This window comes from Vanessa cardui, chromosome 9 (genome assembly GCF_905220365.1).
Source record: "Vanessa cardui chromosome 9, ilVanCard2.1, whole genome shotgun sequence".
Classification (NCBI taxonomy): domain Eukaryota; kingdom Metazoa; phylum Arthropoda; class Insecta; order Lepidoptera; family Nymphalidae; genus Vanessa; species Vanessa cardui.
Genome location: NC_061131.1, coordinates 7543149 through 7615237, shown reverse-complemented (window position 1 = coordinate 7615237; position 72089 = coordinate 7543149). Strand labels below are relative to the sequence as shown.

At 30.8% G+C, this 72089-nt stretch overlaps 1 protein-coding gene across 1 annotated transcript; it reads left to right on the top strand.

The window, feature by feature from the left end:
• Nucleotides 1–35420: 35420 nt before the first annotated feature.
• Nucleotides 35421–47053, top strand: LOC124532479 (ras-related and estrogen-regulated growth inhibitor-like protein). The gene is made up of 6 exons (XM_047107385.1): nt 35421–35676; nt 44373–44429; nt 45015–45091; nt 45190–45371; nt 46514–46700; nt 46980–47053. Exons 1-6 carry the CDS (start codon nt 35613–35615, stop codon nt 47046–47048), a joined length of 636 nt encoding a protein of 211 aa, XP_046963341.1. The 5' UTR covers nt 35421–35612; the 3' UTR covers nt 47049–47053.
• Nucleotides 47054–72089: the final 25036 nt, after the last annotated feature.

Sequence of the window (72089 nt, the reverse complement as noted above, 5' to 3'; positions counted from 1 at the left end):
ATTTCAAACACTAATTCCCGTAGACAGGTGTCATATTACATGTACACATGATATCAATATTGCATAAGTGGTGCAGTAACTAACACAGTAATGTTCTTACGCTCCAATTAAATTACAAGGACCGGTTTATTCGGACACATATTATATTGAATATATTGTACCTATAGGGTTGTCGCACCGTCAGACTTACGTCTAGGATTAAGATAATATTAATCTAAAGATTGAGTTAAACTTTATATCATGTATGTTTAACTTTCGATTAACTGTAATTGTTTCATCGGGTGTAAATTAAATGAGTTGTTCTCGCTTACATGTTGGTGTTATAAGAATGTTTTTTGACAAATTAAAACACAGCGACCATAATATGATGAAGATAATCAATTGAATAGTACATGTAAATAGTGTTATTAAATGTTTAGGTATTTTTAATAGAATGTTGACAGCCCTGTGATGAACCAATCGCGTTCACCTGTCAGCACCTCGTATAGATAGCGTAGCCTTTGTTGGCACGTATCGAGTTTAGTATACTTGTGATATAATAAATGTTTTTTTTTTGTATCGTGTTATTGTGCGAAATACTTTCTTTGAATCTATCCTATTATAATCTGTATTAAAACATTTTTAGATTATATTGCAAATACAATCATTTCATAAGTTTTGATTATTAGTATTAAGTATTTTTCTTGTCTATAATTTTTATGACACGACAGAGTATTTAATTGTATGTCTGTACCTTAATAGGAAAGAACAGTTTATTCTATTTTTATATAAATTCATTTTACGAGTAAATAATAAATTATTTCTGCAAATATTATGAGAATGAGATATGTTTTATAAAGGTAAGATATACATAAGTCTAGATCAGGTAATTCAACTAGTTTTAACTAATTTATATGAATAAATATCTTTACCGAGCCGAGATGGCCCAGTGGTTAGAACTCGTGCATCTTAACCGATGATTTCGGGTTCAAACCTAGGCAAGCACCACTATATATAAGTGCTTAATTTGTGTTTATAATTCATCTCGTGCTCGGCGGTGAAGGAAAACATCGTGAGGAAACCTGCATGTGTCTAGTTTCATTGAAATTGTGACACATGTGCATTCCACCAACCCGCATTGGACCAGCGTGGTGGAATATGTTCTAAGCCCTCTCCTTAATGAGAGAGGAGGCCATTAGCCCAGAAGTGGGAAATTTACAGGCTGTTACTTTTTTTTTTACTTACATATCTTTATAAGTACAGAGTACAAAATAGTTACGGATTTATATTAAGTATTATTTGAATGCTTAAAAGATATTATGTTTTTAATATGTTTTACTATCCCACAAACCCACCCGATATTTCGTAAGACATTAATAAGATTCGATTAGAATTAAAATGTTGCTCAATTTAATATCAACTTATAGATAGGTGTTATTCGAATTTATTTTATGCTAATTTTTTGAGTATCGAACATTATCTCAATTAGAAATGTTAAAAACGAATACAAAACCACGACCTTTCAAAGTAGGTACAGTACACTATTGTATATTTATATTAAGGTCTGAATAGCCGTTATACACGCTATGTACATTCTATTCCCGGACAAAAAGTGTCCGTTAAGTATGTGCTGTACAAGGGAAAAAGTTTCCTATTAGCTTTCACCTAGTCGAGTTTAAAAAAAAAATAAAGCGGGGAATTTGTTCGATACGACGCTTCTACGGATTTAATTATTATCAGTCTCTATATAATACTTTTCTTAAAATTATGTCATTGAAAAATCTTTTATCAAAAATCTTAAATTTGATTTACCTTTTTATTAGAAACTTAAAGGAATTATTGTTACAAATATGTACTTTTTAAGTGATATATCCGCAGTAGCTGTCAATTTGTTCTTTATTCTACAAGGAAATCCGCATATCGCTGAAAACATCTAAATTATATACAGGAGACTTTTAACAAAGCTTATTTATATTAATTTATTCCAGTATACAAGTACTTTTGTGGTTTGTCATTATTTACTTGATATTAAACAAATTCACTTTATACTCTCAGACATCACATTTCCGAATGTGAGTGTAATTTAATTATAAATACCATCTTTTAATTATGATTACTAATTCGCGTATTAATAAATATATTATAAGAAATAATAAAATTAAATACATAAATACCATCGTATATTTTATTTCGGTAACCTTAAAAGTGTAGACAAAGTTCAAGAGAGTACCTATTCATTTACGTAACGTACTCTGTTCTTGTGCCCACGGCATTTACAAGTCTTCTTGTTCGAATTTGTTTCGAAACAATACTAATTAAGAAACATTTTATAAAACATTTTGTTTGTGAACTTCTTGCTATATTTATCCATAATAAGCCTAAAGTGGAAAAACATTGCTGAGACAAAGTCTTTGTGGTAAAGAGAGCTCTTTTTATGTTTAGACTTTAATCCAGCATGCTGTTAACATATGTCATTGCAAAAATTAAGCACGAAAAATATAAAATAAAAACTTAACAGGTGAGTCCAGGGAAACCAATCAAACTTCATCTTAAACTCAGCTCTTCTGATGTAGTCCTTCTAGTTGGTTTGGGCCATAATAGTTATCGAGACATTCTATGCACAGAATACATTAAAATGCTCAATTATAAGTGCAAAATCAAGTATATTTAATCCTTCATTCTCATATTCATATAATCAGAGACGAGCGTATAGAGTGCAGGCGTATTGCCAACCGCTTTAATTGATTTTCGATGCATAAGACTGAACTCTGCCAATTTTGAAATTCCAGGTGTTATTAACATTGCGAATTTCTAGAAAGATAAGCCAAATATGTTTGTGAGCCCAACAAAGGTTTATAGTATGATTTTACATATTATAAATATGTAATTAACAGTATTAAGTATGTTTAACTTTCTATGTGTTCAAATTATGTATAGACTTGCTGTGCCCGCGCAATTTAACAAAAGAAATGATTATTATATCCTTTCCTTATTATATCAGTTATCGGGGAATGAAATTCCCGTCAAAATCGGTCCAGCCGTTCCAGAGATTAGCTGGAGCGAAGAGACCGACAAATAAAAATGGTAAAAAATGTTATTTTGGTACATAAGCATTGAGTAAAAAAGGGCTCTTTTAATATTACAAGATAATGTAGGGCATAAACATTTGTAGGAAATGTTACTCTTTTATATTGTACATTTCAAAATGGAATATCTTTTCCAGATCTATAAGGTAATGAAAGAAATACGGAATGATTCACTCCAGAGACACAACTTTACTAAATTGGACATGAACAGGTTAAGAAAAATGGTCAGACTTGTAGAAAAGAGGGATTGCTTGACCAAAAAGGGAGCAGTCACAATTGGGGTTACGTGTGTGGAGGTATAAATGCGATTTGTTCTTACGGCTTTAGTTTGTCGACGTGAAACATGCGAAGGATTTTTTTTAACTAGCAACACTTTGTACGAATATGGACTTTAACTTTTTAAAATTATTTCTGAGGGTCTTGTTGTAAATCGAGTCTGATTTTCGAATATTAAAATTTTAACGAATCTTAGCGATTTGATATCTTAATTTATAAGAGAACGACTCAATGTTTTTGCGACAGATCTAGGTATGTTGTGAAGTCGCCCTAGCTAAGTTATCATATTTAAGTACATTATTTGTGAATGGATTTAAATATGAAAACATTTTATCTTTTATTTTCGTCTGAATATATTTTTCAATTAAAAAAAACTCTTTAAGTTACTAGCTTTAAACGAAGTCATTGTTTAAAGCTAGTAATAATGACGTGAATAGTGTGCCTAAATTATTTTTCGTAATTTCATTCCACCATCGTCTAATGGTTAGGTAACATTGAGCTGCGTTCAAAATTTCTTCAAAGTAGCATCAATAGTTACCAAGTAACGTCTTGTGATTATCTTCTTCTATATACCTATTTGTTTGTAATATAAAAATAACCGCTTCTTACTTAATACATATGTATGTATACACGTTAAATATCAAAGTAACATTTTTTACTACTTTTGACTATCTGCATGTCTGTCTGTTTGTGATCACTAATATCTAGAACGGCTGGTCTGATTTTGACGAGACTTTCACTGGCCTATGAAATAAGGGAAACGTTTTTGTTAAATTCAAACGTACACGAAATCGCGACATCTAGTCTTTAAAATATAGACAGCTAAACTATACAATCACGACATTCATTTACGAATATACCTAAGACCATTCATAATAACTGTATTAAAAGTATCCACGTTTCTTCAGTCATAGCATTCATCCAAATAAATGACATACAGAAAATTAGTTTAGGTACTGTATATGAATATACCATGTATATTCATATACATATGAAATATTCCTACAAACATTAAATAATCTTTTTGATATAATAAACGCATATATGTCGCACATTATGATCGTGATTAGTTTAGAATGAAAATAAGCCCTATTTATAAGTTATATAACGGGTGCGACATTAAACGGCTTATTAAAGTACTAAAATTGTTAAATTTATAATAATACTATATCATTATTATTCCTTTACTTAGTTTTAAACTCTAACGTAAAAATCAAAGTTCTAATTTATAAGTGAAGTTTATACAGTCGGTGCGAATCTGCGTAACAGTGTTGCAAGAAAATATCATAAATAAAGCTTGCAGTTTACACTTTGCATAAAACGAACGTTTATTTACATTATTTATATAAATAAATTACGCAATAATTATCTCTATTGTGCGAATGTTACCTGGTTTCACTATTTGTGATACACAAGCCAATGGAAGTTATATTATTATCCTTAGCTTTTTCCGGACCGTCGACGCTGATTATATTGAATTGGACTAAAAATACCACAGAACGTAATTATGTAACTGCATTCGAAGAATTTCATAATATACTACATCGTTTTTATATGTATATCAGGGATAATTTATATTTCAACTTTTTAATTGAATAAATTTCAGTGAAATTTTATAATGATCATAAAGTAATACAAAAAGCCTTGTTATCGGCTGATTTTGTGATATTTTGACATGTTTTACCACTTACGGCGGGTTTTAAACTAAATTAGGTGTTCACAGAGCTTCCATATATGCAGCTCGTAGAATGCTTGCCGTATTTTATGGTTGTATGCCATGAACTCGGCGGGAGTCACTAACCCCAATTATGTCACTTCTTAACTAACAAAAAACGAAACTGTATTTAAAATTTTAACTAAGCGTCAGATTATTTAAATAATTGTTTATAGTGCTCATGATTATGCTTTTACTGATAATAATTAAATATATCTCGAAGTTATATCTTAATAATACGATACTGAAAACCGGCTCTTTATATAATTCGACTTTTAAGAGTATATGACCTTTTACTTGGTTGAAACTATAAATTAAACGCGAGTTTTAACTTACTCTTACCTTTAATCGATACGATTCCCTAAAAATAACATTATTTTTCTTCATAATTTTGTTAAATTTATAATACATTTATACTAATTTACACGTCATAATCGCAATGATACAATACAATAAGATTACACGGTTATTTTTTACTTGGCTTAAAATACATGTATCTTATACATATATTGTAACAACACAATATTATATAAACTATAAAAAAAAACATGGAGTTAGTATAAGTTGATTTTTGGGCAGAATATATTTAAATTTAATTGCATTTGATTGACATAGGTAATACTGAAATAAAATTGTTGCTGCCTTAGTAAAATTTATATCCCGAACCGAAAATAATATTACAATTAATAAATACTATAAAATGACGTTTCTAAAGCGCTTTTATGGGTCTATTGAATAATAATATATTTGTTATGAATGAATAATATTTTTGGTCATAGGCTTATTTGACGTAAGGAAGAGAGACATAAAAAATGGATTTCCTTTCCTTTCAGATTTTTCAAGAGCCGCAGTTGAGCAGGAATATCTTCGAAAATACCAACACGTTGCACCTACGATGGAGAAAATAATAGACCGATAATTTCATAAATTGAATTTTCTTAAAATAGCCTCGCTATTTCTGTCAATAAGCCGCATTATAAAGAAAGCATCAACTTATAAAGGTATAGTGGAGTCATGCGGTCAAAACAACAATTTTGCTGTCCACCGCATTAAATTTATCGTGTCTCGAATCATCTCAGGGGCGTGTATTTTACAATCCAGTCTATTTTATATTCGCCTTGTAGTTCTAACTTAATGTTGTGAAAATTATGTTATCAGTTTTATGTTTAAACATGCTAGTGTGAGGATTAGATTTAATATTACTGCTGGATAAAACATTGACACTTAGTGAAGCGGTAAGGTGAATCAGGTGATTGTAAAATGTGTTTGTGGCTTATTATCTATTTCTAATAAAGTACTAATATTAATTATATTTTTCGTGCTTGAATTTATTGTCTTTTTAATCAAGCCTTTTTAGGCACAATCTAGATTAGCTACGGCTATTGTGAATTTTGATAGTTCATTGCTTTGCGATAATTTTTATCGAGTGATCTCAATAAAAATACAACCATATAAAAATAGTAACAGTAAAATCTTACAGATTTATTTCATGTTAGTGAAGGTCGTTTAAAAAATATACCAAATGAGGGTGGAAAGCAAAACGGTCAAAGTTTTTTCCTCTAAGCGGCGATGTCTAACGTAAACGACGCTATTAAAATCAAATTTGAATATGTTTCTACTAATTTATGGCCTCATTTGTCCAGTGGCTAAATATAAGGTTGTATGTAGATGCCGAGGTCCCTGGTTGAAACGCAAGGTCAGGCTGATAAAAGTACGCGTAATTAACGGAAAATTATCAGAAGTATTCTGGAGTCTGGAAGTTGGAAGTGTGAACAATCTCATGTTTCTCCAAACCGTTGTGTCTGCATGACATGTCATGAATTATTTGTGAGGTCAATGAAGCCGTGTCAAATTTGTCGAAATTTGGTTAGGAGGACATCATCATAAAGGGTTTTACTCATAATAAAATAAAATTATCACTAGTTTGGAAGGTAGACCAGTAAGAAGCTCAGTAAATATGACTTTATACCTATTCAAGAACAACGATTTAAATTAAAAAATTAAAATTTTAAATTTAAAAAAGAAAATCATCAAATTATAAATTAAGAAATAAATATGAGACAAGATTACATACATTACTCTGATCCCAATGTAAGTAATTAAAGCACTTGTCGTATGGAAAATCAGAAGTATCGAAGGTACCATATAACTAGAACATTAACTTATTTTTGTTTCTCAAGACGCAGTCAAAATACACATGCCACACCCTTAACCTAATCCTTTCTAATGCTAGGTCAGGCTCGTAGCAAGTTGCCTTCATCACCTATATGGCTAATAGGGGCATGAATATAGACCAATAATTTTATTTGTAAGCGTATCCCATACACGCGATGTTGATTTTTAATATCACGTTCAACAAATAACGGTTTTATAAACAACTGAATACATGCAATTTGGTATAATAATATCACAAATTTCGCGCCTTTTATCTCAACTGTATGTTATTAAGGTAACGGTCTATAATTTCAACAAATATACCTTTCAACTTTTGTAAAATCGTGTTTCAAAAAAGGTTTTGTATTATTTTTCTTAAGGAATGCTTTAAAAAGTAAGGCATTATTTTATACATCATTCAAAAATAAATAAAGAGTCAAAAGTACTTTTCACTTAAACGTTAAACAGCACTTGTAATAATTATACCCTCGATTTTTATCACGTTATATAATCATTTGTACTGTTGCTAGATCGTGTATTTACAAATTTAAATTAAAAGACCACAAAAGGAATCTTGACGTCTGTTGGGAGAGAAAATTACTTGTTGCCAAGAGCCTGTCAGACAATTGAAGGGTTTCAGACAAAAGAAGTTCCGTTTGCAGTAATTTACTTTAAATGATTTCATTCAATTCATACTAAAAGTGCTTTAAACGTGTATTATTAAATGTAATGACTATTTTTTGAATGTGTGTTATTTGCGATCCTGACTACATATTTTACACAACTTTTTTCTCGGTAGCTGAATTATAAAAACTGGTTCAGATGTAACTGTAAAAATATACTTTACATTGAAATGTTACGTATATTATTTTATTATATTTGATATATCTTCTGCATTTCTGTCAGCAATTGATTTGAAGATTTGCACAGGAAAGTTTTTCTTTATTCTGAGATGACATTCAACAATATGACGTTAACAATATTTGTCAGAAACAATTGTCTTTATTGTGTCCATATTATACCGTCTTCTTTGAATATTACTAACTAAGCTTTCTTTTCACGCCTGACCGTTTGTTCGCCTGTTTCTTTTAAGTTACACGCATTTGAAACAGTTTTATCATCATTCATACATTTTTCTAATCTGCTCATTATGAAATAAATAACATTATTATGTATTTTTTATACTTAATAAAATTTTAAGTTGACATATAATACAAATAAATAACATGTTAAATTAGTAACGAATACTATCATTTAAAATTTTAAACTTCATAATTTTGGCTATAATGTTGTTTTAATATATCGTAAATATAATATTTGTTTTCAACTGATTATTTAAACATAACATGAATAATAATGAGTGCAATATTTCTAGCGATTTCTTAGATCATCTCCCACTAAACTATAGACAAATAAAATACGAGATACTTATCAATAGCAATTAATTAAGACGATAACATCCAATCACCTCTTAACAGTTTTTTTCTTAGAAAAAGTAAGCAACGTGTCATTTAGATTATTTTATTGCAAACTTTCCTCTCTTCATATTTTATTAGTCTATAAACTTTGCGTTTATTACATTCGTTAAACATATTGTTATTATACGGATCATTATTTCTCAAACTATAATAAAGTACAAAGGATTTATACATACGTATACGTAAACAAAGGGAGAAATTGTAATGTTGTTATTTATAACCCATTAAAAGACATTGCATATCATTAAACAATAATGCGTATACCTCAAAGTTATGGTTAACTTGTCGAATAGTTAATGTCTATGATTTTCAGCCGGTCCTGTGCAATAATAAACGAGAGCCTACAGTTTAATGTTGATTCTACTTGCTAGAATAAATAAAGTCCACGTTGTAACATTATAATGATGTTCGCTGGAAATTATTGTCTATTCATACTTTTAAGAGCAAATCGTACGTGTTTATTATAAATAATACATATTATGTCGTTCCTGATCGTTATTTAAATTTGTTGTAATAGCGGCGAACCGTTATTATGGGTTTCGTGAGTATGACGGGCTGCGCACGAGTTTGATAAACAGTAGCGGGAGGATGTAGAGCAGAGACCGCAACAGAAATGGAATATCATATGTCATGTAATAAGTATCATAAATAATGTACATGAATACATGTCTTAATAAATTATGACATGAGTGAACTTTGATTTTTAATTATAAATTATGTACCCGTAAGCCGCTTTTACATTTTTAATTTCATTTTATTTAATTTTCTCTTGGAAAGTATTTCGATGTTGTAAGTATAATTATTATTTTAAGTATACGGGGCATAAAAAATACTAGCAATACAAAAAATATATTATGATATAATAAACAAGCATTTTCCTTCCGTATATATAATTTTGGATACTAAGGATGGGTTCCCCTGATGATTTCAATTAACGAACGAAGGCATGTATTATAATTTTTCTGCTCAAAATGAAAGCGTACAGTAAACCCAGATGCACAATTTACAGTCGAATTTAAAGTTTGGCCACATAACAAGGAAATATCTTTAAAGTTTGGATTTGTTTTGCATTTGTGTATTGATTTGATTTTTACTTTACATTTAAAATTAGCCCTAAATCCAATTACAATATTTTTATAAAATATTTTTGTTTATTTACTGAATACTCTTACTTTCTATATCATTTATAACATTTAGCTTACCGCTTTTTTTTTTTTGAAAAAGAAAGGTTTTATTCAAGGATTTGATGTCATTTTTGAAACTTGCTTCTTTGGTTATGTACGTAAAATGCCATAATCGCGATGTAGTAGAGATGGCCCAGCGGGGGACTCTGGCCGAATAATGGAAAACACAGACTATTTCAAAGGCTTTTCGTGTAAAAAGATTTATTAAAATAGCCTACATGTTTTTGAAAATCTCACTTGGATGGCAGAGGCGTTATTTTATTGTTATGATTTGAATATTTGCAAAAATAATGTATAAAAAAGGAATAATAATATTTATCTTCATTTTGTGTTTATATTCTAGAATGTACAACGATTAATTATAATTTTACAAATATTTCTTATTCGCTATGTCCATGCATTTTAAGTCTGTTATATCTGAAAAATATTCAATTAAATTACATGCTATAGTTTGACTGAATACTTTTTATGCAGGCCATTTTGATCTATGTTTGTTAAATTTACAATGTATTCATATTATGACAAAACTAATTAAAAAATAAATAGTAGAAACCGAAAGCGAAAAATATAAAACAACATAGAAGACTACATTATAGCGACCCAGTAACCTCTACACATACTCGAAATTTGATATTAATGGCCGTCTGTAAGATCCATATCAGATAAGTTTATGGCGAAAGTTCTGCGAATACTATGTGCTCTTAAATTGATCATGTCTTCAGAGACGAAATCGAATCAATGCATGCGCGTGAGTCAATATATTGTTATATTAGTCCACACAAATTCCATTTAAAAATAAATATATAAATAAAATATTACATAGGTTTGTTTATAGTGTTATTCTAATATTATCATATTTTAGTTATATTTAATGTAGTCTTAATAAATGTGTTGGAGGTATTACAGCATGCAGTAGTAGTTTGTCCATGTGCACTATTTATGCTTTTGCTCTTAGTGTTCCACTAATCAGTATTCCGAGACGAGAGAGATACGGAAATTTTCTGGGAAGTTGTTGACAAAAAAACAATATTTTTTATTGAACCCGGATTCGCACTCAATATCTCGTGATACGTTGTCGTAATAGTAATCAGGCCAATAAATAATTTGCATCCCATAATATAAGTTACGATAAAATTTTAAATTTGAGCAGAGATGGCCCAGTGGTTAGAACGCTTGCATCTTAACCGATGATTGCGGGTTCAAACCCAGGCAAGCATCGCTGATTCATGTGCTTAATTTGTCTTTATAATTCATCTCGTACTCGGCGGTGAAGGAAAACATCATGAGGAAACCTGCATGTGACAAATTTCATAGAAATTCTGCCACATGTGTATTCCACCAACCCGCATTGGAACAGCGTGGTGGAATATGTTCCAAACCTTCTCCTCAAAGGGAGAGGAGGCCTTTAGCCCAGCAGTGGGAATTTACAGGCTGTTGTTGTTATAAGCAATGTTTCGTCTAAGAAGTTTTTTCTTGTTGTTGCAATTTCGTTTTGAATTAACTTGTAATAATTCTGTGACCCAGTTAGACAAAAATTTGGCCGATTAACAAAAATGTGATCGAGCGATGCACTTCAATCTACTTGTGTATTATCAAAATGTAACATCTGTATTGGTAATGTAGCTGTTCAAATTGACCTTGTTCTAGGATAAATAATGAGCGTTGAATGTAATCTGTCTCTGGCGAGTGCTTGTTAAGACCCAGTGACGTTTCTTGCAACACGATCTTCTGGCACAGGTTGGACTGGTTGAACTCGAAATTAGCCACGAAAAGACTTTAGAGGCTACATATATAGAAATTTATAACACACATATCTATAATTCTATACTAATCATGCCAAAGTAACCTTGTTTACCTGTCTGACTGTTGCGCATTTCTTGGAATTTGTTATGAAGCGAGCTCAAACTCAAAGAAAGGACATAGGCTTTATATTTTTATACGTACTACTTGAGGTACAATCCCTAAAACTAGTGTCGTCTGTGTGTAGTAAATTATATTATGAAGAGAAACAACTATTACTTCACGCCCTGATGTTGTACGAATTAATAATCATATAAAGTTATTACTTATCAACAAAATTGATGTTTCCAAATATATTTTCTTAGCAGTTACGTTATAAAAACAACCTTTGTTTCAAATTACAGCTTTAAAGACTTAGTAGATACTCTTATTACTTTTACCTTAACGTTGATGATATAGGACAAACATTATTATATTATATAACTAGCGACTCGACCCGGCTTCGCACGGGTGCAATGCCGATACTAAATATATTACAGAATTTTTACAGCTTTTTTGTCATTAGACGACGCAAACCGCTATGTCCATGCATTTTAAGTCTGTAATATCTTCAAAAATATTCATTTAAATCACATGCTGTAGTTTAAGTGAATATTTGTTATGCGGGCCATTTTGATCTGTGTATATTAAGTTCACAATGTATTGAAGGTTTGATTGGATAAGGAATTATACAGTATTCTTTACAATCGCTTCGAGAATAAGACAGTATTTCTCTTGAAAAGTATAAGGGTAAAAAGTATTTGTTGTAGGTTATCACTGTAGACATATTACATCGCGGACTTTTTGAAGGCCTTTCAAAGGTATACAATACTGGCAATGGCAAAAAATATGTTTATTTACGACATTACTTTTAAACCTCTAAAATTATCAGTGTCTTTCTACTATATTATGCATGTGTTATACATATAAACCTTCCTCTTGAATAAATCTATCTACTGAAAAACACCGCATCAAAATCCGTTGTGTAATTTTTAAGATGTAACCATACACAGGGCAGCAAGCGGTAAGCGACTTTGTTATAACTACTATGTAATAAAGAGTACTTCAAGAGCTTTTAATACGTTGAATATTTCTTAGTGGTCTACAATTACAAGATTTTTTTTTCTTAACATACACATACATCGATTTATCGTACCTATTTACGATTTGAATGACACAAACAAGCGGGTTAGTTGTGTTAGTGGAACACACTTGTTATAATTCGTTAGAAGTCATGGGTTAAAATTAGTGTTCACTGTTAAACCTTTGACCGGCACGCATAATATATCGATTTTGTGTGATTATTGTAGGTGATTTTAGACATATTGTTATGTTTGAGACGGTGTATTTTTCGAATTGAAAATTGTATTTAAATTTTTAAAACAAATTACTGTCGGTTTCTGATAGATTTACATTGTGATAGTGATTAATTACCACCAAGTAGCCCATTTGACAGTATGTACTTTTGTATTTTTTAAGTAAAAACATATTAAGCCTCATTCATATTATATTAATTGTGTATTCATTGAAACTGAGGAATTTTTGTTTTGTCCTTTCATTCGTGTAATAAATGTCCGGACTTAATTAAGACATTTGTGAGAACAATCGTGGTAAACGCCTGTATAAATTGCAAGCGTCAGGTAAAATACATAAATATATGTCATTTCCAAATTCGGTGCAATGTATAAAATACATGAAATTATGATGTAAACCCAGACGCCGGTGATGTCACCGCCTGCGCCGAGTAAATCACTTACGTTTGCTACTTAATGGTAACTGTTTAAACGGCCGGAATGTATGATTGCATGTTTTAATAAGGTTAATCAAAAAGAAACAAATTGCCTTCAACTTTAACGGTGTCATTTAGATTTTTAAGGATCGTTATATAGCGTATTCGCGGATGATAAAAGTATTGTTTAGTTTGTATTTTTTAATGTCAAAGTCGGCTCATTTTCTAGTAAATAATTGATGTCTGGTTGGGTTTAAGTGTATAACCCCACCTGGATAATTATGGCCTTATCTGAAATTCTATCGCCAAATAGAAATGCTTAGTTTTATTTTTGTTCTTATTTCTGGTATAGTAAGTCAGTGTAACTTACTTACAGCCGCAATGTTGATGGGCGACGGTGATCACTTACTTATAATGGTTATGTACACATATATTTATACTCAATTGCTTCTATTTATTGTATACTCGTCTTCTACTTTTACTAAGTATATGTACATAGTTTAGATCTTCCGACATAAAATACCTATGTAACACTCTAGTCTGTGAACTATCATTAAACAAAGTAAATGGTTTAGAGATATTCAAATCATGAACCAGCAAACATCGCATAGTAATATTAAATAGGAATTTCACAGAATTCGAAAGAGTTTTTTTAGTTTTGACTGTCCTTAAAACTAAAATATGTCTTGTTAAGGGATGAGTAACTAATTCCAATACATAACAATATATCTCCATAATTATTTATAAAACAGAAAAAATCAAATTCCAAGCAATGTCGCAAGATCAATGACTTAAGTTTGCCTTACATTTTGCATCGGTTATCTTTGTTCTTGTTTCCGTATTTGGTAGAGATGTACGAATATTTCATAAAACATTTTCCTAGAGCTCTTGATATTCGCGTAGATCCGATTGCATAAGTCGGATGCGTCTGTATCTAACCCCATCTCTGTTATACAAGAATAAAGTTGCTATTTTTAATTAACCTCTCAACCCTGAGTTATAACGTCGGCCGACGTTCGACTTGAGATCTGACTTATTAGATTATCTGTATCTGTGGTTTCATCTCGGTGAGCTCGGTACTACGCCCGCTTACTTATGATTCGCAATATTTTATACTAAGACCAAGGAATGTTCCAGGAATGTCATTTACATAAATATGTTGAAACGCAACCTTACAGTTATATAATGTAATTTATGTTTAATTGCATATTTTGTTTTTATTTTTAAAATTGCTTCCTGACTATTTCGTTGGAATGAAATAGACAAATCTTTCTTTTAAATATCGTTTTGGTTCGTATCTTTGTCATTTCCAATACATTATTTATTCATTGGTTGTGTACATTACATAAGTGGTTCGGCTCCAGCATGCATCCGATTATCTACCCTAGATATGTGTGTAGGTAAATATTTGTCTGATACTATTGATTGTACTTCTTTGGTATGACCTGCATTTTTATGGCACACTTTGCTTTAAATCAGATAACAAAATGTTTTTCTATAATAGATTCTACATATTTTTGTATCTAGGGCAAGATTATAACCATGAACGCAACCTTATACACTTACGCGATATACATATATCTTACATATACCACAAACAACACGCATATATTTTGCAACAATTTGAGGCATACATTCTTTATGTAAAGTTTTATTGTACTCTAGTAATAAATGAATATTATTTTGTATTAAGACTCTGATTCTTAAATGAATTTATAGGTATGATGTCATTTTTTGAATATATTGACGTTAACTAAAGATTAATAAGCGTAATGTTCGATTTGAACTTGAAAACACTAAATTTTAGAGCAAATTACTCAATAAGGGCAATAATCAGATTAAGAAACCATCCATTATTACGAGTTTTATGTAACTGTTGTTATACAAACGAAAGTAAAAGTAGAGACGTAATTTGTCCCTAATTTCCATACGGGTCTCTCAGTGGCATTTAGCAGCTACTCTTAGCGGTTGTTTTCGCTAATTACCATCTCGTTTGCAATTTAAAATCGCATGTCTGAACGTGGCAGCTTCTATTAGCGAAAGTGTGCAGGGTGTATCAGGTAATTGGCAAGGGTGTGCCAACGTGTGTGGACGCGGGCCCACAGCGACTGTCAGTAGTCACGGCTGGCTTTGAGATATTATGCAAGTTTCATACAACCGCCAATGTGCTGGCGTTTCCTGAAAGATTAAATCAGATGATATTCTAATACACATATAACACTCATTATATTAATGATCCGCTAGTAGTAGGGATAACTTTATTTAGATTAAATATTTTTCAAAATATTTCGCCAGTTTGTAAAATAACCAACAATACATACAAACTCAGATTTCAATACAATTTAATAGCTCGCTTAGCTTATGGGGTTAAATTCGTTTTAATTGCTTTTTCATAATACATGACAATGCTAACTAAAGTCATTCCATGGTTATGTACGATCGCTGTCTATCTACGTCCATGGTTGACAGTTGTGTATTGCGATTGGAATGAGCTTGTAGGTAATGTATAAGGCATTAGTCATGTTACATCTCTTCGGGGTCAAATGGCCGGCGCTGGCATTGATGGCGCCGCTTTGTCAGTGCCAGTCGCGATGAAGTTGGATGGCGTTGTCAGTTCCGCCGTTTGTTGTCCTGGAAACAGTGCAGACGAGCGACAGAAGGGTACGACTGTTTTTGCTACAATTGATATAATCTTTACCTAATTTAATTGTCACTTATAATCCATTATTTTGATTGACTCTTTAAAATTAAATATAGAACATCAAGTTTTTTAAATCCGGATAATTCATACATGTATACTCTGCGTGTAATCGAATCGTTAACAAATAAAACTAACAAATTTAAACCGTGTATAACTCAGAAGAATAGTTGAATTATTTAAGTAACGATTAAAATTGATCGTACTTGCGTCGCTCGTTTAGTCATAACAAGGATTCATGCAATGTCTGTTCATACGAGTTGCGAGTTCAGACGTTATTGAAGCCGATGAATAGCTTGTTAAATATCACATCTCCAGACCTCCTGTCAGGACTGCAATATTCTATCGGTTTGCTAATAATAGCTCTCTGATTTTATGTCTTCACATACTACTATGTATACTTCGAACGTTTTTATTCATACTTAAACACAAATTGCGTGTTTTGTTTTTTATTTCTCTGCCAATTTAAAAATTGACCTAAATACATTTATATATTTAAATTGTCTTTAAGATTTATAGAGTAGGTCAACAGCTAATTTTAAATGAGGTCTGCAAACATCGAGTCTTTAAGTGACTACTTAAGTATCTTTATTTTTAATGACTTTGATTGGCGCTGTATATAATTTAAAGACGTCAATGCAAGTTTAAGCTTAGTATAGAAAATTCACTGCGTAAAATGTATTTATTCATTCGATAATGTAACATAATAAAATAAAATAAGATTAAAGTGCTGTTAAAATTAGATTAAGCTATCTCAACTATTTTTTAAATGAATAAATAAAATTTTAACAAAAAGAAAAACCGACTTCAAACAAAACACTATTTTAAAACAAATGAATGTGCACGAAAAAGTAATAAAAATAATTGCGTATTCAACATATTTTTTAGAGTCTTCCTAAGTTAAATGAAATGAAAAATATAAGACTACTTAAAAGTCGATTAACGATTATATCATGTAGTTATAGTTATTGGTATATTTGGAGCCGGTGTCAGCCACGGTGCCCTTGCCCCAACAATCAAAAGAAAGAAGCGATACGAGCCCCTTGATTGGTCCAGTATATTATTGTGTGAAAGGTAATTTGTAAAAAACATATTTGTTAAAGTATTCTCGTATTGTTTTTTTGATAGATATACTGTAGGGTTTTATTGGCTGACACCGACTCCAAATTGATAACCTCCTCCTTTTGGAAGTCGGTTGAAAAATAATGAAAAGTTAAAACATATAGTCGACTGTTTTTACTTTTTACAGTGGTTTAAATGTTATTACTCAACATCTTAATGATATATATTAGAAGTCGATTAAACTATTTAAAAATATTTAAGTATTTAGTGGCGTTAGAACGAATGTATATAGTAGTTAATATTTTTAAATTTGCTAATCAAACAAATATCTACAAAAAAAATTATATGAAAATAAAAGCTCTTCTCTTCTTTACACTACATTAACAATAACACAAAGGATCACCGATCTTATTAAAAAGAGATAAAAATAACCATAAGGTATTTGTTCCATACGGTTCAAATGAATAATATCTGATTTAAGGTTCGTAAAGCCCGTGTGGACAAGGGGGAGGCGATGGTTCTTTATTAATAACCGGGCCGGTATTGCCGCATTGGTACGCTATCTTGATATTATAATAGTAACCTGCCGCATATAAAGACTATCTTGAGACAGGTACAAATAGCTTCCTCGTGCCATCATAATTTTAATATTCAATTGCGTATGGACTCTGTTATTATGCTTCAAGAAATTGCTAGGTAACTAGAACAAAAGCCTGCATACAAATTAATAAATTCATTTATTAATTAAAAGAGTTGAATGTACTTAATAATTGTATTTAAGCACACAATTGCCTTTTACACTTCTGATAAAGGGCAATAATTCTTTTCTTTATATGTACCTATGCAATGTTAAAGTGCTTTTAATTAAGAGTAGCCAATTATTCTGAAATCTGTAGCGTTTCTTTTTGTATTAAATAATGGTATAATGTCGAACAACTTGTTCTCCAGATAATTAAATTTATCTTACCCATTTCAGCTCGCTGCTGCGAGTATATTTCTGTTAAAATCAACCTACCCAATTACTGGAACATTTTTTGGTGCATGTAAGCGCTTTCGGCTCACAATGTGGAGTAACAATCGAGATTCGTGTTCAGATATGTCCTTGAATATCGTACGAAGAACGGTACTCAAGAACAGGGGTATGAAATTTATTTCGAAGAGTAACGTTCTGAATGTCTTACGAATTTATTACGTCACAAGCTTAACGGCTCCTCGGAAAGACACGAAAAAGCTGTTACAATACAAAGGTCAATTTAATACTGCGTAATTGACAGTGATCTTCGAATAACTCGACAGAATTTAATCGTTTTTGAAATTTTCACGTTACGTTACTGACTTAAGGGTGATTAACGACATGCGAGGTATGCTTCGTAATGAATTCCACGTTTCGTATGATATATAATTTAACGTTTTGGAGTATTTTCTTTTTAAATACAAATGTGGAGAAAATAACGAACGTAACAAAAAAGTCTTCGGTTTTTTCAATAATACTTACGCATTGCAAAGTGTATTTAAATGCAGTTTTATTTTTTTATATCGAAACTTACAAGTATTAGGTATAATCAATAAAATAAACTGTTAAACGTGATGTTTAAAAGCGTACCCTGATGCTCTAGATATTTAAGATTCTCACTAGTCTTAAATATTAATACATCACATATTTCACTTTTAATTTTTGCCGACTAACTACTTGGGCTGAGATACGATCGCATCGAGCACAGTTTAATCGATTTAGTTTTAAGCCCATTAAAAGGAGATAAAATGCATTACTCGTATTTTATTAATAGCGAGCACCTATTTCTTTATGCTGTCCGAGTGCAAGCAGAAAGTGACAGAGTAATCGCTCAGGAATATTTGCTTGTCATTTAACGTGAGTTACATCTTTTTTCGATGCAGACTCATGTTAAGCAACAAAACAACAAGTCGTGGATATTTATATTTAAGAGTTGATTCTTCAACCTTTTTTGTGTTTAGTAATTAAATATCTTGTAGCTTATATTATTAAGGCACGTATTTTTAAGGTATATTCATAATAGTCAAGTACTTTATCCATTTGTCTATTGAATTTATTTTATTGTTTGGCAGCTATTGACGTTATTGATAAATTATGTAAATAGATACAAGTTTAGAAAAAAAAAAAACGTTCAGAACATGCCAATTCACTTCTCATTCTTCTTCAAATTTTTTTAATTTTGATTTCGATCAAATAGCCAACACTAGTTTCAGTAATACAATTAATAAGTTATTTTTATATGATTTTATTTATTTTATGTTATTTTTATTTTTGAATTTCGATAAAAATGCCAACGTCAGTTTCAGTTAAACAATTAATAAGTTATATTTATACGATTATTTTTTTGTTATTTTATATACAATGTAATTGAGATGTAATTTTACCGGTTCTAGCGTGGGTTGATAGACTTTCAGGACGATGATTATAAGCCTGTGAAAAATTATTTATTGTTTGACGAGAATTGAGTTCGCGATCGATCACGTTTTATCTGTTGCATCCGTGGTTCGAATTATTTAAGCTTATGTCATATAGTTTTTGCCATAAAAAAAGTTTAATAAAGTTTGAATATGTTGTGACGCTATTTGTTTCAGTAAATATTACTGCCTCATTTGTCTAGTCTTACTTTCTTTAATTTAATTATTCCTACTTAATTTTACTTACTTGTCCACAGATCCGATGTCCGATAAGAAAAAACATTGGATTTTTGGTTTTTCGGTATGTATATTCCGATGTCTCGGTGAGTATTAAAATCGGTTCTGTGACTAAACCCTTTCCGGTTGTCTTAGATTTGACGTTCCATCAGTTTATGTGAGTAAAGACGTAGCGTGTGCTCTTGTATTTGTCCATATACTTATGATCTATGATATCTCCAGCCCATTTAAGTTCTTAAATGCATCACGCAGGCCCAAGAACCATTGTTTAGCTTTTCTGGATGTTTTAATTTGATATAGAAATTTCGAGTTTTAAAAAACGTTTTCCGACCTATGTAGATCAATATCAGCTAACATTAATGTGTCCCAGTTTCGATTTAACTGGACTGGAGCTGGTGGTGTGACTTCTTCCAAATATGTATTGAATAAAAGTGACAAATATTGAATCAGCACAAACAAATGGCTTTGTTTGTTTTTTATCGTGTTAAATGTTTCATCAACTGACGTAACCTTTGTAACCCTAAAATTTTTTTTATTTCTATAATTTATTTCTACTAAAATTATAGTATTTATTTTTATAAACATTTATCGGTTTTATAACAGAACTTCGATTTTTGAACCGTAACCGTCGTTGTCTTTATTATCTGTCAATTTCGTGGAACGGCAACACTGCGTTTTCTGCGTCGTCATTCTATCGTTGTGCAGGCGCCGGTCGCATACCGACACTTGTGTATTTTAAAACGATATATTCTTTTTTACTCGTGAGTATATTCAGCGAATATTCTGGAATATTGAAATTTAATATATTGTTTCTACATTTCGTATATTGGTTTTGCATTCGTTTCAGATTATACACGAATTATATACTTACGTAAACGGAGGGTTACCTACGTCGTCAAGTTATTATATTATATATATTTGAGAGGTTTAGGCTACTAAACCGTAAGTAAAACAATTTATATTTGCTTAATCGAGGCACATTAGTGGTTTTTAGAATGATATTTAATCATATTTTTCGTTAAATTCCAGTCGTCGTATAATACCGGCCACGTGCATTATTTGACAGGCGTTGCCGAATATTTATTTATTTAAACACTCCTGAGGTGAGTTCATGCATTAATTACCTTTGTTAATCAATATCCTACATGGCTCAGTAATTATTTCTATTAATTTCTTCATATTTTACTCAAAAACTGAACATAGACCTTGTCCATGTATTGGATGACCTAAGTCGAATCCTATAGTGATTTAAATCACTTAGAGGCACTATTTCGTTAAAATAAATATAGTTCTTGCTTTTCCGTTTTGTGTTATTGCAAATTAAGCAATAATTTGTACATTTTTGACACTTTAAATATCCAATTCAATAGCCTCAATCTTATGAGTTATTGTTGAATTTTAATAACTCTTTATTGCTTGTACCTGTGTCTAAGGCATTCTTAGGACCTTCTTAGTGCTTATGCAAGATAGGTAATAAGTTGTTTTGTTCACAGGGAGTGTTTTTTTTTTATATGTATTTATATACATATATACTTTTAAATAAAGTATATTCTGAAGTACTACGGTGTTGCTGGGCGGACTCAGCTGAGGGTTGTTGCTGAGTTCGAGCATCTGCTTCGTCCGAGGAATTGCTGCATGTCCAGTGCTGCTTCTGCTGCTGCCGCTATATTGGTTGCACGGCTTTTATTGATGCATTCCATTCGTGGGTTTGAGCTATCCTGCTTGCTTTATCCGTTCTTAATTTAAAGATGCCAACTCATTAATATTAGTTTTAAATTGTTGATGTTCATGACCAGATACCGTCAACGACCTCACCCCTGATGATTATTTTTTATGTAAATTAAAATCATTTTGTTTATCAGATTATTTTATAAAATATTTTTTTTCTCAATTAAATTTGCTTAACCAACAAAAGTTTTTTTTTGTCCCCGCGACACCTTTAACAAGTTCGTTTCAAAACATCCGTCTGTAGGTATCTTAATGCAGATCGAACATTATTTACAGTGGTGCTAACGCAATGACGCAATGCACCGGCTGCGCGGAAGGTCAGGTTCTTGGATTTATGGTACACGAACTCTTTGTAGCGCCCGCACCGACACCGACACTCCTCGCAACTCTAACGGATCCCGAGCCAATAAGAAATATCGATACTCGTACAATTGTTTATTTTCTTACATGTAACGATTTCGAAACTATCCGAGCAAACAATACGAAAGACGCCGGCTTGTTAGTCCTTGCTTCTCATTTGTTTTAATTTTATAAATATATCTTTGTACTTATATGATTAACTTCCGGTTCGATAACCAGAATTTTTATATTTAGTTAGGTAATAATGTTTGACATTTTCACAATTCAACATATCTCATACTGTTCAGAAGAATTTCTCTTAATTTATTAGTGACATTTTTTTATTCATTTTCGTTATTTAAATATAGGAGTATTATTAATAGTCAGATAATTGGAATCATTCATCGCGTCAAAAGAAAGTCAATTCATCACGCATTATCCTGAGTGTTCTACGATCTGCTGACAGTGATTTAACTAAATTGTCTCATATTTTAACTTTGTCGAAAGTAGAAAGAGATAATATATGCAAATTATATTCATATTTTGCGCCAGACTATATTTTGCTGTAAACTATTAATTTTAAATGAAGAAAGGCTTTCTTCATTGCCATTTTGATTTTACGATGTCTGTGTTGGCCTTTGCAGCAAAGATTAAAAACTAAATTCTAGAACCTATATACTCGTAAGTATATCAATCATCCTTAGAAGTTAGTTTTGGTATATGGCAATCGTTATTGATATTGCTTAAAACATATTTAAAAAATGCAAACCTATGCATGAAATAAATATCGATAAGAGTGTCGAAAATAATATTTACAATGATTGATTATATTATCATTAAAATAAAAAAAGATTCATTCCAAGGAGAGCTGCATAGAGCTACAAGTATTTCATACAATTCACTCGCCTATCTGAAAGTTCCTCTCACTGCTAACAACGGTGTAAACGATCGTTCCAGTAAAACAGTTCTCGTGTCTTCTTTCAGCTTCGTGACTCGATAACATAGTACATACTGTTGAAACAGCGATACTGTCTTGTACTTTGCGAAAGTTAAAAATACATTAACATGACTTGATTCGTACTTGAAGACATTTATTTATGCTTAATATATTGTTATTTGTCAAAATATAATGTAATACTATTTTTGGGCATTTTTATTTAAATTGAAGAACACTTTTATGACGAATATTTGTGAAATTGTTCTATTTATTATTACTACAGGCTACTAGATCAATAAGGTAGTTAAACTCCAGTAACATAATATGATTAAAAGATTATAATTTTTAATTACAACAGGTAAGGCTTATTATACCTTTCCGAAAGGCTATTTAGATAAAAGGATAAATGGTTAAAGGAATGCTAATAATATTCAGCTATTATTGGTATCATAATGGATTATAATAAGCATAGAGAGCGTGAAGATCGCAGTAAGAGATTTCTTGAAAGCAATTTTAGTATTTTAGAGTAAGTTATGGGAGGGATCAGATAATTTCTCGGTTGCATTTCCCTCCAGAGCGATAAAACTAGAGATACCCTCTGCGGATTTGTGAAATGTCTTCTAATGTTATGTTACAACTTTGCCCCGCGGGTTTACTCTCACTTAGATAAAGTACTATTAACTACAACCGATTCTGCTTAAGTGCGACTGTGTTATAGGTAGGCGGAAATGAAATTAATTTGACATGAGAAATGTTAAAAAATAAAATCACCTAATATTTAAAGAGTAATGTTTCCGTTGTATTATTTTTTTCCATTTCATAGAAATGTGTAGATTCCAAAGCTGGCTTCTTCATGACAAAGTCATTTACAAAGTAGTTTTCACTTTTTCGGCAAGCGTACTTGAAATAATAGCCTCCTTTCATCGATGAGTCTGTGTTAAATCAATACAGCGGGTTTGTCACGAAGACATACATCGAAGAATATTAATTCGTGCAATATCGTACAGAAAAATCAAACATTCGAAACGGTCATTAGCTTCTTAGAAACATTGCGCTCAACATTTTGCTTGAATAACCTGATACGATTAATAAATACTTCACCTCGGTACTCTAATAGATTGCATTCTAAGAAAGAGCGTCCGATAGCGAAGCTAGCATGAGTTAGACACCGTTTCGTCAGCTACTTGTTTATTATTTTATTGTATCCCTTTGTTTTTCTAACAAACGATATTGAGTAACGAGAAGTAACCGCATGACTAATTGAAATGGCACAGACCTCGTTATTGCCACGATATATTTTTCTTTCTTGTTATAGTTTTTCGAGCGGTCAGATTTCATAATTACTTCGAAACTGCGGAAGTCCGTAAAGATTTTTTTTATATAAGTGTTGAAATTTAAGCCGTCAAAAGAAACCCTATATGAGAGGTTATATTTTGGTTGCTTCAACGACTTTATGTAAGTAGGGATTAGACGAATTTAATTAACGGTAACAACAACTGCGGTAGAAAGTTAATTACCATAATCATTACATATTTTGTGTGTATATTTGTATTAGCTTCATTCTTAAAAAAAATCAGCGTTTAAAACAAAAAACGGTATTTTTTTGATTTAATTATTTTATCATCTGCTTGTGATAAGGCTTATTTATTAATTTATGTTTATTGTATGATATCTTCTAGACTTATACAGATAATCTGCAGTAATTCCCCATTTTGTCTATGGCTTTGTCTTGACTTGTCTTTCGAATTATAATACTAATTTAATATATTATTACAGCTGCACTTTGTGTTGATAACAGAGGATTGAAGGGCGGTGCCTGTCTTGCGATAGTGTCGATTCTTCCTGCGCTGGCGCCTGCGTATTTATAGTCTTGTTGCGCACACGCATAGTGTAATGTTTCTTTTGATAAATATCTTTTGAAAAAGCAAAGACATTCTACACAAGAGCATGTTGAGAAAGATAATCTTATGATAAGAAAATACTTGGTGAATATATTGCTATTTTTTCTATCTTTGCAGGTACTCATAAAATACACGAGTATATCACTTAATTTAATTAGTTACTTTTTATAAATAAAAATTTTAACAAAAAGAAAAACCGACTTCAATCAAAACACTATTTTAAAACAAATTAATATGCACTCAAAAGTAATAAAAATAATTGCGTATTCAACATATTTTTTAGTGTCCTCCTAAGTAAAATGAACTGAAAAATACTAGACTACTTAAAAGTCGATTTACGATTACATAACGTAGTTATAGTTATTGGTATATTTGGAGCCGGTGTCAGCCACAGTGCCCTTGCCCCAACAATCAAAAGAAAGAAGCGATACGAGCCCCTTGATTGATCCAGTATATTATTGTATAAAAGGTAATTTGTAAAAAACATATTTGTTAAAGTATTCTCGTATTGTTTTTTGATAGATATACTGTAGGGTTTTCTTGAATAATTATCAAAATCGGTCCACCCATTGAAAAGTTATGAGGTTACAAACATTAAAAAAAAATACAGACGAATTGATAACCTCCTCCTTTTTGAAGTCGGTTGAAAATACTTGTCATTTCTGTTATATATTTGTGGGCGCTTTATAATCGATCTTCCTCTACCTAAGAGTTATATGTCTACAGGTGACCACAATATTCAAATCAAACATTTTATTACAAAACGAACCGTATTGTGTTACAGTGAAATGTCAGTAAAAAGATATTTCTTGTGCTCGCAATATTTATGTCAGCCTTTGATAGTATATAAATGTTAACCTTTTGAATCTTTACGAGGCGCGTTGAAGATAAAATACTGACCTTCTTGCGTCATAAGAAGTCATAGGGTTCTTGCACAAATATGACCTGGAAAGCCCGACAAAGATGAGATAACCTCCTTCGTTTTTATAACATCTTAATAAGAATTCACAACTTACTCGAATACCTTTAATTTTAGTTTTACAGCTATATCCTATCTATATAATTGCTTTTCAACCGACTTCCAAAAGGAGGAGGTTATCAATTCGTCTGTATTTTTTTTTTTGTTTTTTTTTTTATGTTTGTTACCTCCTCCTATGTTGGCTCCAAATATACCAATAACTATAACTACATGATATATTCGTTAATCGACTTTTAAGTAGTCTAATATTTTTCATTTCATTTAACTTAGGAAGACTCTAAAAAATATGTTGAATACGCAATTATTTTTATTACTTTTTCGTGCATATTCATTTGTTTTAAAATAGTGTTTTGTTTGAAGTCGGTTTTTCTTTTTGTTAATTTTTTTATTTATAATGTTACGGATTCGAAAAATATTTGACTTATCTTTATGACTTAACTTTAGTTAAAAAGATTTTTACTAAAAGAGAGTGAATGGGTAAATACAAATATAAAGTAAACAGTCATAGTCAATTATAAACAATGGAAATCAAGCAAGAAGACTCAATTTATGACAGACTACAAAAGACTAACAGTTGAAGTACTACATATAACGTAGATCTTGGAATTGTGTATATTGATATTTTTATTTTAAATCAAAACGTTTAGCGTTTATGTTTGTGTTCAAAGTGTGACTACGCAGCTTGCTCTTCGATATTTATTTGAAAATGTAAAGCTGAAATTTATAATGCATGTGTACTGTAGAACAACTTGTAGTGTTTCATAATGTGTATTTACTTTAAATTAAATTGTGTATTTACTTAAATTGTGTATTGATTTAAAAACTTATTTACCATTGAGTTTATTGCGCTTAAACCTTTTTTAATAATTTGTCGCGCTTAAGAATAGCGTCACTAGCTAATTCATACATACATCACTAATCCTTCAAGTATATTCGAAATACATCGAGCAATCTTCAATAAAATATAAACATGACACCAGTCATTTAGAAATAATAATAAAAAATAAAATGTTACAAATTAAGACAAAATATATTTGGAGGAATGTATAGGTAATTAACTCAATGTGAGTTTAAAAGGCAATTTATAAATACAAATCGGTGCCATCTACATTTTTTATTGTAGTTTCTTAAAATGAGCGTCTGAAAATTCAACAGACCTAATTCAAAAACTGACTTTGATATGACAAGTAATTACTTTTATGAGACTGGTCTCAACTTTTTGTATGTAAGATATTAATCTTGTGTTCGATTCGAGTATTAAATAAAACGTTACGCTTGGCAATATAATTTCAAAGACATTGTGTTTCGAACGTATCGAAAATGCATCGCGTGAGATCAACGCATTACTTTGGGCTCCTCACGTGAACTAATTAAAGTTTTTTTAAAGTCACTACATATGACATTTTGATTAAATACATACAGTAATATGTGTCGTGCTATAGTGGTTTCTTCGAGTAAATTTAAGTACATGTAACGGGAACTTCAAAAACACGCAATTAGTTATTTACCTACTAGTATATTGAGCTGAGGTGGTCCTGTGGATAGAAAACGTGAATTTAGTCGAGTATTTTTATAAGTCCGGGCAAACAAAGCTGAATTTTTATCCAAAACATCTCGTGCTCGTTATTCTCGGAAAATATGTGAATAAATATATATATGACCAACAATGGAATGACCTGGTTAATTAAGCTCCAAACTATTTCTAGAAAAAAGGAAATTACAATAGTGGGAGAATATAAGTAGGTATATATATGTATATGAATATAAATTTACAAAAAAAATTGAATTGACTCGTCAAATATAATTATTGAAAAAACTATTTATTATAAATATATATACTCAGGTATAACATATAAATATTAAGTTTGTTACGTACGCATATATTATTATTAGGTTCACGTGTAATTTCAAAAAAGCAAGTCATCTTGAACCATAAGAATGTGAATTCGATTTCTTCCTTTTTCTTTTTGTAATTCTATTAATTTTATTCGTAGAAAGTACTCTTGTAATGTTAGCTACAATATAACAACACTTATTCAAATTAATTTACTAATTTCCTTCATATCGAAAGCTATAGAGAAATCGCGGATATAACGGAGTCCGTGTGTACATTTTATAATAGTGTTATTATGAAACAAATTTCTTTTTATTGATTTTATTTTATGACGCATTTCGTTATGAATAAGCGACTACATTGGCGAGTACATTAAATGACGCACACAGTACAAAGATCATGCTTTATCGTAAGTTACTTATAATACAGCCGTTATATAACACGCTACTAGCGGAAGAATGCAATACGTCAATGACAAAATTGCTTTGAGCGTAGCTTAGTCAATGAACTTCAAAATACTACGTTTGACATTTCAATATATTGATTATTTTGTACATCGGGCCGATATTTATTACATGTCCAATTGTCCAGCGTACATTTACCTCTCTCTGTTCATTAAAATCTATAATGAATACATTCCATCGAATGCAATCATTGCACTTTTGATGTAGACATACATATTATTATAATTATACCGAATATGCAAAACGGGTGTCAGTCTTATGATAATCCTCTGTCTCTCGTTTAAATAGAGCTTTTGTCACATTATTTCTCGATTTTATGAATTTTATTATTGAAAAATTGTCCTTGTTTGTTGTTTATTTAGATGAATAATAATACTATGTGATGTCTTGATTAGGATAAGGGTAAGGCAAAGTTATCGCATACTTCTAACAATGTATGTAAATGTTAAAATTGTCATGTAGAAAAACTCCAATTCATAGGAGCACTATTAAAAGCATAGACAAAAAGAAAAACATTTTTATAGCTACAGTAAGAATTAGTGTTACTATAAATTATGTGTATATAAATAATATACTGTTATTTTTACTATTTAAAACAAATACTGTAACATTTTTTTATATCATTAGTTTGATTTTGACTTTTAAATCTTAACAAATTTCAATAAAGCTTATGCGGATTGGTGTATTTCTAGACAACTTTTCAACGGTGACTACGATTTACATATTAAAGAGTAATTTATAATAAATATATGTATTTATAATAAATATATGTATTTATATATAGGTAAGCCCTTACATCCAAAAGATTCATATATTTGCTTATAGATTTGCAGCACTAACTTGCAGAGCACTCCGACCAGTAATTTTGCCTCCGAGTTATATAAGCAAAGAATATATTGTTTTATAAACACTAGTAGATACATTGTGTATAACCATCTAAATATAACTTGTATAATCCTTATTTTTCAAGTAACCCAGATAAGTAAACATATATACTACGTCTTTTATTTAATAGTATGTGGATAAAATTTAATTTGGAATGATTACAGAGGTTTATGTCGCTTCTAGTATAGTAATATATTTCAAAGCTCATAAGAGTCCACCTGAATAAATTATATTTTGATTTTATAATATATTTACTAGTTTTACTACAAAGAGTATTATTATTTACAATGACGATTTTCAATATGATGATAGAATAAAAAACAAATGAGAATACAATACGTGACGAATAAGAAGTACATTTTATAATAGTTAATATGTCAGTTTTATCTCACATATTTAAACAATACGAATATAGATAGAAACATAACAAAAAATATATCATTAAATACTTTTTAATTAAGCCTTTCACTTAATATAATCGAATTGAGTTATTTATAGCTTTTATTGGTTGTGACGGACAATAAATTGTAAAAAAAATAATCTAAAATCTAACGTTACTTTCTTTTGTAATTTTATGTCTTAACTTTCTTGCTATTACGCAGATATATTGATATTCAAATCTTGCTCCGAAGTGGCGTAAACACTAGCGCTGTGTTTATCCTTGACTTAAATTGGTTCATATTTCGCTACTCAGATCTACTTTTACGATTAATAGAATATTAACGACGCTAACAAAATTAGCTAATTATGTTTTTTATTATTTAAATTTCGATATGTCATTGAAATTGTTGGTTTTAACAATCTATTTTATTCGAGATTTTGAGATAAGGTTTTCCATTTTAAATTTACATAAGAGAACAAAGATACGTTTTTACTCGTTGATTACTGTTATTTAGAGATAGTTACAAGAATTTTCCTGTCCTGTCGGCAGAGTAGAATTGACGGTGGCCACCAGGGATTTGTAAAAGTCTGTCTGGTTAGGTACCACCCACGCATCACATATATTTCCGTTAAATAACTAAACGTTATGGGTGCGTGAGCTAGTGTAACCATAGTCACCAGAACCCATTATAGCTCCTAATGCTAGTGGTGCATTGGTGATGTAGGACGGCGGTGACCACTTACTATCAAGTGGCTGAATTTTTCGATCGTTTATATATATATATAAAAGAGTTAATTAATTAAACACGTAAGCACATGTATGTAGGCAACTAACCCACTGTGTCAGTAAGTTTCGTATATTTTGATAGATTAATGATTCTTGGCTATGCCTCAAGTGATTACTTGATTTATAAGGAAAACCAAAAATTGGAAGGAATTTAATTCACTTCAATGATACAAGCTTATAAGCCCAGAATTGTTTCCAAACATACATATTTTAATGATTAAATTATTAATTTAAGCCGTTGCATAAAAATCAGACGAAAAACAGAAGTTAACTGTACTTAAATTCATTAATAGTTTTAAAAATATTTTTGTGTTGCCAAATTCATCATTTTATACTTCTATGGGTTAATTTTACTATCCAGTATGAGTGTGTCATAATCATACAAACAGTGGCGTAGCTATCGTAGGGCCAGGTAGTGCAGTGCACCAGGGCCCCTGAGTTCAGAGAGCCCTCTTAACTAAACCTTAAGCTGCTAAAGCTAGGAAATCACGACCCTGCGCACAAGACTTCTTATTTTGTATCTATAATTTTAAAGGGTAATTATTAGTTAAAGAGGGATGGGAAACGGGGCGAGGGCCTCATTCTTTTTCTATGCACCGGGGCCCTTCCTCACCTAGCTACGCCACCAAAACAAAACAATAAGCGAAAAGTTCTCACGAATAGGAATTAAATATGCGATAACCAGACTATATTTTCACAACCATAACAAATATTTTTAATAAATATTTGTTATGGTTGTAAAAATATTTTTAATAATTATTTGTTATGCATAAAAATATTCGATTTATTGATTTTATGGACAAACAAAATGACACGATGCTTTCGTTCGTTTCGTGTAAATTTGCTTCATAATTGACTGATGGAGATAAATGCATATACGATGACCTGTTCGCAAAAAACTCGAAAGTAAAATTAGGGCAACTCTCAGAACTACCTTACAAAGTTTTGCACTTTTTTCGACCTTAATTTGATGTTTGTGGATAATTAAGAAAATAAAAAAAATGCTTCTTGTCTGATCAATCAGGTGTGGAGAAAATTCGTTTAAATTTGGCGTTAAAGTAGCTTTCAACATTTAATATATATATACAAAATACGTAACCATAATAAAATACGCTTTGCTAATTTACTTTCACACTGAATTCAATATTGTTCACTTAAACACAAGAAATGTATGAAAACGGTTTATATTATTTTCCATATCTTACTCAGAAGCTATTTCACAACACTTCTCGATAAGTATTGGTGAAAATAACAATATTACAGCGCAATGTTTTCTTAAATAATTCGCGAATCGATAATAATTGCTTGCAAGTTCGTTCGTTCGAATTACAAATTTAGGTGTATCCGTATTAAAAATCGAGTACATATTTCGTATTCAACGTATTATTTTATATTTTTCTTTTTTATAAAATAAGTAGACAGCTATGTTATGTCGCTTGTGCTTGTAATATAAACCGGAACATAGCAGTACCTACTAAGAGGCAGAAAAGAATGTGATGACTACATAGTCATGACGACAGCCAGACGGCACATGCCTACCGTCTGGGTAAAAAACCCTATCATCAAGAATAGAGACGCGCAGTAGGTATTCTCTTTTTTTTTAAAGGAACATGACTACATATACGTTATAAACAAGATTCGAAAAAATCTACATATATTAACATTATAAAGAGGTAAAAGTTGTTTATTTCCCTAAAGCTACTTACATTTTTTTCATATTTTAATGATTTTTGATGACACCATAAATTCAATATAAAAAGTTAAAAAGAGAAATAAAAGGATCAAGTATTGAATGTCGTATGGCTACCAAATATCTTCGGCTTTGTAACAGTAGCCGCGGTGTCGTATCCGTCCCGTCGCGATGAGTCCAACCATGTAAAAATTATAATACTTCTTTAGAAATTGGTAAACAAATTTTTGAGCAAAATAAATAATTTGGTAAACTAATTTGAACTTAATTACTGTACGCAATTCATGTAAACAATGTATTTATATAAACAGACGTTTCAATCTAATGATTGTAACTTTTAAATATTTACTGTAAAATTCAGGCATTTATTTCTCCAGGGCTTTGCTTAAGACTTGTGACTTCTGAAATATGCCACCAATAATATATGATTTATTGGTATATATATAAATTTGTATTAAAAACCAATGATATTCTAATAAACAGATATGTTACATCCATACTAAACAACAGGAAAAAGTGTGTCGCGCCGTGGACCGTTTATTTTAGTTTATTTTTACATTTCGTTAAAAGTAAAAAGGATAGCTTGATAAAAACAATAAGTAAAAGGGATAACTAGATGTTTTAATTACGCAAAAGTACTATGTAATTATGATGTATTATGACGTATTACTAAGTAAAATAACTAAAGGCAAACGTCCCAATTAGGACGTTTTCTAGTTTTCCCTTTTTGCACGTTAATAACATATCGGTTTACTACAACATCGTTGTTAAAAACATTCATATTAATTTGAAATCATTTAACAGACAATTTAAAGTATTCTCAGTATAAAATAAATGAGGGGTGGTTTGAAGAGTCTTTAAAACCGCAGAGAAGACTTACAATTTCCACAGGTGTCGTCTGCCCGCATGTTGTTGTCCACTCTTTTATTTAAACACAAAATAAATTGAAATGTAACAAAACATTTCAACTCACTCATTAATTTTAAATATACCCTTTGAAGAAAAATAATTGTATAATTGAGTTAAGTAACTTCCTTTTTGGATGCATTATTTCAACTATACTCCATTCTAATGAGAATAATAAACAACCAAAACAAATCGTACTTTTCAATATTAATAGTGTTTTGTTGACAAGGCCACTATATGATTTACTACAAACACTTATTGATTAATATTTATTTATTTGTAATACAACAATATTACATTTAACTACGGAAATCCACTTTAATTTTACTTCCCCACTAACGAAAACAGATTTGCCGACATTCGAATCGCTATTTTTTAATGAACGAAAAATTAAAATGGCGGCCTCGTCTAGGGATGTTCGCTAAACGAATGGAGAATTAATAAATTTATACAGATAGAAAATATATTATTTTATTTTTAACGTACATTTTAGATTTTTTAATATACATATATTTATTTAATTAGTTATAATATGGAATATGAAATAGTTGCAAGAAAGTGTAAAAAGTTGCCTAATGTTTGATAAAAAGATTTTATTTTATATAATTATGTTATATTTTCATTATTTAATAAAATTATGAGTGTGTTTCTATGACTTATCACAGAAAATAACTATCTATTTATAAGTTTATAAGGTTATTTGCGAATAATGACGAGCCCAATCAAAACTAAAGACATGATTTTTATTTAAGGCTAAAAATTATGCCACCTAAAAATTTTATTTTGTACCTTATCTGCGATTTATATAAAATTTATTTAAAAAATATCAAATTACGTTTCAAACCAAAAAAATATATTGTTCCCTAGCATTAATTATCCAGTCGCTCAATAATTTTCTCCTCACTCGTGTAACTCAAATGACATAACTTCTTCTTTATTTTAATAATAGAAATGACTGCTACTGTATTAACAAAATTATGTTTTTTATTAATTACTAATAAGCATAAAGCAGAAAATATTAATATCAATTGTGTTAAAGACAATCTGGATCGATCCTGCGACGATTTACATTGCCAAGCGGCTTGTAAATCATTTCGCAATTAGCGCTTCAAAAAATTCTAATCGAATATTTGCTTTAACGGTAACATATAAAGTAATATTTTCTATAGAAACGTTGTAATGCTTAAAAAAACTTGCAAAAAAGTCCGCAAAGATGTAAGTATATCTAAATATTACGGTAAATTCACAAATTGATAAAATAGAATTCAATTAATTTGCTAATGTTAAAATTAATTTTAATATATTCAAGAGGCAGAAACATATCGACCGTTTAGCTAGTACATCAATGTGAAGGTGCTAATGTACCTACTTATTGTCTTAAACCCCCAATACTGTCAAATAAATAGTTAATTGACATATCACGGTCATCATTATCTGGTCAGGTGTCATTTAATTTTTACGAGAATACGCTGTTAACAATTATACAATGCGTTTGGTTGCCATATTATTACCTTTATACTTAAATTTAGTTATATGACGTACTATAATATATTTGACGCACATTTTTTGAGACCTATTAGGATCTCGTAAAGAATGGCCGAACAGTAGAAAATGTTGAAAAGATCTTGTTAAAATTCTTTCACAGCAAAATACTTTAGTCATCTTATTAAAATCAAACAAAACATTCTCTTTTCGATGGTTCTCTTTTATTATTTATTCTATTTTTTGTAAAATATATTGTATTTTTTTTTGGAATTGTGGTTGAAATTTATTTCATTGACATGCTATTCAATTACAGGGAACAAAGAGAAGTATCCTATTTCTGTGGTAAATAAAAAGTATGAATAAAAATAAAAGTTTCCAAAACATGTTTATAAAGATAAGAGATCCGTATTGAAAACTACTCGTATAATATTATAAGAAATATCACTTTTCATAATATTAAGTATTTATATAAATTAGAGTTTAAGTTCATTCAAATCCTGTGGCTCAAATTTCGGTTACCACCGACCTCACGGCTTACATGGTACAAGAACGTATTTCGTATCTTTATGCCAATACTTACAATTAAAGACAGAAAAAATCAACACTTATCCCACGATCCGGAATTTGAACCCAGACTAGAGTAAAAATATTGTAATAATATCGAAGCCCTAAAACACATTACTGTTTTAGTTAGAAAAAAATAAGCGTTATAATTCTTCCCTCTAATAGGTACGCTGATTATTATCAAAGACTGGCATAGATTCATCTGGATTAAGTTCATTCACTGTTCAGTATAACCGTAATGTCTGCTGACAAACTTGTCACAAATATTATTTGTATTTTTAATTTGCTTAATTGAGTTCTTATCGAGATTAATGTTTTTACAAACGCAGTGACAGACGGACTGTAAACTTTTTGCGTGATCTATTTTTTATGTTACATTTTTATAAGTTTTTATGCGGCTTAATGTTTCTGACAGATTAAATGTTAAGCAATTAAAGTACAGTTAAAAGGATTAAAAAAATACAAGAAGTAATATGTTATGAAAATTGCTATTTATTTCGTATTTAAATACGATATAAATAGCAAATTTATAAGTTTATAGGTACATCGCAAAAGATTCAACTTTCTTAATTGAATTATATTTTTTATATATTATCACTAATTAATTATCATTATAATGTTAAATCGTATTCGTTAATTAAATACATTTAAGTAAAATATGAGATAGTTGAGAGTAAATATTATTCAACTAATTTACTTTTCATTCGATAGGTGATGATTGTATCGCGACTGCGCTATGCGCTAATTCGGTTTGTCGCTGCAGTCGCTCACTAGCAGGTGCGTTGTGCGCGCGTGCGTCGGCCATCTTTCAACAGCTGATTGGCGTCAACACGTTCGTGTTTTATCCGTTTAGAAATATTGTAATTTATTGATCACAGTCGCGTTAAATGATACATTGAGACATTTCACAGTGCAGTGATTAAAGAGTAATGAAGATGACAGTTAATCGAATAAGAGTGGTGGTCCTCGGCAGCGCACGCTGCGGTAAATCGGGTGAGTCCCTTTACTAAATAAATTTAAGAGAACAGCTGCCTTATATTGATGGAATCTTCATGATTTCCTTGTGTCATTCGTTTTTTATATTGATTTGACGGCTAATATAAGTTTAATGACGCTCCTCAGAATCTCGTCTTAAACTATTTTTTGTTGTTTGATCCTGGTCAGGATGCCGAAATCAATTACCTTTAATGGCTTGGGAAAGGTGCTTTGATTTATTTCGGGATCAAACACATGTAATTTAATAGCATCGTAATTACAGATTGTTAAGGTTTGTAATAATTAAACTCATTCATTGTATAGCTGTGGAAACATATCTAAGTTTATGCGTGTAAATAAAATGCTTCTGTTTAATTTTAAACCAAATGACAATATGTATATTTATATTTTAGTTGAGTAGAACTCAATTCATACGGAGTCATGTAATTTTATTTACAAATCATATATTGAAGAAAATACTTGGTAACTGGAAACGAGATCAGATACGTCTATGTATTATAAATGACTTAATTGTAATAAAATAATTCGAAACAATTGCGTGAGTTGCAAAACAACCTTTGTTCCCGCTCTACGCTTTACGTTCACTAGGTTATTCTTATCAGTCAGTTGATGTCTCGTATACCTGTGATAACTGGTATTGTGTCAATAGGCTGGCGGCTAATTCCATGGAATTATCGCTGTGTAAACAAGATAGTATATATTTGTTATGATTGAAAAACAATGTGCAATGTAAACTAAACGTAGCATTAGAATGCAGTTTTGAGATATTGATATAATAATTTAAAGTTTTTAAACTAAAAATTGTATTTAATATGAATAAATAAATTTCTTATTGTAATCATATTGTGGTATAATAAAAATAAGATAAAAAGCACCCGTGGCACCGCTTCAACGAAGCGTTACTTAATTGGGAAGTGAGAGATTCCTCGCTGGGATGAACATTGTTTTATTTTAAAACGAATTGCCACCTTTCACGCTTAAATCGGTGTGACACCAGGGTACATTAGTCAGGCCTATAAAATAGAACGATTAACACTGGGAATGCGGGCCTAGCAGTCATATTCCATCACTTCGGGTTTCGGGATATTATTAAACAGCAACGCATTGAGGGGGCGACGTGTTTATTACAACAAGTATACAGAGACTGTTGACTCATAGAGTTTAACTTCGGCTACCGGTTTTCATATTACAAAAATGATTTGCTTGTATTAGTTTGTGTGACCAATTAAAGTAATAATCAATTATTGAAAACTAGATCTAAACGTATCAAAAATAATTCGATATCGAAACTGATACGAGTTTGAAAACTAGCCGCGATAAACCTGTTATTAAAACGATTGACTAATAAAATATTATATTATTAATTATATTATCCGGACACTCCAATTTAAATTATATATTTTGTAATAATTAATATGTTTTAGTTTATATTAAACATGGGATAATATAATAGAAAGTTTTTGCAATTCAACGATACAAACGTGGAATTTGCCTTGTTTTTGTAATAGTATTTATTATCTATTCGAACTTTCGATTTTAATAAGGCGGTTGTGTAATAAATATTTTCATATCGACCGCCTATCGTTGTAATTTTCTTAACTGTAAATTTTATTAATATTACTTTGGATGTATGTATGTAATAATATTTCTAAAAAATATTAAAGATGGAAAAACTGTTTACATGGATTGTAATATCGTGTCAAATTTTTAATAAATTATACTATAATTTATGTATATGTAGACATATACCTAATAATGTACTTATTATTAAAATGTACAAAAAGTAAAAGAAAAATATTTGATACATTTTAATGGGATCCCTACTAATATTATTAAATTCTGAAGCGTCAGTTGTTTTGTCCGTCTTTCACGAAACCACGAAGGGCATCGGATCGACGTAATTTTTTTGCATAGAGGTATTTGTGTTGGTGTGAACATATTACAACTGGGTAAAATCAAAATTGAAAATAGAGTAAGGATACATTGCCGCATATTTCTATTTATTTTTCAATATAAATCTTTAATGTTTTTGTTTAGTCATAGTAAACTTCTCCGTACTCATTTCTAGTTCGCCAGAAAAACAAAAGTACTGATTTGTTTAATTTATTACGTTGTACGTTACAAATTCTGAGCTATGTATATAATGTTACATATTATAATCTATGTCGGTCTTAAAATTATAAGATATGCACGCGTTAGTTCATGCCAGTCGGATTAAACTTGTAAGCATCTTGTAAGACTTAATACAAAAAACGTTAGGTATTTTCGGACTAATGTTTTCAATCTTACTAATGTTATTATAAATGCGGCAGTTTGCATAGATAGATGTATGTAACCCAATCACGTCAGAACGGCTTACGAGATCTGACTCTTTGGCACAGAGATTTGTTATACTTTAGACGGCAACATACATAGGTACCTTTTATCCCTAAATCTGGACCCCTTCCTCTTTCTCTCTCACGAAGGCGGAAATTAATATGCTAATAAATGAAATGTATACTCTATTTCAACCACAGCAGGAAAAAAGCCAAATAAACAACATTGGACACCATATTGCGATATCATTGGTTCAGGGCTTAGATTAATCACTGATACTCACTATTGGGTTTCAAAAAATGTCGAAGAATCTGTTATCGGAATTTTGCAAGTTAAATTTCCAAAGTAAAATGTGTAAAAATGTTGTATTATGAAAGATATGTATATAATAAACTCTGAGCAGTAATCAGCAGTTTGTATACTGTATACTAAAAATGCACCACACACCACATTTCTGGATATTTTTCATGTATTATACATTTGTATAAGGCTAAAATAAATTAAATTATTTATTTTAAACCAATTTCAGAATCTGATATATGTATAACTTTTTCGATTAATCTTTTTCAACTTTCATCTATACCGTTCAAAATAACAAACACAAACGGGATACGTTTTTAATTTTGTTAACGTTGATTTTTGTGCCTCATCAAACAGACGAACATACTTAAAAAAGTGTCTTAAAATGATTCAGTTGTAGGTAGGTACTAGTAAAAATAATATAACTTATGTGGTTTTATATTACCCAAATAAAACTCACGAATTGTACGTAACTCAACAAAATATTCTAATGTCTAACCTCAATAAAAAGTAAAAATGTGCGCAATATCGCAAACTCGTGTCTCTCATAAACATTTTCGCTTCCGCAAGAGCGCTAGACGTATTGAGTAATATGTGTTAATTACAACTATTAATTAATTTAAAAAAAAAATATAATTAGTCGATATTTCTTATAAAGAGGTTTGTTATGGTGTGGTTAGTGAATTTAAATAAAGCGAAACGAGTTATACAGCAGTACTGTAACAAATTGTATAGCGTGCGATCCTTTTGGAACACAAATACATACGCGAAATTAGACTCCTTTCGAGAGTTTAAATAAAACGTATATTTATATATAAAAACACAAGGCACTTAATACCTATAATACAAAATATCTCACGAATAAAAATCTCAGTTATTTTCTTACTCCTAAATTGTTCAGTTGTGTTTAACAATTCTTGAGTACGGCAATTCATAGCTTTATTATTTTTGAAGGGGTTAAAAGGTAAAATAAACAAATTAATGTTAACATTTAAAATGAAATGCGTTTTTTAATTGTGAGTATAGCGGATGCGTTTAAATCAACGATTTAAAGATCTGTGATTGCAATTAAACTTTACTGTTAGGCAGACAAGAGAAAGCAGGGAACGGAAAAAAATATAATTTGCAACGGATTAAGAGAAGATATGATAGAGACGTTCGTGTTTTGAGTTACCGTGTCGTGTGACACTAACCTTATTAAGGATTAAGGTAACAATATCTGAGCAAACAAGGGCATTCTAGGTTACCTAAAAGTTTTAAGGTGCGAAACACAGATATCGATATGATATCTTGGAAGTAAACAAACTGTCAATAAAATTTAGGTTGATATATTTATTTGCAAAATATCATTATTATTGGACTGGTTTAAGTATCGTGAGAAATAAAAATAAATAAATACATATATTACAATTGATTTAATTAAAATAAAGTCGATAAAATTAATCATTAAATTTTCAAATTAATATTCAGTTTAAAGCGTTTATATTTTAACAGCAAATTTAACGACTGTTCTCTCTGTTAATCGATTTTAAAGTATTGTCATTTTATTGATTTAGCTACAAGTTTATAATAACAATTTCGTTAATTACATTGACTTTATTTAATTAATTAAAATACATTAAGTTGTTTAATACTCTGTCACAAATTTGAAAGTAATTTTGAAAGTAAAAACAAGTCTCTTTCTTATTTTGAGAGAAAAGAAACAATTGATGTATCGAATACATTATATTTGTAATTTATCTTAACGACCGTACGAACGAAGCATTAACATTACCTCTTCCCACAAATGAACCGATCGTGGTATATTCAATCAAATGAAAACATCGATATTTCGAAATAAATCGTCAATATAAATGATACGATTGTTGTAGGTGTTATGGAATTAATTAAGGTCTATACAGGCATTAATAAATCGCCTAGCATAATTGTTGAATAATCCGTGAAATGTTGCTATTCGATAATAAATAACGTTGCCTATGTAATAGAAAGTATAAACAATAAGTCAGCGAAAGCTAGCGAGTGAAATTGATTTATCGTAGTTGTATTCGGATGTCGTCTTGGAAACACTCAACACATTAACATAACAATTAAGATATATTGGGTAAGGCGCTGTGACTGATGTCGCCATCGATTAAGTAACTATTGCGAAGATTGAAAGTATTTAGCGATGGCAGATATTTCCCACGATACGGCCAATTTAAACATATATTTGTTTCGAACGTTACGCATGGTATTAGCATAGTTTATATGTCAGTATTGTAATGTAAATATTTACCACCAATGGTCCTCTTAAAGGGAAATTTGTGTTTTTTGTATCAAAATAATTTTATCTGTAATTGAAATCCATACCTATTAGCTTGTGAATATATATTTATAACATATAATAATTTGAAAAGTATTTGCTTCGAAACGAGACATGTCAACTCGTATTATTTATTAATCCTAATCTATTTTCAAAAGTATGTAATATTATAGTTAAAGTCAAAAGTATGTTTAATTTAAAAAAAAGACTAATATTATATCCTATATATAATAATAATAACATATGACGGCTACGTAAACTTTAGTAATAACAAGATTACAATAATAATATTATTATTCTCAAAACAATCTACGCACTACAGTTTACTTCTAACAATACAAAATAAATGTGTAGCATGCCGATGATCCATTTCTCACTTCATAAATCAAGATACAAATAGTTATCAAATTTAGGCCGTGTATTATACACGACATAAAACTCGCAGAATGCGTTTCGGGATCGTAGATCGAGAACGTCTAAATGCCAGTTGCAGTTATATTTATAGTGTGCCATAGTAGCCGCAGCCGCATGCCACCGGCCACTGACAGACGCCGTGAGTCACCCTGCCGACCGTCTGCTTGGAACGCCCCTACTCTACAACTCGCATTTACTCACCCGCCTAATCTTAAGCGATATTTAGTGCGCCACGTCAGATGGCGATTTTACAAAATATTATGTGAAATATTTCAACGTTACGCTTACCAGATCAGCGAGCTAAAAATATAATGAGGAAATTCACAGAACTTATTTGTTTTCAATGTTAGATTCTCAACGATGAGTCGTTTTAAATGATACTATTAGCGTAAAAGAAAAAGAACAGTGACTAATCACGAATGAGCAGCGCTTTATTAAAAGTTAATTGTCTATAATTTTGATGCATAGTTGACGTGTAAATAATAGCATTCAGATTTCTGGATTTCCAGGTCATGCAGTCAAACTTCATTGTTTAGAAACATATCACTGTCAATATTTACAGGCAGAGAAATTCAAATTAGTAGGTCATGCGTGTGCTGTTTTGGGAGAAAGCTTATTCGAATCCTTTTTTTTTAATCGATGAACAGAAACAACAACGATCTTATTAAATTCCAATTAACAGGTGGCAGATAGACATTTGGGACCACATCTCGATCACCTCATCCGATTCTCTTAATTAACGTATACCTTCAGCTACCGTTTACCGTATTCAGTAAACATGATCACTTAAATTCGCCTTGTTTCACGCGATACCGTTATAGACCTCGTTACCGTTACCATTCCGGTGTGTTCTGTGAATTAATACGATTTTCATGAGACCCTTCACATGAAAGTCTAAGCTTGTTTGTTTGTTCATGCTCTATTTTTTGTTCGAGTGAGATTATTATTGAAATGAGAAAATTACAATTATCTTGGCCAAAATGTAAGTCCATATGAGGCTAAAAAACTGTGAATTATTTTCACACACTTTTTTCTTCGCTTAAAAATATTCTTTGGTTGCCTTAACCGACGCTTATCAGTAGTGAAAGTGCTTGTTAGTTTAATTGGTCCTTCAGCTCAAGTTGAAGTTTATTTTGCATGTTTTGATAACAAGACAAGTTGTTTGATTGTAATATATTACTTTTGCGAAATTTTGATAAAATCATTAATTACTTTACTTTTGAAAAAAAAAAAACAATTATAATTTGTTGTTGTCAAGTTTCAATATAGCTGCCATATAGCAAGATTGCTTTTGGTCTTGTGTGAATTTAATTGCATTAATAAAATATTCGAATTTAACGGTTTAGCAAAAGGCTAAGGCTAGTTTTGTTTAGTTAGTATAGGTACTTGCTGAGTATTATTTCTTACGGCATTTTTTAGAGTAATCAAGCCATATATAGTTTTTTTTATACAATTTGGTATGTTATTGTAATAGTTGATTTCGAAATGCTACTACTGATTTGGTTATTTCAGCATATAATACAGGATAACAGTTTTTACTCCACGTCTGTGATATTATATTACACGCATAATCAATCTCGAAATTTTATCAAAATCGTTTCTGCTTATCCTATTTAATTTACGAATTGTATATATGGGTCTATATAACGAACTTTTATTCAATAAAATAGTACAAGTAGTATAGTATAGTTCCAAAATAGAATGTTACTGTATAAATTTGGACCGCGTAAAATGGTAGCAAGAAGAATGCTAGCAATTTTTTAACCTTTATTTATATTATAAATGTCTAAATAACATTGTTTGTCTATGGCTCTTTCATGACCTAAGCGCAGAACCGAATTTGATGAAATTTGGTCTGAAGCAAATTTGAACTCTAAGAAAGGACATAGACTACTTTTTTTTGCCTGACACATGACAACCAACACTCTAAAACGCGAGAGAAGCCGCTGGTGACTACAAGTTATTAATAAAAAAATCATTTTGTAATTATTTGTCGGAGATAAACGGAGTAAGCTAAGATGATAATACCGACGTGCCCTAATGAAATGATTAGTTGAAGAATTTATTTTCCTTATCCAACTCACTATTGCAGCAACTGTTTCGATATAAGAGTTAACTGCAACTGACGTATTGTTATCATTGTTACTATTGAAACATGGCGCTTTTAGCAACATTTAAATCGTATTTGTTAACTAATGAATAAATCATTCGGTATACGACATCGTAACTGTTGTCTTTTATTGAACCAGAAATTATTTTTCGTCATTTATAGAGTCCATTCTTGTTATTTTTTTATATAAACATGCCGATTGGACTAAGTTTTTACAACAGCACTAATCTGAAATTCATCGTTCTTCTGTAGGATATTTACTATTAAATTCTTACGATTCTCAATTATTTTGATAACTATGTTCTTAAGTTTAATTATTAAAACTGTTCCGTTGTATATACTATTTTGATTACGTTAGCAAAATATTGAGAATTGAACAAAAAAAGAGAATTTAAATTGAATGATGAAAGAACATAACCTGTTCTTCTTTTAAATGTCATGTCAAGTTGTTGCATCCCCCACTTACGCACGACAAAAAATATTTCACTATCCCTTACATCGGCAATGTGCCACCAGTCTTAGGAACTAAGGCGTTATTTTCTGTCTTCCTGTAGTTGCTCTGGCTCATTCATCCTTTAAACTGGAACATGATAAAACTATGATTGTTGTTTGGTAGAATATTTGAAACTATACCCATACTATACGGGTTTGCTCAATGTAGCACTGAGTAAATTTGTTTGTCGTATCAGAAATCTTATATAATAGTAATATGAGCTCTTGGGCGAATTTTGGCCACGTTCATTGATATTTGAGGTTAATCTGGCTTCTCAAGTAGGCAAACACCGTTTAGCACTTCAGGATTAGGTCCAGGATAGTTTTAAAGTTATTTCCGGACTTATTCAGCATTTCTTGATAATCATTGGTGCGGATTCAAATTCGGAATTACCGAAATTTACCCCCTTATAAGCCCCTAGTCCAATGAAACGGATAGCGTTATTGACTTGTTCAATTGTATTAGACGTAGTTCTATATCTGATTAGCCAATTTAACCATTCGTGTTAATTACTAGTCCTTTGTCTGCTTTCCCTCTAATTGAGGCTTGTAGCTATAAATTTATTCAAGAATAAACTTTTGTGGCACCTTTTACCAATAAGTTGCTAATTGCTTTCTCTGTTGCAAACTTGCATATTATTTGCTACTATTCAATAAAATGATATAAAATAATTTTATTATAAATATTTATGAAATCTATATATGTTTTCATTCTGTTTTTGTTGTATCATGATTAAATATAATTTTGTTTTGTTACAGCTGTGGTGGTTCGCTACCTAACAAAGAGATACATAGGAGAATATAGCTCGACCGGTGGTAAGTTAAATTTTATTAATGGAGTTTTTTTATCAAGCAGTTTTTTAAAAAATATTATTAAAAATTAATATTGATGTAATTTAAAAACGATATCTTTTGTAAGAGTGATTGTTGATATAATCACTAATTCTCAAATATGCCGTGAATATCTTTTTCAACCAGTAATAAATAGGATATAAAATAACATGTACTTTTTAAGTTCAAAGTTGCATTGAGTACTATGGTTGGTATCAAATAGTTTCTGAAGATAAGCCCTTACACTCTGCCAAGTGTCAGATGCCAATAGTTTATTTGCGAAATTGGCAAGTGTATCAGCGATAGCCAAGGCTGGACGAGGCCGGCGCCACTAACTCGGGCAATGACTTTTTAGAAGATTGCGTGGAAATTTAAAATTCCCGGCACGTTACATCACAATTCCCCTTCGCAATCCCGTGATTGATGCTATGCTCTTTTTATGTTTCATAACAAGGTCGCTTGCGAAAATGTTATATTTGTTATAAGAAATTGCGAAATAATTATGATATGCGATCATATTCATCGTTTATGTTGAATATTTTAAATTAAATATTCTATTTTTTTTTTTAGATTTCTTATATCAGCATCGAGTTTCTTTTGATGGTGTCACATCAGAAGTTGAGGTTTTGGATACCTGCGGGTGTGCAGTGAGTATTAGTTATTTATAACAGATAAATAATAATAAATTTATTTTTCTATTTTAAAAAACAAAAAATTAATTATATTTTTTTTATTTTTTCAATAGAAACGGGGCTGTTTAGCAGAGCACCTTCGCTGGGGTGACGCTTTTGCGGTAGTTTACTCTGTGTGTGACCGACGCTCATTCCTAGCTGCGGCTGAGCTGTTGGCACTCCTGGAACGGACTAGATTGCCCGGATGTTCTGCTGTCACCCTACTTGGGAATAAGAGGGATTTGGAGCACGCCAGGTAGGATTTGAATACTTATTAAATTATATGAAGACCTTCATAATGTAAAATTTTCTTCGTTGAACATCAATATTCTCATTTTACATCATTTAGGTTCTAAATTAAGGAACTTGTTAAATTTATGACAGTTATATCAACAATTATGACGTAGTTTAATTATTTAGGTTAATATAATTCAAAATAAATGATCCAAGTCTATAATCTTATTCGATAGTTGATATTTAAAGCATTATGACGTAATGAAGCATAAAAACCATTTGAAAATATTTGCTAACAAGACGCAAATTATTTATTTAAACTAGAAACATTTAGAAATTTCCATCCGTGGAATAACAAGGCACAAATATAAATCTTTGTAAATATTATGAAATGAAACTACGGTTGGAAGAATATAGCTATTATGGGACATTATTATGTAGTTATGCCACTTTTACTTGAACTGTGTAGTATTACACAGCGACCGTCGGGCGATGTGAATGGTCCAAGAATACTGGCGTCGCTTTCTTGCATTTCTGTGATGGTAGCTCAATACCAAGAATTACAAACATACCGTTCTAAATAAGCACATAATGTTATTGACGCAATGTTTCATAAAACGAAAGTTGAAAATAAGGTGTTATTATATTCGCAATTTTTTTTTAAATGCGACGATATCGATAGTTTAGAACTTTAAAACGTATTTTAAATTTATCCTTACATACAAAGTCACATAGAAAATTTTTTCGACGAGCATATGGGCCACCTGATGGTAAGTGGTCGCCATCACCCATAGACAATGACGCTTTAAGAAATATTAACTATTCCTTACATCGTCAACGTGCCACCAACCTTGGGAACTAAGATGTTATGTCCCTTGTGCCTGTAGTTACACTGGCTCACTCATATTGAACAATCGTAATATTTTGCATTACTGACGTTTTTAATTTTCTTATGTGATGTTTTAAAATTTAGTATGATATTAATATACCTATATAAATATTTGGTATACATATAAAAATAAGCTTAATTGTTGTACATTTTAGTATTAACGATAATAACAAAGTATGTTTAAAAATTATTTGATTTAAAAAATATCTTTAAGTTTATATCTATAATTATACGATATTTTCACGTAATATATATAGTGTTATTTGTTTTAATAGAGTTGTTAAGACAGAAGAAGGACAAGAGATGTCGTTGAGATTCGGGTGTCAGTTTTACGAAGTGTCAGCGGCGGAATCGTGCGCGGGCGCAGCGCTCGCTTTCCACGCATTGTTGCGGGAGGCGCGAGCGCTTGCCATGCTCTTGCCCACTCCGCGCCGCAAACTTGCTGCTTACTCTGTGTCAAAGGTATTATTATTTAAAAAAAAACACTGTTCTTAAATCGCATTTTTATAATGTAAATAAAAATAATTTTAGAATATAAAGAATATTTTAATTACAATTTTACTAGGCAGTTTATAAAATTATACTGTGGCATTTTGCAAGCGATGTAATTCAGGCCAAATTTAATTTATGTATTACGTACGACGATGTAGACCGATTAGTCTATATTTTTTTTTTAGGTAATCAAAACGTTTAAAAATGTATTAAATTTATTTATAATTAGTATGTTATCTCTTCACACAGGTAATTGGTACAATCCTCGGCTTGAGCAACAAAAGCGTAAGAAAGAAACGACCGTCGCTCAGCATATGATTTATCAAAACGATTAAATTATTGGTCTCGTTTACCCCTCGAAGGGGTTTGTTGTCTTTCCGCAAGTCGCGAAAGCTTTCTGACGGAGTCATGGGCTGAAGTCTTGATTGACTTGAAGTTGGAATGGAAAGTAGCATTGGATGCTGACTTAATGATTTTAGCGAATTAATATACTCTTGTATTATATTTACTCGTATACGACGCAGTCGGAAATTTTACCCGTGATGTAAGTTATTCTTAAACGTTTTATGAGAATTTTCCTTATATTGATGAGATAAATTGTAATATTGTATTACTCGTTTTTTAACTCAAGAACTTTGAGGTGTTATTAAATTTTGTCAATAAAAGATATTATCGTATTTTTTGAAATATACATAAGTATTAACTTACCATACAGGGTGAATTTTAAACATATTTCTTAGTATTTATTGTGAACTGTCCTCGCCTTATCGATGACTTTAAGTGTTTTTAACGCACTTATCATTGAGCGTTTCATATTTGAGAGATTTGAAGGTTTATTGTTAGTTTTTACAAGTTATTGTATTGTCAATTTCATTCATATGTTTTTTACTGTCCAGTTAATTTCACAATAACAACCTTAAGCAATTTTTGATTCATTACTGTTGCGCAACCTGACTTCATTCACTGTTTTAGTAATATGTTTTTTATATTAACAGCGCTAATTAATTTCAAGATTAATTCTGTAACAGGTTTCGCAGAATGAATACGAATTTATTGTATTTTAGATAGAGTTACTTGACCGTTTTTAATGTATAAGTTTGACCCACCTATAATTAGCTTATAATTTCCCTTATATCCTATTAATTGTAAGAATTTGCCTCTCAATTACAAATACGGACCAGAAACTTAGCTTAGTTATTTTTACCTACCTGAGTATTGTATTTTGATATTAGATGAAATTTATGTTTAAATCATTTTAAATGAACTGAAAACCTAAATACAATATTTGAATTACATTGATTGTTTTATTTATTTTAAATACTTCTATACTATTTTCATATGTGAGAAATTATACAACAACAAACAAACAACAACAACAGCCTGTAAATTCCCACTGCTGGGCTAAAGGCCTATTCTCCTTTGAGGAGAAGGTTTGGAACATATTCCACCACGCTGTTCCAATGCGGGTTGGTGGAATACACATGTGGCAGAATTTCTATGAAATTTGTCACATGCAGGTTTCCTCACGATGTTTTCCTCACCGCTGAGCACGAGATGAATTATAAAGACAAATTAAGCACATGAATCAGCGGTGCTTGCCTCGGTTTGAACCTGCAATCATCGGTTAAGATGCACGCGTTCTAACCACTGGGCCATTTCGACTCGAGAAATTATGAAAAGATTGTAATATAGTCGGGTGTGATTGGCTTGGCGAAGGTGAAAAGAATGACAGTACTGATACATCAAAAATAATCAAAATACGCAGACGGCAGAAGACAATGGCTGTGTATTTTGATGTTTTAAGAATCTTTGTTTAACGAGTTGCTTGAAACCTGTAATTCCAACTTCAATTAACCGTTTTGCAATTACCTTTCGACGATCAACGTTATGACCTCTTTTTTGGTTATATTTATTACTTATTCCGACTCCTGTAGTATCCTCATATTTAAAGCCATTTTTGTGTCTCCATCTCCCGATGTAATACTTACCCTTCGTAAAAGTCTGTCAGACATAGTGAAAAGAAGTTCCTATTAAATTAATAAAATAAGACATGTTACGTTTTTTTTTTATAATAATTTAAATATACAATATTAGAATATATGTATATATTGTTTTGTTTTTTTTGTTATTTTTGACGACCTCCGTGGTCGAGTGGTGTGTACATCGGTTTCATGGGTACCCCCGGTTCCGGTCCCGGGTTCGATTCCCGCTCGAGTCGATGTAGATTATCATTAGTTTTCTATGTTGTCTTGGGCCTGGGTGTTTGTGATATAGTCGTTACTTCCGATTTTCCATGACACAAGTGCTTTAGCTACTTACATTGGGATAAGAGTAATGTGTGTAATGCTGTCTCATATTTATTTATTTATTATTATTTTTATTTATAAACTATAGAAACAGGTGACACCAATACCTATAGCTTAACGTTCAGTAGGTATGTATTATATCAAACAAACCAAAGTCAACAATCCAGTAGCATTATTTGAAAAGTTTATTTGTCTGTTTGACTTTAATGATGTGTCATTTCTAACTTATTGAAGTGTTAAATATTAGTGAGTGTTTTAATAATAAAACATCACATTCGATCGGACTTTGAACCGTGGAATGATTTTAAACACATTACGTACTTGCCTTATCACTTACTTTACATAAGTGCATTACGTCTGTAACCCAATGCAATCCTACTAGTATTTAAATATTATTAAGTGGGTTTTTTATTTTTTTGCCGCGCTTTCACGATATTTTGCATACATGATAGGGTTAGAGAAAATAACAAAGATTATGCCTCAGATACAATCGGACAAAGTTGCAGGGAAAGTAAAATACAAAATTATATTTATATAGATATATATATATATATATTTGAAAATTATAATTATATATATATATATATAATTATAATTTTCATATATATATAGTTTAGAAAATTATTATTGAAGCGAATGTTGGTTTGAATTTGCCAAAATGGTTCAGTTGCTTGAACGTGTGAATACTAATCGGAGAAAGAAGACACTGAACTTCTAAGGACGACAGCAGCATGGCGGTGAAGGTAAGTTATTTGTCACATGTGTCTCATCATCTACCAAGACTCCCTGGAACAGCGTGATGGAATAGGCTTCAATACTTCTTAGAGGCTTCTCAAGAATAGAGGCCGTTCCCAAGCAGTGAGAACAACTGTTACTTTTATTTTAATTTATCATTATTAACTAAATTAAGTGCAGTAGCACAGCTACGTTAATTAATGCTTTATATGCACTATTTTCGTTAAGTCTAATTAGGCATTGAAAATTACGCTAGTTTGATTGATTCGATTACTTTTTCAAAACATAGCCTTTTCTGTTTTCTTCTGCAATTAATACGAACACAGCGTATATAGTATATAACAACAAACTATATAGCGATTTGGATAGATCAATATCCCTATAGGGGCTTAGAATTAAATTACTAAATACTTTTTTAATATGACATATGTTTGTTTTTCTTTCCTTTTACATATATTTAAAATATTTTTCTTAGAGTAATTTTTTGATGTATAACATCTTTTGACTCTCCTTCCTTCCATCTGATTCGGCCAATGAGCGCACGCTCTGCTAGAGTTGACTGTCAGTTGGTACCGATCTATTTTTTATTTTGTAATGTTAATATTGCTCACTAATAAGGAGATATCTGATGCTACACACCAAATGCGACTAATGTAAGGCTATTTCGTTTTCATTAGTAATATAAAAAAAAATTTCAACATATTTTTTGCGTATTAATGTTTCTGCGAGAAATTTTGCTGGCGTTTAAATGAGACTACTTAGTCTCATTAAGATATATGATGCTGTATGATTGCTATTAAGATAGAGTTTAGGTAACTATATTTTTTGACTATTATAATATTTATAATAAAAACTTTTAAAATGAAGATTTTTTTTTTCAGATACAATTTCTGATTGTCAATATATACCTAGCACTTATTTCTTTATTTATCCATTCAAGGTGGAGTTTTTAATAGAAAACGTAAATATCAATCGAAGGTCGTGGGTTCAAACCAGGGCAAATACCACGGTGCTATTCATGTGAAATTATGTCACCTCATATCTTATGGTGAAGGAAAGCATCGTAATACGATACGATCACCTCCTAACTACTTTTTTGTTTTATTGAAAATAAGATAAAAAACCGCTTCTATTCTGTCTCTAGTTCTTCAGGTCAGAATATTATTTTTATCTTAACCGATAACTTAGTTGTTACTGACTATAAATAAGCAAGTGTAATGCTACGATGTTGAATATATTAAGGTTATAGAGCTGGAGATCCGGCTCGAAATCCTCCATAAGAGAAGAGATTTACAAATTGTTATATTGAGTTGATTATAACATCGAAAATAATGTTAGTAGTTTATTAGTACGCTATTTTAATAGCAATTATGTACTTTGACGCCTTTCACTTGTCAATAAAGAGATTCACTTTTATATCATCTGACACCTAAGCTTTTATTTAGGTCACCAGACAAAGTTTAGTTATCTATAGTAGTACTATAAATGCGAAAGTAACTCTGTCTACCTGCCTCTCTTTGTCTGTCTGTATGTCTGATACTCACTCGGCCAAAGCAATAAGACAGCTAGTTTACTTTTTTTTATACTTTTAATGAAAAAAATATAAATAATGTGGAACTAACTACACACAGATTAATACGACGAAATGAAAATCCATAAAAAAATATTTTAATTTTAAGGAATCTGGCAAGTTTAGATTATATGTTCAATTTTACCTCATTGATTGATCGATCGACCTACATAGGATATTTACATTATTAATAATATACATTACTTATGAGATTATAATATATATAGTTCGCAATCAATACACCACAAAAAAAGTTGTAACCTTGCTTGTATTCAATTTATTCTTATTTCTCAATTAAAAGTTTTTTTTTTGTTCTTATGCATTTAGATGGTAATTGGTCATAGACATTATTGCTGTAAAAATATTAATACTTTCTTGTATCACCAACGCGCTACCAACCTTGGGAACTAAGGTATTATGTCAATTGTACCTCTATTTACACTCACTAACATTTCAACACACTACAATACTAAGTATTGCTGTGAAGTGGTGGAATATATAATGAGTGGGTAGTACACTGCCCTCAAGTAATTAGTCACAGGGTTGTGTGATCCCCGTAATTCACTTTTACGATAATTGAAAACATTTATGTATATACAATTACATATCTGATAATGAAGAAAGACAACACGAGTTTTCTGCGTTTCAAAATACTTAGAATTCACACGTAATGTTGTCAACGCGCTTATTATATAAAGAAACACTAACTGCCTATAAAAGGCTTTAATGATTAAGTGTAGAGTAAATATAAATAAAAATAGAAGATCACAAATTAAAAAGTTACTCGAAAGTTAATTGTTTTTGATTCAAACTTATGAACCGTTAACGAATGATTCTCTTAATAACTTAAACGCTTTATGGTATTTCAGTGACCATAAATAAATTTTAAAAGGCTTACAGCTGCAATGAATACAATCGAATAAATCATTTGAAATTTATGAATGTACTCACTTTTGACCTTCCCCAACTGTATACCTTTGATCGGCAACTTTCTTAACAAACAAATACTCTTAAGATTATTCGCTGATTAACACGGTTACAATAAAAATATGGAACAAATATTAAGATTCAGAATAGGACTAGACGGCAATACAGTAAATTTACCTTGGTGAAGTATTTTTGTTATGTATGGTACATCTCTTTGTTTCATCAGCTAAAATACTATACAACTATTGATATTGCTTTTATTAAATAGTATTATACTTACATCTGTATATTTAAATAATAATACTTAGAAAGGTTACGTATTGTAACCCACAAAAAATATTTAGTTTTTTTTTCAATACAAATGCGTCGGGGCTAGGTCAGTGATGGGGTAAGATAGTACTGATTGTTTTTCGAGTGGATTTGACAATTTTTTACATGTTAAATTTTAAATAAACATGGTTATTCATAATAATACAATTATTTCAAATGGGATATATACCATGTTTTTTATTTTTATTTGGTGGAGCTCGATATTTCGATTGTTACTTATTCACGACAGCAAGACAATCGTAGATAATGTCCTAAAAAAAACAAATAAAAATAAAAAATAAAAGAATGTAAATATCGCGATTTTACAACGAATTCTGCTGTTTTATTGGCTCGTATTGCCTTGAAAACAAAATCAATTAAAAGGTGCTCAAATCACTCGAGAATTACTATATTTCGCTTACCTATAAAATCCGCAAAAAAGCGTTACCAGACGCCATCCGTGACATAGAAAGAATGGAGAATCCTCTATAATAGACGATCAAAATTCGTCAACATTTGAAGGCATCGAACAATTTGGTTGAAAGCAAGTCATATCATATATATCATATCATCCATATATACAAATACCAAAGATGTCTCAAGTGGTTAGAAAATGAAATTAGAAGATTTTGGTTTAATTTGTCATTTTAGTAATGATATTATACCTAGTTATTGATTGCACAGAAAGTGGACTAAAATCTAATTTATTAAATATGACACACAGAAGTCTTTAGCTACAAACTATCAAAGAATTACTTCATACTTGTATTTGTTCCGTGTACCAATGTTAGTAGTATCACATTTTAGTAGATTTTATATTATTTTACGTACACACATAATAGTGCCTTAATAGCTCACGAATTAAAATCAAATAAAGTTCTCGTATAACCCATTCCATTTTAACGGGGACCGGCATATCCCAGATTCTAGATTGATGGCGAACCACCCACCCGATTTCAACGAGAAGGATTTAAATTGCAGCATTTATTCGAAGTCTCGCTTGCATCAATGTAGGTTGCGCGGATGTGATAAATGCGTCCCTTTTCACTGCTTGTCAGGGATAGACGTTAAAGAACGAGCCGGTAATTACAACTATACATAATATACGTAGGTAAACGGTACTAGATACTAAGATTACGTGTTCTTTCCTAATAGGAATGGCAGTTCTAGAATTGTAGGTGAAGGCGGCAGAATTATAAAGCTCCGTTCACATCCTTACTTGGAACTGTAAATACTTTGACTCTCGACTAATAGTATAGGTAAATAGTAAAGTCGTTTTTTAACAAATTGGTACCTAATAATGTTAATCCGCATTCATTAATTCGAAATACACTTTAATACTGTCTTTACAGATATTACTGAAGCTTGGAAGAATCTGAGTTATTTTTGGCCAGACGAACATTCGCGTCTGGCGATTTCGTATAGCCAGAAGGTACCATTAATCAATCGATCCGTTGTTTAGGAATAATTTGAGTAGTGAGGTGACTTACACCGCCATAACATTAACATAAAAATCAATCCACAACTAATTTATGTACGTGACTCAACTCTAAACATTTTAATACAAACACATTCTTTGGATTTTCGCTTAACGTAATTGTTACTACTATAGTATAGTATTGTTTGACATTAACTTGTGTATTTACTTGTACTACAAAGTAATCAAAAGGCTTAAAAAGGTACTTTTCTCCAATTTAGTCGTGTGATCCAACTTCGATTAAACCTATTGTCTCGATTGGCATTAAGAGTTTCATGATGTTTTATCCATGTTACGTCATTATAGACGTTACATTGATTGTGCATAAGGGTCACATTGGTTTGTAGAGTTGATGATATTTACGTTGTTTTTTCGTGTTACGTGTCGGCGCCAGAGAGGAAACGTGTTCTGCTGGGCACGACTACGATGCGCTTATTGAAAATGGCACATTATCATAATGCAACAAGTGGAATGTTAGTGATGCCCTTATAAGGCAAATGGCTATACTATTCAAAACGTTTTTCTGTAATCATTTTGAACAATTTTAAATTTACTAGTATTTTCTTATTGTTATGTTAACTTTAAATCCGATTATTGTATTGGACATCCAAATCGTGTGCCGTTTTTATGTTTCATTTTTTTATTTCATATTATATTTGGGAAGTTCATGAAGTCATTTTACAGGATCCTACAGATCTTTATTACACGACACTCCTTAAATTTTATTAGACTTTTATCTATTTATTATTAGTTGTAATAATTAATAATAATAGTATGAGAATAAGCGCCTTCTGTGAAGGAATGGATACGAGCATATTAAAATAGAGCTATAAAGAATAGGGTATGTTTTTATTTGTAAGCTGAAAACAAATAAAAATTAAAACTTTTATGTGATTTTTGTAAGCACGGGTTTGTATAATTTGGCAAACTCTATTGGAAGAGCGAAGCAAGTTAATTTTCGTCATTTATAATCTGTTGTGATTTGTACTCATAAATCATACGTGTTAGAATTGGAACAAGTTTGCTAACAGAAGGTCAGCGCTGCAGTAACCCAAACGCTATAATTATAAACCATTTTTAATATTACATTCAATCTTTGTTTTGTTGTTCTTCGACGGATTCTTGTGTTTATTTGAAATTTTATATTCTAACTAAATAAACTAATAATACCTTTGCTAACCGCTAAATATACTCAATTTTTTATCTGTACAGTCTAAAAATACTACGGACAAAGGACATTCCTTTTCAAACGCGAACATTTACTTTGCTCACACTTCTTAAATCAATCCTTATAAAGCAGAATCTGAATGAACGTTAATGTTCTGGTATACATCGATAAAATCTCCGCAATCATAATGTCAGTTTCTGTCGTTAAGTTAAACATCAATTTGTATGGAAGGCGCGAAACCTCATTATAATAAACGCCGTATGACTCAGAGTCGGTAGTGCCCGTGGCGAAATCGAGACATTTATTTCTAGACTAGGCCAGTCTACAATAAATAACCCAATGCCGGCGATTGCAATACAAACCGACAGTTTTATAATAACCACTAAACCAAGTTATGCTATTAAGATGGAAAAAATGCTGTTGGGCATGACTATTGTGATTAAATGGGAACAGTTTAATATGCACCGTGATTTGTAGGGTCGGCTGTAGTAGGAAGTAATTAATCCTATGTCTTATTTATCATGTTTCTGTCGCAGCAGGTGACTGCGCGGGCGGCTTCCCGGAACGCAGACTCGTACAAACGAAACGACCGTGTCTTTATTACATAAGAGGAGCGTAAAAGTTATGGTTATGGTTATATATTGATAAATATGTCTGGAGCCACTTGACTATAACTGTATGTAGTATCTGCTTAACATCTTTCTTATACATAATAGAAGATCGAACTTATAGAGATCACAGTTGTTTATATACTCCGTTTATTTTCTTTAATTTTGAATTTAAACTGGCTAATATTTTTATTAAAACCCTTGAGTACCCTAGAGTAATGTGTAAAAAATACTAGGAATTACCAACAAGAATTGTACCGACAATCTACATACACGTAACATACAAACGAGATCACAGTACGATACTTTGACAGTACAGCACGCGCGCACCATATCTCAGAAAGCAACCTAAAAATAACAGTAGCACACGAAATATAAACAAAACGTTAGAATCTTTACATACCGTTACCATAACTCGCCACCGTTTCTCGAAATCCAACTGATAAATTGTAACATAATTTTTATTCGCTTCTGGGAATCGTGTGTTCGATTAATATGTGGAAATAATAACACTCATATCAAATACTTATTTTATCTATGAATATTGAGTGCCCCAAAACGCATATAGCACGTATTATTATTTTTAAAAATAAACCATCCATGCTGAATCTTATATTGTACTGGATACGATATAATTAAAAAAACTGTTACTAAAACTAGTCGTATCAATGAACAATCGAGTATAATTTTCATAAAATAATTTAGTGCGAACTGTTGTGAAATATAAATAACTACTATATAATTAATATAACATTTGAATTTCTGTAGATAAGGCGAATTACATTGAATATGAATGTGTACAAGTTTAGTAAAAATATTTGATTTAAATCGAAGATATAATATGCAGTAAGCTCAAGAAGATGGAGTAAGCACATGAAAATTAAAATTTGCACCATTTAAACATCTAAAAATTCGGTGATGCTAGGTAGGTTTTACATTTTAGCTCAAACGGCAACGTTTGAGTTGTCATGTACGTTAAAAAAAGATGAGATTTAAAAATACTTTAAAAAATAAAATGATATTAAATTGGCGTTATGTAGGAGATTCTGTCTGGATTACGGAGGCTGATGGTAGAATGAATAATTGTACGTCTGTGACCTAACCTAGTATTCAATCGCGTCTAGCGGCTTACAGTTCGACATCTCGTGCCAGTTGCATCAAAGACAGGAATGCTTAATGGGGCGTACGTTCAACTTGTACGGCCTATCGACTTACGAGTATAACACATACCATTGGGGTAACCAATACCGTCCCAATACTTCCTAGCTCGCATAAAATGCACTAAGATTAAGAAAACATAAGAACAACAACGATAATAATATAATAAAAATGTTATTATAAAAATTTTATTCGATTTCTATATCGAATTTCAATTTATTCATGCAATGGACCACTCCGAATAATAACCAGAATATCCCCAAATTTTGGTGCTGTATTTCTTTTTTAGTATGTTTAGGTATTTTTATAATAGACACATTTATTTAGAAATCAAAACAGTAAACATAGAAAATAAACAAATATCAAGAAAACGTAATGAATCACTTGTTAAACACGCTTGTTTGTACATACTTTCAATTTGTTAGTAATCAACAATAATATTTGCTTTATCCACTACATACTATTTACGAGTAATAATCTCTGGCGCCTCGCGGTGCATTGACTTATAGATTATATCATTCTTAGACCTATACTCGCAATTTACGCGTTAGATAAGGCCGAGTAACATATCCACCTGTCAAGTTTATATAGAAAATTACATTTTAATGGGCTAAGTAGACGGATGTGTATGGTGCACTGGTTCTGCGACAAGTGCACGATGTACGCAGACGACCCATACAGGGGAACCTGTAGAATGCTTTGCCGTAACGCAACGTACGACAACTACACGTAACACTTATAAAAACTGAAGTGTTTCGTACGATGTATAAATATTGATTAGTCCGCGTTCTTCGTACCACTCGTGTATTTTTTTTTATACGTACGAGTCAAAGATTGTTTTGATTTACACTACGACCGTTCAAATAGAAATTTGCGCATGACATTCGATACTTATTCAACGTCAATTGATTTCGTATAAACGACGACAGACTCGTTTAAAATATTCATTACGATGGATGCACACTATTTGTATAAATTGGAAATTACAGGCAGCTGTCAATATAACAAATGGTTTATCTTGAAGCGGTGATGCGACCTACATACGGGGCCCGATGGGAAGGTGATCGGAAGTCATATAAACTTGACCTCACAACGTGATGTCGACGGTGAAAGTTAACAGTAGCCGTGTAATGAAGGCTCGGTCGTTCCACCACATTACTCTTCTGACTAATTTGCGCTTGCACTTTTAAATTTAAAGTTATAATTAACCGTATGTGGCCTGTTGGTTTTCCATTACCATCAATCACATATGTTTACCTTGTAGACCTCATAATGTAGAAGATTGTTATTATATTATTAAGGGCTGTACAAATAGTTAAAACAAAATATTTTTTTTTTTGTTTTTACGACATTCGTTGATCAAATATTCTTTATTTACTATATCAAATATTAACATGATCAAACAAGTAATAAATAAAGGGAAGACCGCTTAAAATTTAGAAAGCATTTTTTTTTGCTATAAAACCTATAAGATTAAGTTCTTTAACGATATTAACTTCATTAAACTAACTGGTTATTCTTACCCTTTTACACGAATTTCAAGGTAGACATTAAATAAACTTTACGGGTGTATTTTTTTAAAATCATCATTACTTGTATGTAAATTAAATATACAGCAGTTTAATTTAAAATGTAATTATTAACGACATACCGTTATATAATGTTTCCAATAAGGATTTAGTCCGCCACATCGAATAGCCTTTGAATTTTTTGCCAATTTTTAATATTATAAGCCTTTAATCCAATCTTTCAGACATCTCAAGGATTGCTATCAAAAAACAAATGAAGGTCGTTGACCGTTGGTAGTTTATATGTGTACATTAGTAGTTACAGCCGACATAACCCTATATTCAGATACATATTTTGATAAAAATCACAAAATTTACTTTAAATTGGTAAGATGTTCTTGAAGTAAACTTTATTTATCTTCATACAAAACGATCAGAACATGTTATAATTATAAGTTGTGTTAAATAACCTGTAAACTGGCATGGTTTAAAAATTGCATCAATTATAATGTCCTTAAAATTGTCTAAATATGGTCAATGTCAGACTGGATTACTTATTCGTTTAATTTGTTCCCATGTCTATATATAAAAATAATTAAGTGTTTTTTAAAGAAAAAAAAAAATATTTTCTTGCCCAACTAAGCCATTTTAAAGTATCCGCGTTAATAAATATTTCATCAATGGCTTGAAGCTTGTGTCCTTATGATAAAACGTGCATGTGTATTTATCTAATTTCAACGAAATTCTGCCTCAAGTGTCCACCAAACTCCAACGGGGCAGCATGGTGGAATAAGCTCCAAACTTTCTACTCAAAGGGATCCATAGCCTACCAGTGGGAAATTCTAATGCTGTTACTGTTACTACTGTTTACACTAATTAAAACTCTATTTATAAAACAGTACTTTTAAATTTAATTTAATAAAAGTTTTAATAATCCACTGAATTTTAATTTCTCAAATATTTAATTCAATGCAATTATGATACAAAAATAGAAAATATAATATGTAAATTAAAAATAGATAATAATAATAAATTCTAATTATGATAATTAACAAGAATCATCTATTAACTCTTTTGAATCGATGGATATTAATAAAATAATAAAATAGACGTTTTTAGAATTCATTAGAAAGAACTTAAATATTTTTTTAGAAATGCAGTTTGCTCAGCTAAGGTAAGAACAAAGGCCATAATGTCAAGTTCAAGATTTAAAAGATAGCTAATATAATGTTAAAATCAAGATAACAGATACACATTACGCAAGAGCAAGCTAAGAACCGTTTGTTCAATGAATAATTCATTTATGCACGTTTTAGGAGAATTTCTTTAACGCGTGATCTAAATATTCTTATAGAAAATACACTTAATTCCGTTCGAATACATTAAGTCTTCTGGGAATCTAAAGAATGTTTCGACATTCCTTTGCCGGATACCTATATATGTAAAACGCAAATCTTTCTCCTAATATATGTGTAAGTATCCAGAGAATGTGAGAACTAGGAGTTAGTCTTGGTATTGTCGATGTGCGAGTTTAAATTCAATTTTATTTATATTGGATCGTTTAGATCTCACGAACGATGCAAATACTTTTCGTTTCAAACATGGCCTAAGTAATAAGCTTTACCATAAAAATATAGAATGGTGATATTATTATACGGTGTCAAGTTTTTTTTTATCGCCGACGGTCTTTTAAAACAATTAACATGGTTCATCCGATCGATTAGTTTTAATCGATTACTGTAACGCATTCGAATATTTTTTGAAGAAGGCGTTTGTGTGTAAATTATTCACGATGTTTTATTAAAAATATATATTTCTATAACTTCATGTAAAAAGCTGTTCTAGAGGTTTATTTGATACAAAAATGTAGTAAAACTACTACTCAGGTTAACCGCGTCGTGAGATCTGTCTGTCTCAACTAAAATATTGTTTTCATGGGAGTGTTCATAACGATTTTGCTTCCATGTTTTGTCAGTAATGCTACAATATTTCGTGAGCAACGACTTAGATAAGCTTAAAAGCAGCTGGCTAAATTAAAATTTGTCTTACCATTTAAGGAGTGCTCAGTTGAGGTTTAATTATGTGTAATGCTAAGTTATTTCATTCGAAACATTTATTTTAAAGGTTTACAATTATAAATATTGAATAGGTATTCAATTTTCTTCCTTATGCTAATAAGAAAATGTCGTCGCCATACATAGTAAAATAATGAACTGCTCATTCCAGTGAGGAACTGGTGGAACAAATTTCGTGCATTATTTTATTTCGTATATTTGCTAACCAATCTTTTTGGTATATATAATATTTTCTCTTATCTTAAGTACAGAAAATGTGATAAAACGTAAAGCAAGACACATCCCACCGGGCGTAGTAACCTCTCCTGTAAAGGAAAGCATTTAGAACTTGTTTTAGCCCTCAATGCCATTGCGGATATTTGTACATGTAGAAAAAATTATATGATACTAACTAAACAAGGTATGATAAAAGGCAAATTATAAACACTTATAAGCACATAAAATGTTCCATATAACTTGCAACCTCAGTTAGTTTGTTGTATAAAACAATAGGTTGATGAAACGAAACGATTTGTTGATAAAATAAAATGTTGTCAGTGTAAAAATTAAGGGTAACCAATCAACAATATGATGAATGTAATATCAATAATTTTGTAAATTGATAATTCTACAAAAATAAACCGAAATCAAATAAATTCAAGCAGATGGATTTTACAGTTAGCTATAAACGTAAACTCAAGAGTTCATTTATGCTATCTGAGAATATGAAGAGATCGTTGTATCTATACAGCTATAAGTATATTGTGAAGTTTCATAATTCTAAGAAATGCAATGAGCTTGTGATATGTAAATTTTTACTTGTACTCATCGTAAACATTTTTCAAATAAGGTTTTAACGGAATTAATAAAATATTCTAACTAAAATATCTAGTAGTGAATATATTATCTGCACTTTTTCTGCCCTAACAAAAGGTTACAGTGTAAGACGTATACGAACGTATCATAATAAATTTAAATCGTTTTCATCTTCTATGTTGTAATGGAATATAAATCGGTTTATTTACTTTTTATGTCTTAATACAATTTTGAAGCAGGTAATACTTGCATTCTAATAAATGTCGAGTGCGGCTCTGGCACGCTAGAAATAGCTGGGACGACTTAATAATGTAAATTAATTCGCCCGATTCTGCACCGTTGGGATTTAGTCGCGTTCCTATGCAACTTTAGCTCGCAAGCGCCATCATTAACCGTTTCGCCTCTTGGCCCTACTAAGATTTCATACTTTTTTTTTATAAATATCATACATGCTTCTCGATTAAATGATAAAAGATAAACTAATGTTTTTTTATTAATATTAAATTCTCAGGCGATTTAACTTAATATTTTTGAATTTAGAATGTTAATTATAGTTAATTTTCTGTTTGAGAAAATATTTAGAGTTAAATTTTGCACATTTTGACATTACGATATTTGTATTCATTTCTACGACATGTAATAAACCAATGGTAGCACGTGGTCAACAGTCAATTAGCATCCTGAGTAAGACTTGTTTATCCGCATTCTTCCCACTAGATCCGTTCCCACATTGCTAAATGAAACTATATTTAAATAGAAAATTTTCTTTTTATTGTATTTAAAGAAATATTATTTTATGACGTGACCGAACATTTCGTAAGTGCGACGAAATGTAAGAGTTGCAAAAGTCAAATAGTAAATTGTCGAGTTTGTCGGCGAAAGTGACGGAGTCTACGCATACGCGTGACAACAATACCAGTGAAAGTGGTGTGGGATTTAGTCAAAATAGCTAATATTAGTTGATTTGTTGTACGCAGAATCCGCGCTCGCGTAATTGCGGAGCCCTTTGGCGAAGCATGCTCCATAACTTGTAGGTTCACTTATTTGGATATTGGCATTTTCGTACATATCATGGCTTAACGCAGATTATTAGGAATACCTTAGTATTATTCTATAATCAACATCCAATGAATAAACATTATTGAAAAATTAAGACTATCCGTAGTTTTATATCGCGTTTCTAATCAATAAGAATGGAAGTTGAGAAATCATAAAGTCCCAGAAAATATTTTCCTTATGTTTACAATTCTCCATGTATAATTGATTTTGATTACATCTGTATGTAATGACGCATTACATAACATACGTGAGAAAATACATATCATAAAATGACTAAAAAGTTTACATCGAATTCTTATTATTTTTAATGTTATTACTTTTAGTGTTTATCCACTTATCCAAATTTACCAACTCATCGCAAACAATAGCCTATTCTAGGGACAGACATCATTCATAATCTGTTCCGGTTTTTGGGGGTCAGGGGCCAATGTCATAACAAGAACAAGGGATACATCTTAGAGCATAATATGATTGACCGTGTAAAGAGTTATACTTACTTTATGCTGTGTCAGTCTATACGCGAAGGTTATCACTTACCATCAAACCGCCCATGTGCTCTTCTATATTCCTGTATAATTTTAAAAGAAATAGTGTTACAGGAGAATTCGAGATGTTCTTATTTACCGCACACTGTTTGCAAAGATCTGTGAATACCAAGTCGCTGGAAAAAGTAAGCGTTCATTTTAAAAATTGGAACGTTAAATTAGTTGTATTCAATTATTTTTAAACCTTTTATTTATATTTATGGCTTAAAATGACTTGACGTGGCCGTAATCATTTAAAGCGATTAGTTAGCTTAAACCGAAACATGAAACGTTAAAAATCTTGTAAATTGACGCTAAGTTTAATGCAGAATTTTATTTGTAAGTCAAGGATTTATAAGTAATAAAGCTGCCAAATTACAGTATACGTTGAAATAAATTACTATTAAATTGTAATATATTATTGTTGTGTTATCAGTACTCTCAATGAAAGTAAATTTATGCCTCGTTTTTTAGCGAAGACAATTCTTTTCGACTTGACAAATATATTTTTAAATAACAACATTTCAATAAACTGGCACGGGAATGTCTTGTTACAAAACTCTTGAGCGAACAAAGCATCAAGACTGGAATCATATATCATAGGATCGACCGTGGCAAATGAAGAGGTATATTTAAAAATAGAATGACTTTTATTTCCAAAGATGTAAGGGCTATAATGCATTAATTTTAAAAAGTATCTCAAGTTTTGGTTGCATGCATTCGATGTCATTGTATTTCTTACGCAATTAAGATGCACTGCTAGATATTATCGGACCCGCGTCCGCTGATGACAACTGAAACATGCCTATAATGTTCTTTGTAATACTCCCTTGTCGGTTGTGTAAGTTTAAGCGGTCTTTTTTAAAAAAAGAACATACGCTGCGTTGAAGCCTCGTACTTGATGAACAAGACGTTTTCATCTCATGGGAACGGTTTGAGTATAAAAACTTGTACATATTCTACATTGGTAATCATAAATTGAGGATTAGTATTGAGGAATCATATGATTGTCAATTTTATAATATCACTTTTGAATGTATTACGTACGATATTTTCTATTAATAAAAAGGGAAAAGATGAAATTATTAAAACTTAGATAGATGCCAATCCAACTGAGTGTGAAAAAACCTATCACCTTTGGGATGTTTGGAACGTTTTAATAGGAAACTGAAAGACGATTATGGTGTAATTATATAACACTAATAAATAAAGCTAAGCTAGATTTTGCTCCTTACAATTGCTGAGCAATCAGTACTCGGCGTTGAGTAGCTTTTTATCAACAATATTTATATTTAATTACATTTCATAGAATCAATGTCGTTATTCATAAAAAAAATCGATACTGTACCTGTGTAGGTTCAGTAGTAATACTTATAAATACTGTGTAGAAATAGTGTTCAGATTAAAAAAAAATCTACAATAAAAAAGCCAGTTTAAACAACACTATAAAGGGTTTTCGTAATTTAATATGAATAAAAAATAAAGTAAATAATAAAAACTTTCTGGTAAATTATTTTAAAGCAGTGTTCAATAAGGGCCCTTATGCAAATTGCATAACATTAATCGTGGCTCGTAATAATCTCATTTGTCACTGCGATAACATCTCAAGAGCATCCCGCTGCAGGGTCGCTACGTAACAGACGAAAGTGAAAACAATTAGGAAATTGATGTTCTACCATTACAGCTTTCGCCGAATCGATCGTATCGTGACTTAACGAATACAAAGAAAACTTCTATTAATGTTGTCTATAAATATAACGATTAGATTTAATATTAATAATAAAATAATCAATCAAAATCTACATTATCGATAGGTTGCTTTAGTAATCGTATGATAACATTAAAATTGTATTAATTAATATGATTTGGAGTTTGAAAGTGGCACCGGTAACCGAGAAGCTATGTGAAACCGGCCGCCATGGTATGGACATATTATGCGGAGGAATGAGGACCATGTTGTAAGGAAGGTCTTGAGCATGTGTGTAGACGGATATAGAAGTAGAGGGCGACCAACGACCGCGATGGATGGATTGTGTGAAATACGATATGGTTAGAAACAATGTTACTTTTGAGATGACGTCCTACAGAGAAGTATGGAAGAAGTAGACATGCTGAGCCGACCGCAAATAAAATTGGGATAAGGGCAGGAGGATGATTTTGATATTACACCGGTACACGTACAAAATAACTATCACCATAGGACAGCTATGAAGAGTAATATTATTTATAGAATTATATAAACAATACAATCTTATATTATTAACTAACTCTATTAAATGTTTAACGTTGTAGGTAATAACTAGTTTACTTTGTTATATTGTATCGTCTATATCTATTCTTAGTCTATTATATTGTATCATCTTACATAATATTAAAACAATAGTGATGTATTTGCAACTATCAAATTATTTGACATATTTTATTTTTGTATACTATGTAATCATAAAAATACTATCTACATAATTGTATTGTTTCAAAGCTTTTTACTAACCGCATTTTAAGAAAAAGAGGATATCAATTCGACATGTATGTAACATAGTTTGAATTTAATTAACTGTATGATAATGCATTTAGGTTTCCACGCACGTGAGCTTAATTTCGTAAGTATGTGTTTGTGTGTTTGTCCAAGAATTTCTCGAAACCTAAAGTCGTATTTAGATGATTTTTCAATTTAGTTAGGTACACTCAATTAACGAAACAATGTATCTACTCGTAACTTTCATAAAAATCGGCTGAGTAGTCATATATATATATATATATATATATATATATATATATAATTTTTAGTTCACTAGTTGTTTCTAATTTCGAAATCGGTTTATTTTTTTTTATAAATTATTTAAATATATATTTTTGTTTCTGTAGATATAAAACTCATTATACTTATTTATATAGTTTAATACATCTTAGATGCGAATTACTGTTAAGATTACATACTCGTAAACAAAGATTCGATCGCGAGATTTTTCAATGGAATAAAACGAAAAAAGTGGTGTAAATCACTCGATTCTTTTTCTTATTTGGTGTGAATAGACGTCGCTGAGTGATCATTTCGCACAAATAGCTGGAAAATTACCCACCTTTAGCAATTTATCCAATTTATATTTAGTAGGCAATAAGAATGCTCGCAAGATATATTGTTAATACGGTCTTTATTTTCTGTTTAATGCCCTTTATAGAACACTTAAATCGTTTTACAATTCCGATCTAAAAAAATTAACATAATTTATCATGTCACGCGTGTTTCGTTGTTTGGTCGTAAATCTCATTTACTTTTTATTTATAAGAATTTTTATTAAGGTAAACTCTTTATTTGTAGTAGTTTCTAGCTGTATGTTCCGATTACAAATTCTCTCATATATAACTTTTGTAAAACGTCAAAATTTTACGCAACGTACGCAACAACAACAAAAGCCTGTAAATTTCCCACTGCTGGGCCTCCTCTACCATTGAGACGGTTTGGAACATATACCATCACGGTGGTCCAATGCAGGTCGGTGGAATACACATATGGCAGTATTTCTATGTAATATGACACATACAGATGTTGTCCTTCACCGCCAAGCACAAGACGAATTATAACAAATTGAGCACATGAATATTCAGTGGTGCTTGACTGGGTTCGAATCCGCAATCATCGGTTAAGATGCAAGCGTTCTAACCACTGGACCATCTCGAAACGTACGCAACGAAAGCTCTCGAAAGATAAAAATATCTTGCGTTTTTACAATAGGTTTAATTAATAATCCTGTACTTTTAGTCGTAGCGTGATGTTATATAACCTACAATCTTCCTTGATAAATAGGCTACCTAACACTTACAAGTTTTTTTTTTCAAAATAGACCAGTACTTCCTGAGATGCATTCAGTCAAATAAACAAACATTTAGATTTATAATTTCATATATTTGATAATGTACAAGTAAGTATGCATAATATTACAAGTAAAGGCAAGTTTTTTACAGTCCGCAGTCGGCACACACCAAATAACATTCCCTAATGTAAGATGACAGGAAGAAATACCAAAATAAGACATTAAGATATGGTTCGCACTTCGAAACGAATTTGTAATTTTAGTTTTTGAATAATTTGTTTTATTTGCGATTTCAATGTTCTCTTAAATTAATATTGCCAAAGAAATCGCGAACCAGAGGCGGCGTTACTTGTTCTTCCAATGCGTGACCAATTGATCTGACGTAGTCTTTTCTAATCAACATATCTTATACGATTACTGACTGAGAAATGTTTTGCCGTGTACGAATTTATTTCTTAATGCTGGAAGTAAATATTTTAATGCCGTTTTTCACACATAAATAAAACTCTGTTAAGAACTTCTATCTCTCATCACAGTAATGATGACGACATGATTATGACGAACATTTAATAACGTCATATATGTATGTATTATGTATATACATATATGTATTTGTATGTTTGAATTTAAGTATGTATTTATTTATATATGTACGTATGCATATTATTGAATATTTATTACTGTTATTTTTTTTTGTATGTGTTTAGGTTGTATTTATTTTAAGAGTATTTGAAATTGCACCACCCTATACTGTCTTCCAAACACAATCCTCTAACCCAAGGTAGTCTGGAAGAAATGGCTAATAAGCCATAAGGCCGCCTTTTGTTTCACCATTAGCTTATTAGTTTGTATATTCTGTGAATCGTTTGTGATTGTAATTGTGGTGTACAAAAAAGTGTTAAATAAATAAATAAATTAATTAATCTATACTAATATTATAAATATAAAAGTCACTCTGTCTGTCTATCTGTCGCTCTTTCGCTACCAAACCAATGAACCGAAGCAAACTCGAACTCCAAGCACAGGCTACTTTTTTGCCTAACGCTTGACAACCAATCCCTAAAACGTGAGCAAAACCGCGGGCAACCACTAGTAGGTATAATATGTCTTGGCGGAATTTAAAACATATTTTAGAACCTTTTTTAAGCCTTCTCTTACATACATACACACTGCTTATATCCATATCATGTCATGTAATTTGAATAATTCCAAAAATAACAATAACAACTACATTTGATTTTATTGTTGCTATCCGAACGTTATAAATTGATTTTTATCGAGATGACCGGAATTAACGTTTTATTGACAAAATACGTATACATATTCAAAAACAATGGCTACAAATATCTTTATGGGCCCTAACCGGATTTGCAAACCATTTATCGTTTATAATCTATTCGATGAATGACGAGAGAAAAAACAAACATTATTTAAATTTATAAAATGTTATGTGCCATTTGTTGTGATTTAGTTGACAACGACACGTGATACTTTAGAGCTAACAGCACCATAAGAATATTTATTCGTTGGAAATCTGAAAGCCCACATCATAACCAACCGTATGTATTTAGACAAATATAAGTAAATGATTCTGCGATCTATAGAAACTAGTTATAACTAGTTTATTTCAATGTGCAATAATCGCGAAAATTTAAGACAACACTATAGAAACTGTTTACCCCAAATCTACCATTAAATTGGCAATCGCAATCGAATTTAAACGTAGTAATCTTAATCGAAGTTTGATCCAGTTGCAGTTCGGTCAAAGTTCGATCGGAATATAAATGGAATCGTATCATAGTCGATATATGTATATAAATAGAATTGGTCCTCAGTTGCGATTAAGCTGAGGTAAATTTTTGTTGAGGAATAGTTGAAGATGAATCGAAATATAATCAAGAACGTATCATTATTTCATGTTGCTAGCACAGTATCGGAATACTTGGCGTATTTTTTTTTTTATTTAAAAATAAAAATCATGGTAAATATCCCGAGATTAATAACTTTAATAATACTTGGCGTTGATATTCAAGCCTCGTTCAGTTTAAATTGGCATCGAAAAGGCTTTTTGTGCACAGCAAGGCAAGAATGTACTTCAAGCAGATCCACCGCCTAAAACTATACAAGGCAAATTCGGCCTTACATGGACCATTGCTCTCATCTTTAAGCGGGTATTCTCTAGTACCCAGCTCCTTCCATTTGACCACGCAGAGTGGCTTGAATTATTGACGATTACTTGATCGTAGCGTAAAGGACGGAAAAAATCGAAAAGACCTTCCTTTCTGATTCTCTGGCATGGCGTAGAAATTGGGTCACTCAGCATCTTCTAACACATTTTTCACGGGTATGTGCTGGTCGGTTGCTGAATTTCACCTTCGGTCATCGCGTTAAAATACCTTGATGTCTAGATGTCAGCAAATCCAAAAACAGCTGGTTTTTATTAATATATATAGTAAAATTGTCCACTGTAACCATAAAGCTTATGCGCAAATGTATAACAATGAAGTGTAGTCAACTATTATCGCAATAAACGTGGAAGATTATGCAAATAATAGCTTGTATAATAACTGAAAGGCGATTTGACATTGTACAAAGTCGAGTACAATTAATGAGCAGTTTTTTCACCAGTCAAAGTACTGTCAGTTTAGCTCGCAGAAGCCTGTCATATGTTTTGACACACATCGTACATAGACGTAATGCATCATCCTAATATTATTACAAAAATTACGTACATACCTATAACAGTTATGTAATATTTTTAGTATAGTTAATTTTATTTTTAATTATAATTAACAATTTATTTTTAAATGTGTTAAAGTTAATGCCTCATGCATAAATCATCATAATAAAATAAAATGCCAATAAAATAAAAGATGTCGCCGCTATTTTTCTCAGAAATCGTTTCAACGTAGAAAGTAGAAAGATGTATAAATAAATTAGAATATTGTTATTTTCCAATATCGAAAATGATAAAATATTTTATTTTTTATCCTTTACTTTTTCTTTCATTTTGGATTTATGTTAAGGAAACCGATTTTATCTTACTTAAACTATCTTAGAGCTTGTTCTAATTCTATTGTCTTCGAATTATTAACAAATAAAAACAAACTATAAACCAAATAGGTCCATTGAAGTTTAACAACAAAACACTTTAATTGAAATTGCAACACATAAATTAATAGACAATATAAAATTTTGATTGAATCGAACAAAGCTTAATCGACACTGAAATAAATACTTTGTACACTTTCCCAGGTGTGAAGGTCTTTGAGAGCGGAGTATCAGCACAGTGAGTCAAATGTTTGAATCGTGCCAACATACCCGGTCAGGGTCGGATTTAAAATGGATTATACACCATTAATGGTATTAACTTAGATGTCCGATAATAACCTGTCAATATTATACGGAGAAGGCATAATTTTTGATAACTCAATCTGACGTCGTCGATGGAAAATGATGTTTTACCATTCCATATTATTACCTCAGGTATTATTTTGTTAAAAGATACATGCATATGAAGCGACAAATAATCAATATAAATTAAATTTTTTAAATAACCCTATGATCTGATTTATCGGAGAATATAAAGATAATAAAAAATTTTTTTAAGCGAAATTGAATCGAAGTTATTATTTATAAAAAAAATTATTATTATAAAATTTTATTTTCACCGATGTTCGACCGAATTTCGTATTCGGTTCAATCCAAATTCGGTCCACCTCTATTATTTACATGTTATTCTCTCCGAGATTAATTATGCAGAGTGTAATTTCGAAGAGTGTTATTATATATTTGAATGTATAATCTTCGTCGATTAACAATAATACATTTATAATGAGTTTTTTATGTTTTATTTTGAAACAGTCATGTCTATTTTCGGCCACGGTCATCTCTAACTATAGTATAGTACAGAAATATATACTTTTGAGCACAATTTCTCCGTTCCCTATTTTTTCATATATAAAATACGATCAACGTGAAAAGCCGCAACCCCAAAGGGCTTGCTTTTAGCGGCACAGATTTTTAAACACTGTCAACTTCTAATGTTCGGGTTGCACTTATTAGCCGATTTAATTTCGTCCCAGGACCTTGGGATGCGTTTACTAGTCGTAAATTATGTACTTATATAAGTTTTATTTTCGAACTTGATATATTCACCAAGGAATACCTAGGCGATCAATCTAACAACTGTGTTAATCTGAATTGGATACACCCTGGTCTTTTGTAATGTATGCAGATAACCATATATTTTTTATATATATAAACAAGTTACATCAGTTATGTATCAAGTACATTATATTTGTAAGTATCTATATACACAAACAATAACGTTAATGACATTTGAATAATTAAAATAAACAATTTAAATATGAATTAATATTAGTCTCGACTCACGATATTTCTTTGCCCAATACACTGACATGCATTGACATGCAGAAAACATTGCGTAGCCATCAAACTGACCACACCGCTGTTACCTCACACAAATGTTAATATTGTTTAATTAGCAAAACCTTATCCCAAAGACATCGATCACGAAACGCGACCCGTCGCTTGCATAATTCTAAGAATATTTTTAAACAGTAAAAGTAGTTCAAATGTTGCGAAGGAATATAACAGATTAAATAATTATTAAAACGATTGAAATATATATTTATGGTTATCTTATACAGCTAGTGATTAATTTCCAGACCGAATAAGATCTTGTAAAGTGCTACCACTTTTAAAACCGGAAATAAAATCGGTCTATGTGATTAGTGAACGATTGGATAATCGTTGATAAATAAAACTATCTTAAACTAACTAAGGCAATGTAGATAATGTTTGAATATAAATTTCTTAAAACAATCAAGATTTTACAATGTTGTAAGCGTTACGTCGATAAATTGAAAAGGTTAATTTGATCGCGGTAAAATATTTATTTAAATTTAAGATGACGTCTCCTTTCGTAAATAAATAAAAATAATAGTATAATCATTATGATTAGTATAAGATGTTACACATTGCGTAAAACTAAATTGCTCTATACGCATTATTTATCCCATTGCGTGATGAACGGCAATATATTTGCTTATTTTAATTGTCGTTTTTTATAAATGTTTGTCACTATGATGTAATTAAGATTATTAAATGCCCATAAATATACGATTACTAATCGTGTTGTAAAGCTGTTTTACATTTAAGCAATGTTTTCCCATAATCTAAGTATTCTTACAAAATATATCATTTAAATTATTTTTATATATATTTTTCTTTTTAGCTCACGTTTTCTGGAAATTAAAAGCACATTATTAGGAAGATATTACAAATAACAAGATATTTATAAGA

What these genes read in the sequence shown, in the direction of transcription:
- LOC124532479 (XM_047107385.1), top strand. Translation starts at nt 35,613, where the DNA reads ATGAAGATGACAGTTAATCGAATAAGAGTGGTGGTCCTCGGCAGCGCA. An exon ending in CGCACGCTGCGGTAAATCGG is followed by an intron (nt 35,677 to 44,372) that starts GTGAGTCCCTTT and finishes GTTTTGTTACAG; the next exon opens with CTGTGGTGGTTCGCTACCTA. An exon ending in TGGATACCTGCGGGTGTGCA is followed by an intron (nt 45,092 to 45,189) that starts GTGAGTATTAGT and finishes TTTTTTCAATAG; the next exon opens with AAACGGGGCTGTTTAGCAGA.